Source organism: Tiliqua scincoides, chromosome 7 (genome assembly GCF_035046505.1).
Source record: "Tiliqua scincoides isolate rTilSci1 chromosome 7, rTilSci1.hap2, whole genome shotgun sequence".
NCBI lineage: Eukaryota > Metazoa > Chordata > Lepidosauria > Squamata > Scincidae > Tiliqua > Tiliqua scincoides.
Window position 1 is genome coordinate 55,400,504 of NC_089827.1, and position 60,820 is coordinate 55,461,323.

At 46.4% G+C, this 60,820-nt stretch overlaps 1 protein-coding gene and 1 long non-coding RNA gene across 3 annotated transcripts; one reads left to right on the top strand and one right to left on the bottom strand.

Annotated features, from left to right (window-relative positions):
- Positions 1 to 19,203: 19,203 nt before the first annotated feature.
- Positions 19,204 to 37,767, top strand: CDC42EP1 (CDC42 effector protein 1). Of its 2 annotated transcripts, XM_066634424.1 has the most exons (4): positions 19,204 to 19,368; positions 22,990 to 23,146; positions 27,752 to 28,789; positions 34,646 to 37,767. In XM_066634424.1, exons 3-4 carry the CDS (start codon positions 28,372 to 28,374, stop codon positions 35,545 to 35,547), a joined length of 1,320 nt encoding a protein of 439 aa, XP_066490521.1. In that variant the 5' UTR covers positions 19,204 to 19,368; positions 22,990 to 23,146; positions 27,752 to 28,371; the 3' UTR covers positions 35,548 to 37,767. The 2 variants fall into 2 exon arrangements, with proteins under 2 accessions (XP_066490521.1, XP_066490520.1); XM_066634423.1 differs by lacking the exon at positions 22,990 to 23,146.
- A 3,109-nt stretch (positions 37,768 to 40,876) lies between these two features.
- Positions 40,877 to 52,563, bottom strand: LOC136657478 (uncharacterized). Its single transcript, XR_010794759.1, has 4 exons — positions 51,887 to 52,563; positions 46,821 to 47,276; positions 45,234 to 45,316; positions 40,877 to 40,964 (listed from the first exon to the last, which is right to left on the bottom strand). It is a non-coding gene; the product is annotated as an uncharacterized lncRNA (long non-coding RNA).
- Positions 52,564 to 60,820: the final 8,257 nt, after the last annotated feature.

The window sequence follows — 60,820 nt, forward strand, 5'->3', positions numbered from 1 at the left end:
AGCATTGCCATTACAAGGCAATCACCTTTTTCCAGCAATAAGCCTCAATAGTTTGTTTTGAGGAAAAATGTGTACTGCTATGTACCTCCTCGCTAACACATCCACCAGGATGCTGTGTGTGTTTTACTTGCATGATCGCATTAGTCAGTCTATCGGCTTGTCCCTGTGCCATCATGGTGACAAGCAACACATCCCCTCCCACCAGTTTGAGAGAAAGAAAGGAAAATTTTAAAACTTTGTAGAGGTTGATGATTTTGCCACTAAAACAAGCAAGAGCAGGATGTTTTATTTATCTAAATGTTTGATTCTTGGCTTTTGTGCCAAAGGCCCCGAAGGATAGTGACTAACAATATGGAATGGAATAGAATGATTAAAAACTGTAAATTGAAATGATTAAAGAGCAACAGATAGCCTTCTAAAGCTGCAGTTGGGGAGGGGGGCATCATTGCAAACAGCCTCAAGGCTACCCTCTCTTCCCACATAGCACAACAGTGATCCAACATCTTTCTTTCTTGAAGACAGGCATAATATAAAAGGAGACCTCACATCATGGAGTGAGCCCATCTTGTTCCCAGCTGAATTTTCAACACTTGACAACATTTGACAATTTCAGCACTTGACAGATAAGTGTACCTGCAATTCAAATGCCAGCTCAGCTGTCAAGATGGGTCCTTCCACTTTCTTTGGGCATGATGTTCGCCTTTTTACTTTTGAAAGTGCTACATGTATGCTTATCCATACAGCATAAGAACATAAGAACATAAGAACAGCCCCACTGGATCAGGCCATAGGCCCATCTAGTTCAGCTTCCTGTATCTCACAGCGGCCCACCAAATGCCCCAGGGAGCACACCAGATAACAAGAGACCTCATCCTGGTGCCCTCCCTTGCATCTGGCATTCTGACATAACCCATTTCTAAAATCAGGAGGTTGCGCATACACATCATGGCTTGTACCCCATAATGGATTTTTCCTCCAGAAACTTGTCCAATTCCCTTTTAAAGGCGTCTAGGCTAGACACCATCACCTCATCCTGTGGCAGATGTGAATGAATGTGAGCATTCATTCACCACCTTATTCTTTTTTTTTAAAGCAAACTCCTTTATTATTATTATTATTATTATTATTATTATTATTATTATTATTATTATATTAACAGTATTTATATACCGCTTTTCAACAAAAAGTTCACAAAGCGGTTTACAGAGAAAAATCAAATAACTCAGGGCTCCCTGTCCCAATAGGGCTCACAATCTAAAAAGATGCAAATGAATACCAGCAGACAGCCACTACAACAGACAGTGCTGGGGTGAGGTGGGCCAGTTACTCTTCCCCTGCTAAAAAAAAGAGGAGCACCCACTTGAAAAAGTGCCTCTTACTCAGTTAGCAGAGCAGTTCTTTAGGACAAAAGTGGTCTGATGATTACAGGAAGGGTTCTTGGTGGTGTCATAGACACTAGCCAATCCACAATGGGCAAAGCTGGCTTTTTCTGCAAACTTACAAAACTATTTTTTTTCCCCAGAGCTTCAATTGAATGTAGTAAGGACACTTCCAAACCAGCCCTACTGCTTTAAAAATGTTACATCAGTTTTCCCTTTCTTTCTCTTTAGGCTATGTAGTTTCCCTCTCCAGCGCCGAAGTGCACAGTCATCCTGTTTAATTAAAAAAGAAAAATCAGGAGGTGATTTCCTCACAAACACATGCACAACATGATTGTATTTTTCCCACATCCATTGCATGGAGACAGTCATAATCACAAGCCTCCTGGAGTGAACTTTAAAGGGCCAAATGCTAGAGGATTTGCAGTAAAAAGAATTGGTAATCATGAAGAAGTATCCAAAGAATAAACATGTGGTAGAATTATAGTATTTCTCCGTAGGATGGCTGGGAAGCCCCATCACTGAACCAGTAAAGAGTGACAAGTGCCTATCAGTGGAAGATACTTTTTTTTTTTTTCACAAGCTACAGCATTTGCAGCCCAGAGGAAATCTGTTCTTTCCTTCTATCAGGCTGACCACAAAATATAAAATGACAGTCTATTGCAACCCACTAGAATCTAGACCAGGGGTGTCCAAACATTTTGGCAGGAGGGCCACATCATCTGTCTGACACTGCCAGGGGACTGGCAAAAAAAATAATTAATTTACATTTTAAATTTGAATAAATTTATATAAATGAATATATTAGAGATGGAACTTACATGAATGAATGAAGGTCTTGCAGTAGCTCAAGGCCTATAAAAGACCTTGCACAAAGCAAGGCCAGCCTTTCCTTCACTGCCACTGCTGCATCACAGATGTGAAACAGCAAGTAGTGGAGGGAGACCTCGTCCCACAGCTCAGGTGAGAGGTCAAACAGGCATCCTCACACTGAGAGCAGTTGCATCGGGCCAGCACAGGCTCCAGCAATTCTCCAGAGGGCCAGAGGCTCATTGGAGACTGGGGGCTCCCCGCAGGCCAGATTGGGAGCTCCCAAGGGCTGCAAGTGGCCCCCAGGCCAGGGTTTGGGCACCCCTGGTCTAGACCAATAAAAGGAGATCTAGAAATAAATATTGTATTTATTAATAATAATAAAAATAAATTATTAGTAATAATTGGGATCCTGTGCTTCTGAGGCTGCTAGAGACCTTATGTATAGTGTGTGTGTGTGTGTGTGTAGACATTTGGTAGTCTCTCCCTAGAAATAGATTCCCTAGAAACTTCCTAAGGACTGTTCCCCCACACTTTTAGTTATTCCTGAGTACGCAGAAGGCTGAACTGGAGAGCAAGATGTGCATTAGGGATTTCCAGGTCAAACAAAAGATTGAAACTGGGTTCACACATGAGCTACAGCAGGGGTGTCCAAACTTTTTGGCAGTTTGCTCATCATCTCTCTGATACTGTGTTGGGGGCTGGGGAAAAAAAGAATTAATTTACATTTCAAATTTGAATAAATTTACATAAATGAATATATTAGAGATGGAACTTGAATGAATGAATGAATGAATGAATGAATGAATGAAGGTCTTGCAATAGCTCAAGGCCTATAAATGGCCTTGCACAAAGCAAGGCCAACCTTTCCTTCGCTGCTACTGCTGCATCACAGACATGAAACAGCAAGCAGTGGAGGAAGCCCTCATCCCACAGCTCGCGCAAGACGTCGAACAGTTGGCTGAGAGCTGAGAGCAGTTTCATCAGGCCAGTGCGGCCTCCAGCAAGTCTCCAGAGGCTCACTGGAGACTGGGAGCTCCCTGAGGGCCGGATTGGGAGTCCTCGAGGGCCGCATGTGGTCCCAGGGCTGGCGTTTGGGCACCCCTGATCTATAGCACTCAAATTACTTGAGAAAATCAGACAATGCGACATTTTAATGTGGGGGTATGAAGATAACCTGATACCACAGGTTAGCATTCCAGCTAATGATTTTCTTCTGCAAACTGGGCAAGGGTGCTTGCAAAGTTTTTTTGAAAAAATATTTCAGAAACTTTTTGCAACCCACCAAAAATCGGCTCCTGACCCCACTGGTGGGTCCCAACCCACAGTTTGGGAAACACTGCTCTAGAGGGAGGGAGCTTGCTGGGGTGTGGGGGTGGAGAGACAACATTCATGTGTCTCAGCTGCTTGGAAAAAAAGGCAGTGCCACAATCCTTAAACATAAATTCAAAGTCAGTCAATCCCTTTCCACCCAACCCCCCTCCTGATATCCAACATTCAGCTGGCCCAGGTAACACACACAGGTAATCCGTACCTGTTTGTATTAGAACTGGTTCAAGGTACACTCTGATCTCCATACATTACAAGCTGTGACTGTTTTCAAAGGAAACGGGCTTTCTTCTGTCTCTTCCCCTGCTCCCCACAGCCCACCGTTTCCTTCTACAACACACTGTCCTGTTTGTTTAGAGAGGGACACTGTCTGGTTTGGGGGTGATGTTGGGCTTCAAGAACAACTCTTCCTTCTACCCTTCCTCACAGCTCAAGAAGAGGGTGAGACCCAATGCCAGTAGGCTGGCTGCTTGCCCATTTCCCTATCGCTGAGCACCAGGCATTGACTCCAGCAGAATGAACCATTGTTCCTCGGCCTCCAAGCCTTTTCCTGTCCTCCAAAGAGCTGGGACACAAACAAAGGCAAAGCCAGACAGCTCAGGGTGGAGACCAGGCCTGCTCCCCTCAGCACCACACCCTGACCACAGCACCCCCACAACCAGATGGATGGACAGTCACTTTGGGGCTGGAGAATCCTATTTTTAACTGCCTGGCTTCATGGCTTCTGGAACCAAAAATACATCAGCAGCACGGACAGCCAAAGCACTTAAGATAAGATAATTTGCCAGAACTCTGCATCCTTCAGTCTGTCTGTTTTGTCCATCTCTTGCTTGTCTCTCATAGTTTCTTTCTGCCATGTCTGCCTTCCCTTTCCATCTTCACTCTCCGTCCTTGGTGTTTTTTTGCTGCAGATTCAGGGAGTTGTTGGCAACCTTCAGTCTTGGAAGACTATGGTATCACGCTCTGGATGGTGGTTCTGGCACAGCGTCTAGTGTGGCTGAAAAGGCCGATTCAGGAGTGACAATCCCTTCCACACTGGGAGCAAGTGCAGTCTGTCCCTGGTCTGTCTCCCTGGCTATGGGTCTTCCTTCTTTGCCTCTTTGCCTCAGACTGTTGGCCAAGTGTCTCTTCAAACTGGGAAAGGCCATGCTGCACAGCCTGCCTCCAAGCGGGCCGCTCAGAGGCCAGGGTTTCCCACCTGTTGAGGTCCACAACTAAGGCCTTCAGATCCCTCTTGCAAATATCCTTGTATCACAGCTGTGGTCTACCTGTAGGGCGCTTTCCTTGCACGAGTTCTCCATAGAGGAGATCCTTTGGGATCCAGCTATCATCCATTCTCACGACATGAGCAAGCCAACGCAGGCGTCTCTGTTTCAGCAGTGCATTCAGATTCAGTGCATTTTAATTAGTGCATTTAATTAGTGCATTTAGTGCATTTAATTTAATTCATTTAATTTAGTGAATTTAATTTAGTAATTTAGTGCATTTAATTTAATTAGTGCATTAGTGCATTTAATTAGTGCATTTTGTGCATTAGTGCATTTAGTGCATTCAGATTCAGGGAATGATCTAGTGATTCTCAGACCTCGATCTGGGACAAATTTAGCAGGTATAACCAGCTTTCATCCCAGATCCTCACTCCAGTTAGGTACCACCACTGCACTACAAGTGAATGTAACTTGAGGTGGATAAATACCCGTTTGTGCTAACCATGATCCCTACCATTGTTCTCTTAAGATACGATAAAAAAAAATGGGAGAGCAGGCTGAGTAACTGTTCTACCATCATGATCGTAATTGTTTTTCCATCACAGTGTAGAGTTCTTTACAAAGCACAAGAGGGCAGGTCCCTGCCCCAAGAGGTTTACAGTTTAAACTATCATACAAGTAAAGCAACAGAGAAGGGGAAAGGGAGGTGAGGATAAACAGAGAAAGGATATGCAGTTATTTCAGGTGCACAGACTGTACTTAGACTTGGTTAGAATAGGCTTATGGAGATTAAGAGGTTGTCCCAAAGGCAGAAAAAAAAAAAAGTTAAGTTTTGAGGAGGCATGTGAACTAAGTGAAGAAGGCAGTTCCAGGCATACATGACAGCAAGAGAGAAACATGGCAACATTTGAGAATAATACATTTTAAATAAAACATTAAAATGTTTTGTGCTTTGAAAAGACACAAATACCAGAAATGCAAATAGGATGCTCAGAAATCCTTGTACGCAGTCTTAGTGCCAGCATCTTCTTTGTCACTTCACCCTGGTTGTGACGTACCTGTGCATCCCTGATCTGTAGATCTGATACCTGATCTACCCCTAATCTGTGCATCCCTGATCTATCATAAGCACCACTTATGTTTTGAGCACTGCACCTCATACACTAGGGTCCTATCCCCTCCTCCTCCTACTTGCTATTCCCTCCCCTCCCCTGCTCCGGTTCTCCTCTTCTACCTCTATTTCTGCCTCTCACCACAGATTTTGAAAGCAATGCACTTTTTTATGACTCACACATGCATCAGCTCAAGCAACATATAAGTCATGGAGCAGTGAGAACAAATATACATTTGCATAAATTCTGTGGCCATTACCAAGCCTTCTGTAAGAGGGGAAGACTCAGAAGTAAGTCCACTGTGTTCAGTATTTGCTCCTAGGAAAGTCGGTCTATGATTGCAGCCTTATGGCCCTATTCTGTTGGGTTGCAGCACTGCTGGAACTATCACTCCAGCAGCAATAGATGCTTTACAGCCTCTCAAAACACCTTAAGAACATAAGAACAGCCCCACTGGATCAGGCCATAGGCCCATCTAGTCCAGCTTCCTGTATCTCACAGCGGCCCACCAAATGCCCCAGGGAGCACACCAGACAACAAGAGACCTCATCCTGGTGCCCTCCCCTACATCTGGCATTCTGACTTAACCCATTTCTAAAATCAGGAGGTTGCGCATACCTTCTAAAAGCAGACAGAGCCTTACGCTTCCAGGTTGCCACTGCAGACAACAAGGAGGACTCCACTCATGGTGGCAGCAAAGAGCAAAATGGGGGTGGGGTTGAGAGTATCAGGGTGGAAGAGGAAAGGGCTGGGGTGTGTTGGTAGCACCTGGTGTGGGCAACTTGAGTCAGATGCTATCTCCGTCAGAGGGTGCTGACACACACCCCCTTTATCTCCTTGGAATTGTGTCAGCTGGTGCAGGTCTGAGGAGACCCATTAGCAGTCAAGGGGCTTACAGAGTGGTAAAGGAAATTATTTCCCCTTTCCCTGCCCAAACCTCGCAATACCCTCCCCCCCACCGCAGCATGCAACCTTAGCTGCATGCTATAGCAGGGAAAACGTAGGATTGGGCTGTTAGTTTCAGCAAGATAGTGACATTATGGCTTCTCAGGCCACCCTCTGAGTGCCCTTCTGTGTATACCATCCCAGGCCCTACATTAATGTTATGAGGAAAACAAAGGGTTGAGAATCATTCAGGGCACATCCCCTCCAAAAATGACTCTCACACACAAGCAGAGCACAACTTGGAAGCACTGGCAGCCAATGGCCAGGCTGGCGGAAGCTCCATGACTCAGGCAAAGGAGCTTCCTGAAGTTCCTCTTAACAACCCACCCATGCAAAACAGAGCTGGCCCCCTCAACACCAACCTTTCTCCCCCACCTTCATATTTATTTTTCTGATGCTGCCTCTGCACAAAATAAGATCTGAGCAATGCCAGCTCCCTTCCGCAGCAAGCATGCACACCAGAGACCGTACAGCTGTGCTAGATGGCCTGTGTCCTTCCCACTGGGCCTGATGCCCAGGGCTCTGGAAACATTTGCAGAGGCCTCAGCTCGTGGTGGTGAAGGCAACAGATATAATTGAAGTGGACAGCAGTGGCCTTTTACATCCTTCTTTCATGATCAAGAACCCAAGGGAAGCAGCAAGTCCGTGTCTGACTCGCCTAGCCCACAAATCCCTGGCTTGCAATGATTCCCTGAGGCACAAAACATATACCTAGCCATATATATCTTCCCCAACAGGACAAACAGCTCATGGGGGGGGGGGGAGGCACGCTTTACATTGAGAAAATGGCAGGAGGGAGTTAAACCCTTTGTTCTCCAGCACCATCATCCCAAACCTACAGCTGCTTTGGAAAGAACTGCAAAAGGGTGGGGAATCCGTTAATGGAGCTCCGCAATTTGAGCCATACCAGTCGCTGAGGACAGGAATGGAGACGGATGGTGGAAGGGAGGGAAGATGGAGCTGGCTAACAACTGGCATTGTAGGGCTAGGAGACCTCTAAGGCCCCCTCCCCCTTCTCAGGGCAGGGGACTGTCCCCAAAGGCCTGCAGTCATTCCTAACCTGTCTGGTATGCAACTTCACTGCCACTGCGAGGAGAATGGAAACATCTGGTTGTCGCTTGCAACCAAACAGTTCTCCCAGTTAATGAGGAAACCTGAGCCAGGAGCGGACCCTAGGCAGCCACAGAATATCCGCTTCTCCACTGCTAAACTAGAAACACCCCCCTACCCACTGCATCAGTCCTTTCCCTCTCACTTATTCCTTCAGATTGCCATCTCCTCCTCCTCCACCTCAACCCAAGTTGCATCAAAGTAAGACCTCGAGATGCTTTCACACAAGGGAGCATTTGCCCAGGACTGATTTTAGTCCGCACTTGAAAGCCACAAGATGTTATACATGTAATATAAATGCTTAACAGGTTCTGAAGAGGCATGTTTGGGGGACCAGCCGTTTCAGCATGTTCTAGGGCCAGGCACAGGACAATAACCTTTTCAGATCCAGGATCTCTCTTGAAATTCAGCCTGCAACATGGAGTTTGCTTTTAATTTTGTATGCGCTCTCTCTCTCTCTCTCTCTCCCTCCCTCCCTCCCTCCTTGTTTCTGCCTGTTTTATCATATGCACCACTACAGAGGCAACCGCTCCCCATAGACAAGTAGCTCACACACACACACCCCCAGTAGTGCTCCCTCTTCCCGGGCCCCTAGCATAATTTGAAGGAAAAACATTTTTCACATACTCAGAGTACTTTTCTTAATTATCATCAATCAATATGTAGAAAAGGCATCAAAAGATATAAGAAGCAACTCCACATGGGCTCATTTGTGTTTACACTTAGGAAGGGAGCATTAATGTGAAATGCACTGTTATTTTGCTTTCAGAAATCTTTCATATGGAACAAATTCTCCTGCTCCCTATGCACTTTGACCCTTCCTTCTTCCTCAATATCTTTTCTTTTCTGGCTGTGTCTTCCTTCTTTCCTCTATTCTCTTTCTTGTAAAAATGCCTTAAACAATAAAAACACAATGGTTGCCCTGCTGGCACAACCCACCTTAGATCAGGGTGGAATCCAGTTACTGGGCCAACCAGTTGAAAGCCAATGTACTAGAACAGTGGTTCTCAAAGCTTTTAACACCAGGACCCACTTTTTAGAACAGTCTGTCAGGACACTCTGGAAGTGATGTCACTCACCTGGAAGTGATGTCATGGCCAGAAGTGACGTCATCAAGCAGGAAAATTTTTAAGACCCCCATATGAAAAATAAGATCAAATCAATTAATTAAATGTTTACAATAAGTATAAGTTTAAAAATTATTTAAAATAAAGAAGAACCTTCCTGACCCTCCCAAGCAGTTGCCGGTCTGTTTTAAAAAAATTCCCCCAAACATCCCAAAGGATGCAATCCTATCCACACTTATCTGGGAGTAAGCACCATTGACTGCCACTGTTAGATCTGTAACATTTCCCCAAATGCAGTCACATACCATGGTAACATCAAGTCTAATATATAGAAAATAAAATACACATTGAAGTGAATGGGGACACACCTGCAATTGGCTCGCAACCCACCTAGTGGGTCCCGATTCACAGTTTGAGAAATGCTGTACTAGAATAAGAAGCGTTGAGCATTGTCAGATCAGTAGCCCAAGAAGGCAAAGTCTTTTTAAAAAATCAGTATTGGCACAGGCAAAATGGCAGTCTCTTACACTACTTTTACTGTCTTTAATGTAGCATAACATGATGATAGGGATACATGAGCTCAAGAAGTACAGTGGTGATGTATTTGCCTTTTCATGTTGTCTGATGCCATATTTTGTTGCTTGAGAGTGGATGCTGATGTTGAACAGATGCATCCAGAAAAAATTAAGTATCTGGGTTCCCTCCTTTAAGGTAATATCCTTCTACGTACTGCTGTTGGTGTACAAATGTGACTTAAAGCATATATCCAATGTGTAGGAATATATTCAATCGTTTTCTGTTCTGTTGTATTTACATTGTTCAGTTGGATTATTCACAAGATCATTTTGCTATAAAGAAATGGGTGCTTTTCTTTACTTCAGTTATTGCCATTTTTTGTGTGTGAATTTCCTTTCTTTCACATCTTGTATTAACTTTCCCCTTTGTCTGTCCTGCTGACTGGTGAAAACACATAAGCTTGTGTTTTACGAGCCACAGATCCATCATAAGTCTGAGAGCTCATATGTGGGAAAGTGATCTGGTTCTGGACCCCTACAGCAACTATTCCAGAAAAACATCACAACTATTCCAGAATCCTGATCCAGGATCCTCATTCCAGCCCCAGTCATCCAGTTGCTTCTGATGAGACAAGACTCTCCTGTGTTTGCCTCCTGCTTTTCAGATGCAGACTGCTTTTCTATAATTTGGACGTTCCTTTTAGCAGTTACCATGCTTACTAGATAATGGTCATTGATACACTTTCCATAAGCACATAGTGCTATGCAGTGGCATAGCTAAGGGGGTGCAGGGTATAGTAGTTTCACCAGGCATCAAGCTTTAGGGGGGCAACAAGCTGAGCTTGGCACTAGTAACCAAAATTGTGAAAATCTTGGTATGTATGAATAATACCATCATGTTATATATCGTTGGATAGGTAATTTAATGCAGAATGCAATGAAACAAACTGCACTGGAATATCAGTTTTCTATCAAAAGTTATGGCCAATTAACCAGAAAATGAAAACACAACTGCCATGTGGAACAAAAAGTGGATTTGCTTAACTCCAAACTGACCTATGAGACTGTTTGTTCTGAGTGCCAATGAGATGCTATTATGATACAGCATGGAACCAATAACTTTTTATTTATTTACTTAATTAAATTTGATTTTGTCATTCAGGGGGTTACAAAATGTTCTTTGAACCCAGGTTGTAGATAGATGCGTTAGCTATGCCACTGACTGGGGGGAGACAGCAGAGCAAGTGGGTGGTGAGCTGCTGGGGGCAGGACATGCATTCTTCCCAATTTTCACTTTTTAAGAAGCATGGATGTGACATCACTTCCGGTTGTGACATCACATCTGGGGCAACATTTTGAGCCTGGCTACACGATCATTAGCTACACCACTGGTGTTATGCAGGGCTGGCAGTAGGAGCTGCGGGGCCAATTGGGAACACTGTTGCAGGGGCCCCTCTAGTTTTGCAGGGCCCTCTCTACTAATTGTTTTAGCTCTTAGCTTGAATGGAGCCAGACCAAGAAAAAAACATCTGTTACTTCTGTGCAGATGGGTAGGACTCCTGTACTTTTAGTTGTACAGTGCGCGCCCAACCCGCAGTGCTCCCTGACTCTCGCCCATTGCCGTCCCATCCACAGCAGCCTGCTCTGGAAGAGGATGGCGCAGGGAGCTGCAAGGGCAGGGAAAGAGCAAGGTGCACAAGCTGCCGCCTTCATGGCACCAATTTCGGGCCAATTGGAAGCAGCAGGGGCGGGAGCTGCTTCCAAAGTGACCCAATTTCAGGCCAACTGGAAGCAGCAGTGTGTGGAAGGGCAGTGCAGGGTCCCCACCATGTGCAGGGCCCAATTGGGCAAAATTGCCCCAATTGCCTGAAAGCCAGCCCTGGTGCTATAGTAGGAGTCATGAAATGTGATTGCCTGCCACTGCAGTAGATGTTCCTCTCTCTTAAATTATCTGGGTCCTTGTCTTACTAGAGGAGCATGCAATGTTCCAAATCACTGCAACATCTATTTGAATGGAAGAACAGCTACTGGGTGGGAAGGGTCACCTTTCCCCCTCTCTGTTTTTTGAGCACCAGAGTTGGCAGCACTAAGGCTTGATCTATGGTGGTCTCCTGTTGAAGAAGTGAACTAAACTAACCTGTCTTAGTACAGAAGCTAAGGATGGAGCCACAACTCCAGGTGGTCTGGCTGCAGGACCCAACGGAAGAATTTCCATCCATTGACCTGGAAACACAGGGAATTTCTGCGGCCCAGGAGACGTTGAGAGGGGTGGAGAGGGAGTGAAAAATGCTTGCAGCCCCTCCCGAAGGAGGGTGTTATGACCCCTCCTGTGCCAGACCCCAATCTGGAAGAGATTTGTTCTGCATTCCGGAGCAGGGATGATTACAGCTCCTCTGAAATCAGCTCTCCTACCCCACAACAATGAGAGAGCTGGGGCAGGGGAGGAGGGAGGGGGCTGTCCCATGATCTTCCAACCAAGAGGGGTTCGAAATACCCATCTGGCGAAAGTTAACTTCTACCGAGCTCAGGCAAAACACAACTTGAAATGATGTTTCATGACAGGGAATGGGGTTACATTGCACCCCTAGGTATTAACATAATCGGATGAATGGGTGGGTTGGTTCTGCTCTCCTTGTGCCCAGGGGAATGAACAGCTGCTCTTAGCCAGGAGTTGCTCAGACATCACGCCCTGGTGCACCCAGATCCGGGGGACTGGCAGAAAGCCCCACCCCATCAGTAAAGGCCAAAAGAATGTGGTGCTCCTGCATGTTAATAATAAATGGGTCTGGCCTCACAAGCCCCCGCTGCAGGGTAATAAGTAATTGTTAACCCTGTTACATAGGCATCCAAACCCTCCCACACTTGACAGATGCTGTATTGACCCAGCAATCTCTGTGCACACTTTCCTGGAAGTAAGCCTTGTAGAAGACAATGGCGCCACTTCAGAGTAAACATAAGAACAGTCCCACTTGATCAGACCATAGGCCCATCTAGTTCAGCTTCCTGTACCTCACAGCGGCCCACCAAATGCCCCAGGGAGCACACAAGACAACAAGAGACCTGCATCCTGGTGCCCTCCCTTGCATCTGGCATTCTGACATAGCCCATTTCTAAAATCAGGAGGTTGCGCATACACATCATGGCTTGTAACCCCTAATGGATTTTTTCCTTCAGAAACTTGTCCAATCCCCTTTTAAAGGCATCTAGGCCAGATGCCATCGCCACACCCTGTGGCAAGGAGTTCCACAGACCAACCATGCATAGGCTTGCACTATAAGCCACAGTAAAACGCAAAGTGCTTTTGCATGGAGCATGGAAAACCAGCTTCTGTTGCTGCTGATGCCATTCAGAAGCACCAGTAGTGTGTACCTGGTCGTCATAAGAAATGTGGAATTTAAAACAAAGGTTGAAAGGGGATCGTAATATTGTACTATGAACTGGAGTTCATATCGACATGCAGTAGTAGGTGCAAGGATGCTGGATAAGATTCTAGAACTGCTACAATGTCAAGGGGAGCATTTCTCCTGGGGTGCATAGTAGCTGTAGAGTGGAGGAAATCCAAATCAGGACTGGGGGAGGTGGAAGTACAGTCAAAACCCAGCTCCACCCATGATCCCAAACTGCAGGGGCGGGGGGGGGGGATTCAATTGCTGGTTAACAATAAAAAGCAAACACATGTTTCACGCATATGCTTAAAGCAGTGTGAAGTTTGACCCGGCACCATCTTCCATGCCTTTCATAACATAACATAAGAGAAGCCCTGCAGGATCAGGACAAAGACCAATTTAATCTAGTAGTCTATTTCCCTTCTAAGCTGCCCCTTAGAAGTCCACAAACAGAAGAGAAAGGCATCCCCCCCCTTCATTCACTCATTCATCTGTTACATTTTTATACCGCCCTTCCTCCAAATAGCTCAGGGCAGTGTACATAGCTGCTCCCCTCCTTTTCTCCTCACAACAACCCTGTGAGGTAGGTGAGGCTAAGAGAAAGTGACTGGCCCAAGGTCACCTAGGAAGCTTTGTGGAGGAGGGGGGATTTGAACCTGGATCTTCCAGGTCTAAGTCCTGTTCAAAGGCAAACCACTGCTGAACCTGGAGGTAGCTTATAGCCATCGTGACAGGTCACCATTGATGGATTTGTCCTCCAATAATTTGTCCAATCTCCTTTTCAAACCATCCAAGCTAATGGTTATCAACATATATTGGGGCAACAAACTCCACAGGCTAATTAAGTGTGAAGGAGTGCCTCCTTTTGTCTGCCCTAAATCTCCACAGTTTCATTGGATGACCCCTCCTTCAATGACTGCTAGGTTTACCCAAGAGCCTTTAGTGAGGGTTTATGTCATAAGCTTTTAGAAAGTCCAAACCCTGAATCACTTCTATTCACATTCCTATTGAAAATCTCAATGAACTCTAGAAGGAGTTGACTGCATGTCTCCAGTGTAGGAGAACCATGTTGATTCTCCTTCAACAAGGCTCATTCTCCTTTAACACATAATCATATCTTGAATTATGTTTTCCATGGTTACTCAAAATAGATATTAAACTGACTAGCCTGTAATATCCACACAGCCATGAAAAGGGGTCTGTGCAGCACACGCAATTCTTAAAGGGATACCACTATGGTCACTGCTATTCAACAAGACTTTCATCTTGCACATGGTTCTGAGCACCATACAGAAATGAGCCTAGGATCACTTCCCCTCTGGTAGATTTTAAGACCAGCTGGTCTAGGGCACAGACATTTATTGCACCTAGAAATTTTCTTCCACCCACAAAGATTCTGTGGAGAAGTCTGCTCCCCCTAAGCTTTCCAGTCTGTTGGACTCAATATCCCTTGACATACAGAGCTACATCACCCCAATATGCCCCTCCATGTCCTTTCTATACAGTTCGTATCCTGGAATAGCCATATCTCACTGGTTCATTCTGTTCCACCAGATTTTTGTTATGCCCTCTAAGTTTATGTTCTGCTTTGCAATCAAGCCCTCCAACTCCCCAGTCTTGGCTCAGATGCTTCTGGTATCTGTGTACAAATGTATATACATTGTGTCCTCTTCCAAGTGCTGTTGGCATGTGCCTTTTCCCCTGTGGCCTTTTACTCTGTTTGACCAGCTGTCATGTCTTCCAGTAGATTCATTTCCAAACTGTACCCTTTCTCCTTCTGGATGGTCGCAAACATTTACATCTTCTACAGATGATTTGAACAAAGCTACCCAGCTCCTGTTGGCTTTGCCCCAGGAAATCTACATTCCAAAATATTCCAGATTACTATGAACCACCAAATAAATCACTGGGGGGGGGGAATTATGATGCCAATCAAGAGCCCCAAATGGTTGGCAACCTTCAGTCTCGAAAGACTATGGTATAAGCCTACAGCACCCGGTATTCCCAGGCGGTCTCCCATCCAAGTACTAACCAGGCCTGACCCTGCTTAGCTTCTGAGAGATCAGACAAGATTGGGCATGTGCAGGGTAACAGAGCCCCAATTTGCACACAAAGCATCATGGTATTATAAGAGAAGTGGAGCGCAGCCAGGGCTGGCCCATCCATGAGGTCAACTGAAGCAGCTGCCCAGGCAGCAGATGGGTGGGGGGCACCCATCTGTGTCCACATACTTGCCTCCACTGCTCTTCCTCCTCCTTCTCCTCCCACTCTCTGGATTGGAGAAGTAAGAGAGGGACTGAGAGGAAGAGGAAATGCAAGGAGAGTGCTGAGAAAGAACACTGAAGAATGCAAAGAGCAGAGGCCGGTATAACATTGGGTAAAAGGGGAAGCATTTGGCATGCCTTCTCAGGCATCAAGAAGTCATGGGCACAGCCAGTTGCACCTCTCCCCAATTGCCTTTACACAGACACCACTGCACTTGCTAGGGGCATGAGGTGGCTGCAACGGCCCTTGAGGTTTGCATGCAAGGGTGTGGGCAGCCCTTAGAATCCCTGACTATCCCATGTTTTTCTGCTGCTGCATATTGGGAAGCACGGTCAGGCTACAAGCCAAATGTAGAAATCTGCGTTTCCTTAATGCAGAATATACCTCTTCATCAAGGATGCACATGATAAGGAAGCAAAGTAACCAGTACTTCCTTTCTGGCAGAGTGTAGGACAACCCACACTCAAGCCCATACATTCTAGCCTCAATATTCCTGGTGTCCATCCTAGCTGCAACAGGGTCTGTCCCCATTGCTTTGCAGGAGACTCTCTCTTTCCTATTAAGACTTCCCCAGGAGGTGTTTGCACTGGCACTTTCTCCTCAGGTGTGTTTGCACTGGTGCTTTATCTCAAGAATTAACAAACTTCTGGCACATAGAATCTGCCCGTACCATGGCAAGGCTTGCACACGGCCAGGACGTGGGCATTGAAAACAATGTCTTCTGAGCCAACCGAGGGCAGATCTCCATTCAATGCCTGTTTCAACAGCGGAAAGGAAACAGTCTGCTTTGCCCCACCTGGGGAGAACGTAGTGTTCAGAACATCCCTGCTGGCATCCACACCTAAACAGTCTAGGGTTGCGTGCAGCTGATCAGAAGATTGGTTGATGCCCCACCCTACCCTCTGCCATCTTGAGCATTGTAGCTGCACTGCCGGAGTACACACTGCATCCAATAGTGGTGATGGGGGGGGGGGGTGAGGACAAAAAAATAAATTGTGAATGCACCTTTAAATTACGAAGGCTGCAATCCTGACACTTGTAGCTGATTGTTCTGCCAATACCCATTTTCCTGGGAGTAAAGCCCCACTGAGCACACTTCTGAGTGGACTTGCCTAGGATTGTCCTATAAGGGAGCACATGTGATGAGCTGTGTGGTGTGCCACATGGAGAGGCATTTTTGATCCTTGTAGTGCCCTGTAGATCTGGAGATTAGAGCATTTGCAGAACCAGTGTAGATGTGGCCTTCTGCATAACCGGATGTATGAACGAGTTTTTGACCTCAAGCCATTGATAGGTCCTAGTAACAGTATTACTGTATCAGACTGTGGCTTTTGCACTTTTATTTTCTAGCAGACCAGTGCTATTTACAACTAGTTAACTTTGCCTTCTTTTTACATCTTCCACACTTTCAGTTTCGCACTAATTGTGCACCAGAAGTATAGGAGGTTTGTTTGGGAACATGCTTGTGAATCCTCTTTGACTTTGCTGCTTTTTCCCCTGGAAGAGGCTCAGGGCTTTGAACAGATTTACAACAGGCAAGCATTCAATAGGTATTGCATGTCCCCCTCCCAACAGGGGAATGTAGTGTAGGGGGAAATTGCATCTCTTCCTTGGATGGTAACTTTGATCTTTTCCCAAGAATGAAATGCTCATGTCCACTAGAATCATCCAAATTATATGGCTACATTTCTGGGGATTCTTGAGCGAGAAACAAAAACACCAAGCATCTGCATGGCACTTCCAAAGGTTCAAAGCACTTAATGTGTGTTCTCTTGTCGCGATCCTCACAACAACCTTCTAAAGCAGTGCTTTTCAAATAGTGGGGTGAGCATCACTAGTGGAACTTTACAGTATGGCAGATTTTACTTGGCCTTATAGATTAGTTCATGTGTGTATGGAGCACTTCCACTGCCCCAGGGACCAAACTGCACTGTCTGGTCTAACCCCCGGAAGTGGAGATGGATGGAGCCACTGTGGCAACCCTGATCTCATTCTTCTGAAGGGGGCACCTTGTTGAGAAAGGACGCTGAGCTGAGGAGAGACGAAGAAGCAGCAGCAACTGGAGAAGGCTCTCCCTTACTGAAAAGGAGTTTCAGTGCTTGATTTCACCCACAGCAGCCATCCCTGGAGACAGTGATACAGTACTTCCAAAAAAGTACTTGTAGTTGAGGGGGGGGGGGCTGAGTGACTTGCCTAAGAACACCTAGTGAATTTATAGCAGAGGCAAGATTCAAATCTTGGAGTGGCAGTCAAGAGGTTCCAATATACAGCTGAATCTCTTTGCCACAGTGCTGCCCCAGATCTCGCCATAGCTGCTTCCCATTTCATCTGCTACCAAATCTTTTAAACACATGTTCAAAGTACAGTACTGGCATCCTCAGTACCACAAATGAAAGCAGTTCCAGAGGCTGAGAAGCTTCTCCAGTCCCCACAGATCTCATAACTAAAGCCCAGCCACACCATTCCCACTTTTCAGCTCCCTGAAGATGGGGACATGGAGCATAGGCCAGAATCATATTCTAAACTGGCGGTATATAAATACCTGTATCAACAAACAAACAAACAAACAAACAAACAAACAAACAAACAAACAAACAAACAAACAAACACTGGTTTTAGGAGAATGGTTATGTCCAAGGACACTGGTTCTCAAACATTTAGCACCAGGACCCACCTTTTAGAATGAGAATTTGTTGGAACCCACCAGAAGTGATGTCATGACGGGAAGAGACAACATGATCAAGCAGGAACATTTTTAACAAACCTAGGCTGCAATCCTAACCACACTTACCCAGGAGTAAGTCCCATTTACTAGCATTGTTAAAAGCATATGCATAGCAGCCTGTTCAAAGTAGAGGTCTGTAACAAATGCAGTCAAATGCAATGGTAGAATCAAGTCTAACAAATAAAATATTGAAATGAATAAGGACGCACCAGAACTTGGCTCACGACCCACCTAGTGGGTCCCAACCTACAATTTGAGAAACGCTGTCCAAGGGATATATTGTTCCTTCCTATAGTTTCTTTCTGAAGAGGCTGGACTCTTCACTCACAACAGGAGAAGAAGCTGAATGCTTCCCACATGCACTGCCTCCGACGTATCCTCGGTATCACCTGGCAGGACAAAGTTCCAAACAACACAGTCCTGGAACGAGCTGGAATCCCCAGCGTGTAAAAAGTGCTGAAACAGAGACGCCTGCGTTGGCTTGGTCATGTTGTGAGAATGGGTGATGGTCAGACCCCAAAGGATCTCCTCTATGAAGAACTAGTGCAGGGAAAGCACCCTACGGGTAGACCACAGCTGCGCTACAAGGATATCTGCAAGAGGGATCTGAAGGCCTTAGGCATGAACCTCAACAGATGGGAAACCCTGGCCTCTGAGCGGCCTGCTTGGAGGCAGGCTGTGCAGCATGGCCTTTCCCAGTTTGTAGAGACACTCTACCAACAGACTGAGGCAAAGAGGCAAAGAAGGAAGGCCCATAGCCAGGGAGACAGACCAGGGTCACACTATACTTGCTCCCAGTGTGGAAGGGATTGTCACCCCCGAATTGGCCTTTTCAGCCACACTAGACGCTGTGCCAGAACCACCATTCAGAGCGCGATACCAGAGTCTTTCGAGACTGAAGGTTCCCAACACCATCAACAACAGTTTCTTTGGTGAACATGATGTCTGGTTTGGAACAGTAAGCAAATCTCATTTGGCTTGGGTGCACTTAATGACTATGGGGTCCCACTCAATTTGATGGCCCCAAACTGGAATATTTTGCTTTTTAGAGAATCTAGAGGGAGAGGGAACAGGGAAGGAGTCTGCAAGAGGGTGGAACTCCCAGCCCTTCATTCAAAATTCCAGATTCTTTGTGGGAGGACAGCCTTATTTGGAAAGGGGGGGGCGAGGATGGGACTCAGGAGTTCCTGAATCTCCCTCCTCTGGACTTTGGAAATTCATCTCTGGACTTCATTCCCAGGCGGCCCCGCATTGGCCAGCAGATGCTGAGCCCGCCCACCCCTGCTCACATCCCCTGCTCGTTGCCTTCTGCCTCCTGGAGCTCCAGTGCTATGCCCGCAGTGAGCGGAGAGGGGAAGCTCGGAGCGGGCGGGGGGAGAGGGGTCTATCGCGTCATTGACATTGACCCAGCGCGCTCACCCCGTCCTGGGGGGGGGGGGAGGCGCCTGCCCTCTGTCCACAAGGCTGCTCGGAAAACTTCTTGGGAAGCCCCAAAAGTTCATCTTCTCCAGGAAAAGGTAAAGTTCCAAAGTTCCCCTTTTGCCTGCGTGTCCCTCCAAGAATGGCAGGAGATCGCGAGTTGGAGAGCGTGGAGTGGGTTGGGGGTGGCCAAAGAGAGGAGGGGTTGTGGGGAAAAGAACCCAGGGGGCGTCGGAGACCACTGGGAAGAGAGGTGGAGAAGCAGGAGCTCAGGCTGCCTTCTGATCCACCATTGCCTAGGAGTAAACCCTACTCTGACTTATTTCTAAGTAGGCATTGCAAAGGATCGGGCTCTCTCAGTGGACTGGGGCTGGGCGAGTCGTGGCAACAACATGGGACTAGGAGGGTCTGGGAGAGGAGAGGGGCAGAAGGAAACGCAGAAGGGGGGATGAAATGGGGGGTGTTTGGTGGGGAATCTGGGAGAGGTTAAGCCTGAGAGAGTAGATGACAGATGAGTAAGGGCCCAATCCTAGGCATATCTACTCAGAAGTAAGTCCCACTGAATTCAGTGGGGCTTACGCCCAGGAAAGTGCACATAGGATTGAAGCCTAAATGGGGAAGGGGGAATTAAAGCAAAAAGCCAGGTAGGAAGAAGTGGGTGTAGAGAGAAGGGATGGTAGGATAGCAGTGGTCTTCAACTTTTTTCATGCCACAACCCCAATATATTAAGTATAAGACTTGGGACCCCAACATTGATCCTGCCTCCCTCCCAGGATTCTATCCTCCCACCCCATCACCCTTGCCACCCCCTGCCCCTCCCCGTAATGCCGTCCCAGCACTGTTCACTGTATCCAAATATTCTTGTAAGAGAGCACAGAAAAAGTTACCCTGAAACCTGGTACTGGTGAAAGCTATTTTAGCACAATTGCTAAGAACCTGGACTGGGACACCATCTCTTGGTACCTGAAGGGTTACACCAGATGCCTCCCCCTTTACCTAAAGGGCTAAAGGGCTAAAGGCTAAAGTGCTAAAGGCCAGTGCTCTTCAACCTTTTTCATTCCTGTAAGTTGCTACGACCCCACAACTGAGGCTTTGTGACCCCACTGGGGTCCTGACCCCGAGGTTGAAGACCACTGGGACAAAGGACTAGCAAGGAAAGGGTAGACAGAGAAAGGGTGCTGAATCTTCCATCCTGGAGTTATGTCTCATCCCGGGCTAAAGCTACTTTTCTTTTTTTAACAAGGAAAGCAGGAGTGTGCATGTTCCACAGTAAGTGCAAGATTCAGACTGAGTCTGTCTGGGAAAAACTCCCCGTGTGCTCCATACATCTAAGCCTAAAAAGTGACTCACTTTTCTTTCCAAGGCTTGGGAGGCTCAGGCTGCCTTTCTCCAACTCTCCCAGACAGACCAGAGATGGGGAAAGGTTGAGAAAGTCCCATCCAGCCTGCTCTACCCATCAGGACAGGGCACTGTTGGTCCTAGGTTGCCAGAGTTTTAAGACCTGTGAGTGGAAATCGACACTTGAACCTTATTGCAGAGAATCTCCACTTGGTACTGGAACTCTATGGTGCCCATTCCGTTCTCTGACCACCCTAGAGATGATCTCTTTCAGCCTTTGGTGTGCCCACTCTTAAGAGTTGTATCTGGGTCCATCCATGTACCTAAGTACAATCAGCTGGGGGCAGTTTTTCAATGCAGCTATGAGGGCTGGTCAAAGACCTCCTAATGCCTGAAGTGGCATGTCAAATGCTGCCCCCCCTTACCCAAGGATGTGTCAGCCTCTGCTCCTCCCACTCTCCAATGTTCTAGCTCAGCAATCTCCTCCCCTCTTTGTTTCCTCCTTCTCTGGTTGGCAACCTTCAGTCTTGAAAGACTATGGTATAAGCCTACGGCACCCAGTATTCCCAGGCGGTCTCCCATCCAAGTACTAACCAGGCCTGACCCTGCTTAGCTTCCAAAGGAGGAGCAGTGGAGGCAAGTAGGTAGAGATGGGTAGAGATGTAGGTATGCAAGATGTAGGCAAGTAGGTAGAGATCCCCCCCACCTGAGGAAACTGCTTCAGTTGGCCTCATGGATAGATTCGTCTTGGCAGGTACAATCAGTGTACTGTGTACATGGATCGTTGATCTAAACAACGAAAGTCGGTATAGTCATTCACACAGAGATGCGTACTTGGGTACAGGCATTCTGCACATGGAAACAGCATAACATCTGGACCTTCTTGCTGGGAAACTGGTTTGGGTTCCAGTAGTGGTGGTAGCTGCTAGAAGCCCTTTTGAACTTGTCAGAGCAAAATTAAACTTAAATAAAAGACTCACTTATTATTAGTGGCTCTGGTGCCACTAACAAAAGACCTTGAAAAGATTCTGTGTACCTGTTATTGGCCTGTTGCCTCTTTAAATAAGGGGCATCATACAAGCCTAGTTAAAGGTCATCAAAAGGTGAAGGATGATGAGGGAAAGATGTTGACCAAGAAATATTCAAGAGAGGTTAGAGGGGTAGGGGAAAGTCCTTTGGTAGTTCTCAGTGGTGATGGACTCCATAAAACAATGACTACAATCCTATGCACACATATTTGGGAGTCAACATCACTGAACACAGTGGGATTGAGTAAACATGCTTAGGATTCCACAGCACATATGGCAAATAAATGAACAGTTAGACAGGCAAACACGGGAACAGAACAAAAGCCATTGTTCCTCTGTTGACCAGACAGTCACAAGCTTTCCTGAAACAAAGGAATAACTGGCCTATGAATTCAAGTGAGTAGGAAGGACTGTTTTGTTCCTGGGCAGCTCAGCTCGGTAAAATCTCAGCAGCAGTGGCAGCACCCCGGGTTGGCAGTGGGAAGAAGGAAAGAGGGAGCCAAGCCAAAGATGGAAGATAAGGAGCTCAGTGAAGCCCATGGTACTCTGGTTTTGGCATAAGCCCGAGGCTCTCCAGCTGCAAGGGAAGGGCAGTGCCCGCTCTTGGCGACAGGGCCAGCGAGGAGCAACAATCCCCACTTTGAGCTAATGGTGTTTGTCAGGAACTGGGACGCAAGAGGAGAAAAGCCTCTCAGGGGAGTATTCTAGGCAAGGAGCCGTTCCTGATCTCAGCCAGGAAGTCAGCTAAGACCCGTTCCATTCTCCTCCCTTTCCCCACATCTTCCCACTGTTTCCATGGTGATGCCCACAAGTTGGGCCTGCCTCATTGGTAAGCTGACCTTGCAAGAGAATGACTAGGATGGGAAAGCGAGGAGTAGACTGTAGAGAAACCACATGAAACGCTGCCAGTTTGGCAAAAAGGTGGTGGTTGTTAAGAATATTTATACAGTATTCTGTTTTTCCCCCAAATGTAGTTCCCAAGGCAAGTCACATGTTGATTGGATTGGCTACACTATGATTGGACAGTACCAAAACAGTATATCTGCTCCAAAATTACAAGAGCCCTGACCAATGTTGCACTTCAGAATCATGCCTGTCAGCCTTTCCTAGTGTCTCCATTTGAAAAAAATGGAGCATGTGACAAATCTGCTCTTGGGCACCAAAACAGGAAGAGCTCAGAATCTGTTCTCCTCCTCCTGTTCTTTTGGGGCACTGTGACCCACAGAAGGCTCTACAGACAATGGAAAGTATCCCTGTGGTATGTGGAGATATGAAGACTAAGGTGAAAGTGGTAATGTATGTACATTAGGGTTGCCACATTTTTTCTGACTGGGCTCCTGTGCCTGTGTACAGCTGCAGACCTTCCTGCTGAAGATTGCCATCCATGGAGATACAGCAATGGGAAAAGGCTTACCTGTTGAATTCCTGCTTACTTTGCAACTGTTAAAGTCAAAGGAGCCCTGCCAGGAAAAAAAGATGACAACCCTAATTTACACTGACTACATTGGAGGTGACCAATATTTACTGTGCCCTTAATGACTGGGTGGCAGAATGGCTGGATGGCAGATGGGCAGAAAGAATAATAATAATAATAATAATAATAATAATAATAATAATAATAATAATAATAATAATAATAATAATTATTATTATTATTATTATTATTATTATTATTATTATTATTATTATTATTATTATTATTATTATTGTTGTTGTTGTTGTTATTGTTATTATTGTTATTATTGTTATTATTGTTATTATTATTATGCCGCTTTTCAACAAAAGTTCACAAAGCGGTTTACAGAGAAAAATCAAATAACTAATGGCTCCCTGTCCCAAAAGGGTTCACAATCTAAAAGATACAAAACACCAGCAGACAGCCACTAGAAAAGACACTGCTGAGGTGAGGAGGGCCAGTTACTCTCCCTTTGCTAAATAAAAGAGGAGCACCCACTTGAAAAAGCGCCTCTTCCCCAATTAGCAATTTAACAGGTGAGTCTTTTCCCCATTGTTGTATCTCTGTGGGTGCAATCCAAACCTGCGCTGGAGCAGGCAAGCCAGGAGGCTTGCGCTGCATCCAACGCAGGTTCGTTGGATGCAGAGGCTCAGCCACTGGCAAGGTGAAGCTCTTTCCCTTACCCCTGGGTAAGGGCTGCGAGCCCCTATGGGTCTCCTCAGACCTGCGCCACCTCTGGAGGTGGTGCAAGTTCAAGGAGAGCGGAGCGGCTGGAAGCCGCTCCGTTCTCTCCAGGGACGGGGGTTGGGATCCTGCATAACCGCCGGGTCCCAGCCCCGCCCCCCACTCCTCACATGTCTGCCCCCGGGGCCGCCCATTGCCCACCCTCCCCCTGCCCAGAGACGTCCCCTCCCATGCCCACCTTTGCCGCTTGCGTTGGCACGAGCGCACTGACACAATGGTGGCATGGGAGCCACCGCAGAGGCTTCTGCCTGCCTCTGCACATCGGCACATCTAAATGCGCTGACGCGGCCCCCAGTCATGGAGGCGAAAACATCCTTTACGGCACATTTATGACCTTTCCCATGCCGGCCCAAGTCCGCATTTAGGATTGCACCCTATGTCTCTATGTTTGGGAAACTGCACCTGCTGAATTTCTGCCTGTCATGCACATGTTAAGCCATTTCTGCCCAACATTGCATATATGCAACAGGGACCAAATGTGTACACCTGTGGGCTGGGCAAAAATGAGTTAAAGCTGAAGCCCTGACAGAAAGAAGCTGGCAACATTACCACTGCTTCCGATCTAATGAGTCTATGATATCTGATTTTACATTGTGCAATGGCTAGTTTATTATGTACAATATTTGATAACTTTCTTTGCTTTCTTCCCTGGAAAGAATGGTGGAGTTCATGTTTTTAGAAATTAATAAAGAGTGTCTTGCATTCTTTCCTAGCCAGTTTGTTTAGGGAAAACTCTAACCTTTCAAACCCAACACAAGCACGTTTACCCAGGGCTGGTTCAAATGCTACTGTCTCCCACTGGTATTTTTAGTGCTATGTGTAGGAAAGGTGGGAGAAAATGGACACAAATTCATCTTCATCATGGGTAAGGGGCTAAATGGAAGCCTGATGCAAATAAGGTCCAGTTCGGGGAGTTTTTCCGTGTATAACACTTGCAGCTCATTGTCCTGACATTACAAAAACTTGCATCTGCAGCCCATTTAGTTTCCTGTTTTCCTACATGAATCAGACAGAAGGAGAAGTAAGAGCAGGACTTATTGTCTAAGGCCTGTGACGTAGTTACACAAATCACTCCCCCTAGGTTTACCATTTTATGACCTTTTAAAATAAACAAAAAAAAAATCCAAATTATAAGTACACCCTAGCCGTTACAGAACTCAGTCTCAAGCAAAAAGTAGAAAAAGCAAAAAGTGCAGGGGGGGGGGGGTTAATGAAAAACAGCAAAGCTTCCCTGCTTGCATAGCCATTACTGCAATCTGATGGTTTTCGGACTGGAGGAGTTTGTCAGAGGCTGTGTGCTCCCTCCCTCTCGTGTGGGAAGCTATGTCTCACACTATGTTTGCTTTAAAGGCAAACAAGCAGCAATGGGGATCAGAGCTTAGCGGCCATGCAAGCACATCCTTGCATACAACCCCAGTTTTCATCTCATGTAAAAAGGTTGGGAAAGATTCCCCCTCCCCCCTAGACCTCAGAGAGTGGCTGAGCATACAGTCCTAGACCCGGCTGAGCTGACTCTGTGGCAGGCAGCTTCGTATGTTCAAGTGGATCATTTCCATTATGCGGGGACAGGAAACAATACTGCTGGCACTGAATGGGACAACCACATGTAAAGCATACAGAGAAGGAAAAAGTATTATTTCAATCATTAGGAAAGGCCCACTGTATGATCTCTCCATGAAGACTTTCCCTTTCCCCATATAGAAGTGAACACCACTTCCCTAACCTTTTGTAGGCAGAGCAGGGGCACCAGCTGCCCCAGGTAAAGAGAAAGGAACAGAGGGTAACTGTTTCAATTCCATGCTTTAAAAAGCAGCTGATATTTGTCATACATTCCAATTGGTTTTTTGAATCTTTTCTTTGCCAGCTTCTGACTCTAGTAGATAAGAGGGGCCTTGAGTGAGCAAACAGGACATGGAAACACACATGGCACAGAACAGAACCATTCCCAACCAACTCTGTGAGGTTCTCTCCTAACAGACCTAGCCCATCTATCCATTCTCTTCTTCCTCCAGGATAGGAAGAGGGGAATGAAGCAGAAGAGGTAGTATGTAGGAGAAGCGTGGTGGGCTAGAGCACAGAAAATACTCTAGCCCAGGGGTGCCCAAACCCTGGCCTGGGGGCCACTTGCAGCCCTCGAGGTCTCTTAATGTGGCCCTCAGGGAGCCCCCAGTCTCCAATGAGCCTCTGGCCCTCCGGAGCTTTGTTGAAGCCCGCAGTGGCCCAACGCAACTTCTCTCAGCGTGAGGGTGACTGTTTGACCTCTCGTGTGAGCTGTGGGATGAGAGCACCCTCCACTGTTTGCTCTTTCACATTTGTGATGCAGCAGCGGCAGCAAAGGAAAGGCCAGCCTTGCTTTGTGCAAGGCCTTTTATAGGTATTGAGCTATTGCAAGACCTTCATTCGTTCACATAAGTTCATCTTTAATATATTCATTTATGTAAACTTATGTAAATTTATTCAAATTTTAAATGTAAATTAATTCTTTTTCCCCCCGGCCCCCCGACAGTGTCAGAGAGCTGATGTGGCCCTCCTGCCAAAAACTTTGGACACCCCTGCTCTAGCCCACCACTCTCTGCTCATCCACATTTTTCTCTTTCGTTCTGTCCCCCTCTTCCTTTTCCAGTCTCAGGAGGAGCAGAGGATGGTGTATTACTAGGTATGGGGAGGGCAACATTTGGCACAACCCCTCAGGTGTCTTGGGCCAAGTTTCATCTACCTCCTCCAAAGCTAGAAAGGCATTTGTTTGAAAACTGGTCAGAGGGGAATTCTTGCTTTCCCCAAAGAGCACAGATCCTGTTTGTTAGAGAGCCAGTGAATCCAGAAGCACGACTGCACTAGGACATTTTCACGTGCTTTAGTGCCAGCCAGAAACGTGAAAGAAGTTGCTCCCCCAAAGAAGATTTGATGTGTCACACCAGGAGTCCCTCCTCGCAAGCCACATGGGAGCTTGTGCTGTTTAGTCTGGGCAACCATTGCTAGCCATATTATTATCCCCATCTCCAGTATAGGTTGAGAAATCATGTTTGGAAATCAGGCACACCCATGCAATACATCCAGCCCTACCAAAACAGCAGCATGCAGGCATCCCTGTGTCATTGGGAACACTAGAGAAAGCACCACCACATCAGAGGTCATAACGGACATCCTTGATCACAGGTAACTTGCAGGACCCTGGATACACTCATCTTTCATGGGGGCCATATTTTGAACTGAACAAGGGCTGAAGGAAAGGGCAACATTTGCCTGTGACTCGATTCACGTGAGGCTTGCAGGAAGCTGCTGAGTGAATAGAAAGGTCAGGGTTGGAACGTCGGGCTGCGCTGAGGGCCATATTGGGAACTCCTGCAGAATGCAGTGAGGCCCTGGGCCACCAGCATACCTGTCAGTTCACTTGCTTTTTTCTCTGTACCTGTATATATTTATCTATCTGGCTATAGTCTGTTCCTCTGCTTTGGCATCACCTCTCTCTCCAGTACAGCATATGCACATGAACAGAGAGTCAGTGAAGTAGGACAAACCTTCCTTCCACCAAATCCCATTTCATCAGCTCTTGATGGCCATCCTGAGTCACGCTGGAGGAGGGGAGGGCAAAGGAAACCGTTCTTTCTTGTACTAACTAGCAGAGTTCCTGCTATCCCTAGAGCTGCCTGACCAACAGAGCTGTATAAATAGAACGCATTACAACACTTAAGCATAGCAGGCTGAAAACATCACACCCACCTCTGCCATCTGGTGGGAGACCCGAGAAGGAGCCTGGCTTAATCAAAGTTGTCCCTCGACTTTAGCACAAGACAAAAAGTCCATTGTGCTCCAGTTTGGTAACAGGAACGTGAAGTCTCTCTCACACACTCCTGGAACTGCCACCTTCAGAAAGTCTCTTTTCAGGGGACTCACCTTTCTTTCTGTCTTTTCCAGGATGTCTTGTGCAGGAACCCATTAGGATCAAGGCATTTCTCCTGAGAGTCCCACTCTGGCTCCTGTGACCTGCTGCCCCATCTGTTAACCAGGTTGAATGAAAGAAAGAGACAGAGGGAGAGAGAGAGCAGGCGGAAGAAGAATCAGTGGATTAACATTAATCCTTCAGCTTTGCTCACTTCCAGCCAGACAGGAGCAGCCACCAGGCTAACAGCAGGCTCCTCGGTCACAGCTTTGTCCCCTGACCAAGGTGGGCGATTGGGATCTCTGTCCACACTCATACCCTCTGCATTCCTAAAAGTCCAGACCTGCAAGCAACAAATCAGCTCGGAGGCTTCATGAAAGCTGTGAAGAGGTGCTACCAGAAGCGACCAGGGAGAGGGGTGGAAGTCAGATACCCACTCCCTGCTGGAAGCCCAGGAGTTCCATGACAGGCTGGTCTGGATTTTCTGAATAGCTCAGAAGAAAGAGGGCAGAAGACAGAAAGGAAAACACGAGTGATGGGGGACCCTGGAGTGTGATCAACCACTGACAGACACAATACACACTCCTTCAGAGTAGAAGCCACCTCTTCTGAGGACCAACCTTCTGAAAGAGGATTTCAGGAACCAGGCCAGGAGATGAGTCTCGGGAAGTTACCTGTGATCGGCTGGGTGTCCGGCTCCCACAGCAAGCGCCGCCTGAAAACTGAGCTGACCCCAGATATGATCAGCCCACCACTGAGGGACTTCCGCCATACCATGCATGTGGGACGTGGCGGTGATGCCTTTGGGGACACATCCTTCCTCAGAAACCATGGCGGGAAGGAAGCTAAATACAACAACTTCTTTGCCCGGACCCTGAGGCACGTGAAGAGGAGCCCTCTAAGGAACCGGGGGAGCAGGAGCAAAGAGGAGACCTCACCAACACCTCCCGAAATCTCACCTATCATCAAGAATGCCGTGTCGCTGCCACAGCTGAACGAGAGTAACTATGGGAATGATGGCTTTGGCATGACATTTGCCTTCAAGAGCACTCCCAACAGCTTCTCTGACTATGGTAAGTGGTCTCTAGAGTGGCATCTGGATGGTCTTGCTTCAGACCTGTGCGTGTGCCTCTGTGCAGTGGAATCAGTCATACAGATCTCTTTGTGACATGAGAATTCTGTACAGCTGTATGTTTAGAGCTGACAAGTACCATGTATATTTAAGAGAAAGTCTCTGAGTTTGAGGAGATCCACAACAGATCTCATCCATAGTATGCCCATTCGTTGTACCTTATGTGTCTCTCTGCTCAACTAGCTCCTTTTTCTTAGCCCTCACTTGTTTTACATGCAACACAATCCAACAGCTTGCTGTACTAGCAAATCAGCTGTTTCAATAGGACATACTGGCTCCCGTGTCATTGTAATGACCTATCAACAAGCATGTGAAGTGAGAGTTTTCCAGGGGCATTGAGGACCAAATATGTGTGTGCAAGTGATTAGTTCTAGAGTCCTTCTAAGGCAGTACAATAAAGTAGGTATAAATTGAAGCTTTCTGGCTGGGATGAGCTCTCCAGGGCTCACAGAGTACTTTCAAACGTCCTTTTCCCCCTCGTAGCAAAGAATGCTCCACTGATTTCACTCACCCTTTAGCGACGGCTCTTCCAATATACTTTGAATCTGATGGTACCACAGCAGTGGGGTAGAAGCAGTCATATTTCTGCCTAGTCATATAATCCCAGAATGCACTTGGCGTTCTCCTGGCGCAATAGCAGAAAGGCCAGAAATAGATACACGTTTTCGTCCACCCAGCTCACCACAGTGGCTTGAAGGCCTGGAAATGGAAAGTGTGGTTAAGAAAAGGAAAAGATGAGGAAAGGGTGGGGTAAACCATCCAGTATAAATATTGATGGATGCAAAAAGGATAGAAGAAAGCATAGCAGACCCTGGATGTTTGATTAATAGTGTCACAGGCAGCTTATTTGCCTCTAAGCGGAAAATGCAACATAAGGATCTAATACATGACATGAATAAATTCATTCTCCTTAGGTAGCATAGCTCCAAAATTGTGCTTTAACTGCTTCCCTAGTACCTTCACATCTTATCTGTTGCTCCATATTGCTTGTGTGTTGTTCGCTTTGATCGAAAGCAGCATTTCTCAACATTTGTCCCCGACTGCACCAATTCACACAGTCCACCTACTGGAGGTCCCACCGAAAGTAACTGGCAATGACGTCATCATTGGTTACTGCCAGATTGGGAGGCCAGACACAGCACATCAAACACTGATAAGAAGCTCAGGGAGGACAGGAGAACTTTTTTGAGCTTACAAAAGGTCCCTGCTGGAGCTCTGCCTGCTGAGGTGAGCCTCCTACTGCCGCTTGTCGCGTTTGCATTGCTGGGCAGCAGGGTTTGGGGGCCCTGTGAGTACCACCACACAGCACTTCAAGTACCAGCAGTGGTTCGAGTACCACTGGTTGAGAAACACTTATCTACACTACACCTGAAAAAGACATGGTTCAATGGTATGGACAGAGCCTATGAACATTATGTAGTAGTTGTGGTAGTTGTAGCAGTAGTAATGTGTTTAAGTACAGTATAAATTCTTTCACAAATTATGCTGAATCCATAGAAGGGGCAGTGGATACCATCCCATTTCCCCCTCCCAGGTGCATTCCTTGTAGTCTGTGAAGAGAGACCTAATAATTTTTGCTTTTGAGATATATTTGAGCTGTGATGTGAATGAAGTCATAAATCAAGAAAATGGACTCAGATTTTGTTGAGGTTACTTTCTGCATGGATCAGGGATTGAGGAGCGTGGCAAGACAAAGCCAATGCAAGACATCTAAGGGTGTAATCCTAGGTGCCCTTTTTTGGACCATAAATTTTAGTGAACACAGGGCCCAATCCTACCCAACTATCCAGCACCAGTGCAGCCAAAGTGCAGTCTCGATGTAAGCAAACAAATATTCCCTTATCTTGAGTAGGCCTCCATGAAAACCCCTTCCACCACAGGATGTAGTGCAAGCCCTGTTAGCACAGCAGCATCAGTGCTGAAAGTTGGATAGGATTGGGCCTACAGTTGGTTTTCCATCTTTCCCACATAGGACTCACCTGTCAAGCTGAACTTTGGTTTTTTCAAATGCTCAGTACACAAGCCCAAGTGAGGTGATGTTCAGTACTTTGTGGGGCAGTCTTTTGAGAAGCATTGGGAAGGCTTGTCTATCTCCGACTGGGCTGTTTGTCTTCCGCACCAAATGCCAAGCAAGCAGCTGTTAGGAAAGAGGACTCGAGTGCATTGAGGAAGGAATTTCACGCTTATTTCTCAGAGCAGAAAGGGAAAGAGGACAAGATGGGGAAAGGGTGGTAGCAGTGGCATCGCTAGAGGGGGTGCAAAGCACTAAGTTGTGCAGGGAACCACACCATGGCGTGCAGGTGGCCCCTCCCCTTTGGAGTCATTCAAGGCAGTGGCAGCAAAACAGAAGCGACAACCTCCATTTTGCTCCCACTGTGGAAAGGCTCAGAAGGGGAGGGGCCGCTTGCACGGCACAGTGAGGCTCCCTGCAAAATCTAGTGCTTTGCACCTTCTGTAGCTTCCACTTCAAAGTATATTGGAAGAGCAGTCACAAAGTTGTGAGTGAGATCAATGGAGCATTCTTTGCTACCACTTAGCTAAGAGGGGGAAAAGGACGTTTGAAAGTACTCTGTGAGCAGTGAGGCTCCCTGCAAAACCTAGTGCTTTGCACCCCCTCTAGCTACGCTACTGGGTGGAAGTGCAGGTGCTGGAGCAGGAGGGAAGTGCAGACCAGCTACCCAGATGGGGCAGCTGTGCTCCAGTATGTGAGGCTGGGCTTTTGTTGAATGTATTGCTAGCTCCTCCTAATGTGGACAGCCTGTATCCTTCCACTATACATCCCACTGCCCCACATAGGCTGCAATCCTAACCACACTTTCCTGAGAGTAAGCCCCATTGAACAAAATTGGGCTTACTTCTGAGTAGACCTGGTTAGGATTGTGCCCATAACCAGATAGTCCAAGCTAGTTCCAGTGCTTGAAATCAAAACCTGGGCTAGCATCGTGGCTCTTATTGCTTCAACGTAGAGGCTGCTTTCTCTTAGTACAGTCGTTGCCTTTCCACTATAAATCCTACTCGCTGCAGCATTTGCAGCATTGAGGTAGGTCTAAGAAGGAGATGAATAAGGGCCTCTGTTCTGTGCTCCTCTTGCTAAGACCCTGATCAAGGCAGACGCAGGGCAATGCTGCCCTCTGTTGACCATTGTGAGTCACGCAGGTGTTGCGGTGGACCTAGTTTATTCTTTTTCATCTTTGCCCACACCAATCCCAGCTTCCTGAGCAAAGATCAGGGTGAGCAGCCTTTTAAGTATAGGCCTCATTTCCCATTTACCCAGTTTGCCCAGTCAATTTTGCTGTGTAATCAAGTCTGCTTTCCTGTTGCTCATTATATATCAGCAAGTGTAACCAACCGTACTGTTTCATTGCTCAGACCAAGCCATCCCTGCTGCATAATGGAGAAATTTGTTCTGCCCTTAATATAATGAGGATTGCAGGATATTTACAGAGGCTATTGGCAAAGGCAGCCAGCATTGATGAAGCCACTTTCTACTGAGTCAGACGATTGTCCATCTAGCACAACATACTTGCTGAAGTTTTAGATGGGGGTGGGGTGGTTTTTCCCAGCCCTACCTCGATATGTCAGTAATTAAGCGTGAGCCTTCCTGCATGCAGAGGATATATTCTACCACTGAGCTAAGGTCCTTCTCCAGTTTATACCAGGGTGTCCTTATTGATTCTCAAACTTGTGCTTTGGGGCACACTGATGTGCCATTAAAAGGCCTGCCTTAAAAAAGTAAGCTATCATTTTGGACCACCCATCCCTCTGCCTGAAGGAATGAGAAGGCCTCATATAGCATTGATTCTCCTGTCTCTCTGAATATGGACCCTCCTGACCAAGGGAAGAAGGATTCCCTGATGCAGCCTGCACTACAACCAATAAGTACAGGGAATCCAAAAAGCATCACAGTTACTCCAAAACTCGTGATCCCATCTCTGAGCCATGACTGATTGGTTGAAGGAGAGGGTGGGATGTCAGGAGGGTTATATTGAACTGGGTTGTCCCACAGCTACAAGAAAGAAACCTTGCTGATGATCCCAGGTTCATTCCCTAGCAAACACTGGGTCCAGATGGGCCAGTGGCTGACTCAGGATAAAGTGGCTTGACATGTTCATACAGTCCTACCCATTGCTCTGGGAACTGATTGGGAGCAATATATGTGTGTCTATTTTAGTGGAAGACTGCAATGTGTCTCCTGTTTTTATTCATGGTTAGCAAAATTTGGGCTGCCTTTAACCCTTATTTGCCAGAATATGGGGAAAGATGGGCAAAAATGCAGTATATCTGTGGTCTTTAACCTTTTTCATGCCGCGGCCCCAATAAATAAATAAATAAATAAATAAATAAATAACTGAAGTATGAGACTGGGGATCCACTGCCAATCCCGCCTCCCCTCCTGGGATCTGATCTGCCCCCATTGGTGCCTACCCCCTGCCTGCCCATTTCCCCTACCTCTTGTGTCTTCACAACAACCCTGTGAGGTGGACCCTGAGCTGCAGAGCACGACAACAAGAAGAGGCTGTGCAGGATTATGTCAAGAACTCAGTTTTGATAAGGCATTACCATTATTGGATTGGGTCCCCTCTCTTGCGCAGACTTTGAAAGATTGCCGTGACTCTCAAAATGAGGTTTCGTGACCCCATTGGGGTCCCGACCCACAGACTGAAGAATACTGCAGTATATCATTGTCATTCTGAGCTGTTGCATGATTTCTGTGCCACATCTAGTACTGATACGGTTGAAGAGAAGATGGATACTGGGTTAGCTCAGGAATGAACAATTTGCTCTCAGCCCTGAGAGCTACTCACTGAAAATAAGCCACTGAGCTGTGACTAATTTGCATATTTTAGTTGCATACGATTAACATAACATGCAGGAGCATGGCAAATGTGAATCAACCTGCGCTTGACACAGTGTACTCGCCCTATGGTGGTCTTATTCTGATCAGAATGGTCTTATTCTGAAATTGTCATCCTCTGATGCACGGAAATTCTGACAAAGCCCTTTAAAAATCCCATCAGTTGTAGGACATGATCATCATTAGATCTGCTTTTTTGTTCTTAAGCCTTTGGCCTTTGTGCTATCACAAAGCACAAAGCTTTGTGGTAACAGTTCTCCAATCAGGGAAGGAAACATGCTTCAGAATGAAAGCTGTAATTCTTAGCATTCTAACACATATGGGCAGACCACTTAAAATAGCTCTGCTCTTCCCTGGAATACAGTGTGCCCTTCTCATCTGTGGGCTAGGCACTTGTGGATTTGACACAACATGGGTGCAATCCTTTGTCTGAAGGGTCTCAAGGACCTCCTGGATGCAACCGGGTCTTCCGATTGCGCCCAGGAGGTGTATTGAGGCAAGGGGAGGCAAAAAATGAGGCTTCACTGTGCCTCAGAGGGCCTCAGGAGGCCTCTGAAAGGCCAACTTTGGCGAAAACCAGAACTGCTTTTTGGAAGCCTCCAGGAAGCCTTCTAAGGCTTTTTTTTTGGCTGAAAACTGGAAGTGCCTTTCTGAAGCCACCAAGCCTGGGCACTTCCAGTCACATCCAGGAGGTCCCTGAGGCCCTCTTTGCAGATTCTGTTATCTACAGATATCAGTATCCATGGGGGGTCCAGGAACAGATCCTCCACAGATGCCAAAGGTCAACTGTAGTTAAAGAATGATCATGATCCACCCACATTGTTTGCAACCTGTGACCATAGCACGGCCATCATCCTATTCTTCTGTTTGCACACCAAGGGTTGACTGGTTCTCTCACTCTGTTATACTTTTCTCTCATTCTTGTTTCTTCTATTTTTTCAGGGTTGGAATCTGGGTTCTGCACCATCCCTCGTTTTCCTCGCTCAGAGAAGACTCAGGAAAGCTCCTGCGTTGCCGAATCAGCGTTGACGCGTTCAGACTCCTTGCTGTCTTTCCGCCTTGACCTTGGCCCCTCCCTGATGAGTGAACTCCTCCATGTCATGAGCTTCTCCGGTGACTCCAGTCATGGCAGCAGTAGGGGAAAGGAAGAAAGAGAGGAAATCAAAGCCCCAACCATCGCCACCACCGATACCTTCTCACCTCTTCACTTGAAGAGCACCAGGGCAGAGGACTCTTTGCCATGGAGATCAGGGTCACCTCATGCTTCATGTGAAGAAAGCCCAGTGGGATCCAACTTTTGGGGTCACTCTGAGCCTAGTTTGCCATTAGGACACTCAGTGTGTCACAATGGAGATTCTCATTCCCTGGAGTTGTCTCAGGATGGGTCACCTTATTCTAGGAGAAAGTCTCTGAGCTCTAAGCTAGGAGCAGTAGCCACCGAGGGAGTGATGCCAAGAGAGACCCCTTGGCAAGGGTACCAGCATGACTGCAACATGGAATCCAGCGAATACAACCGGGCAGCCCAAGTTCTAGCTCGCCATTACAGCCCAGGAGGCACATATTGTGACCTTCCGCATCAGGAAGAATCAAGAAGCCAAGCCTCTTGGGAAAGTCCAGATGCCAACACATGGCGTTTGAAGGCTGGGGCAGCAGCACGACAGGAACACATGGCCAGATGGTGCCAAAGAGCAGAGGAAAAGGAGGAAGAAGAGGAGGCAGAGGAAGAAGAGGAGGAGGAGGAGGAAGAGTTCTCAGGAGATGGGGCAACCATTGTTAGGGAGCGAAACAGTGATTCCTTTGAGTATGTGGATGATGAGGAAGAGGATGATGAAGTTAAGGTTTGAATAGCCATATATACTCTCATGGGACCTCTGGTCATATGCCCAAGAAATACCAGTGTCAAAGGGAACAATACAGCTTGCAAGCTGACAGCCTGGAAGGAAGACTCACAGGCTTAACCTTCTTTGGAGATGGTCTAGATGGCAATAGGCAGGTGAAGAGGGGAACGTATTTCTCTACCTTGCTCTTCCCTCCTCACCCTGAGAATGGGATGGAAGAAGAGCAGAACCACAGAGAGTGGGTATCAGGCCCTAGTTGCACATTCATGGTGGTCTCCTCTCTGCCACACAGCCAGTGTTTAAAGACATGGTTGAGTCCACGCCCTCCTTTATTGGTTGACCAGTTTTGCCACTGCAGGCAGAAAGAAATTAACCTTGAGGGGAAAAAAGGTTGATAAGACTCTCTGTATCTCTGTCCAAACACTTATAGGAAAGCAAGAACTATGAAAAAGTAGGAAACCTGAGCTCTGGGAAGAACAGGAAAAACCACAGAATGTGAGGTTTCCTTCAATGTAACATGACCCACCCAGCTATCAAGAGATTTCTCTGTCGACAGAGGGAAACATTACCAGGGCAGTTCTTCCAGTTAGACATACTGGCTTGTCCGAGAAGTTCTCTCCCTCTCCTCTCTCCCTCTCCTCCTGTTCCCTCAAGGGAACACCAAACTTGGATTGGACCTGAAGACCATTATTTGGTGATCCATCCATTTCTTCTTTTATTGAAAGGAGATCAGATCAGATCTATTCAGTGTAGTTCTAGTGCGTGTAGCCCTTTATTGTTTTTCATTTTCACATCCCAATGGAAGAAACATTGTCCTGGTCTTCTACAAGGCATCATTCTGAGTCCATGCCAACAGAGACTATCACTGGTGTTATTTTTCATCTTGTTCCTAGGAAGTGCACAGGAAATCAACTCAAAATCCTTCCTCTCATGTTCCAAGGATATAGGAGAATCCAGTTGATTGACTGAGAGGCAAAGCAAAATCTCTTTTCTTACTACCCTCTGGATCCACAAAAGCAAGAGTACATGATTTATGGTCCATGCGCAGTATTGGATTCTCCTATTTTGTTCCCAGTTCATAAAGCCCTGTGCAGCTATTGTGCCTCTTCCATGGGCAGCTCCTTCTGGGAGAAAACTAGGAAAAAGTGGGTCTCACAGCGAGCCAGGCACAAGCTATGGGCCAGCTGGCCTCAAGAACCATTTTATAATGAGGTTATACAGTCCTCGAGAGGGACTATACCACTTAAGGTCTCATTGGGGGCAGGGAGAGATGTTAATTTGAAGGGGGTCTTCATATGAAATGTGCTCTCACAGCAACAAGGTATCACTCCAGAAAGAGATGGCTCAAATAAGCTTTGAGGTGGGAAATAAGTGATTTTCACCTCATGTGAAAAGGTGGACCAAGCGGAGGCTGAGTCATTTCATTATGCTTCTTTTGAAGAGGCCCTCAAACAAAAAGGGTTGGTAAGGGATGTTGTGCTCCCGTAGTAACAGCATGAGAATCAGGCTCCTAGTCCAGCTTCCCTCCTGCCTACAGTCTGCATATTTGAGAAGATACTCATGCATGGTCATCTTCCAAACCACGCCTTCCCGCCCCCCCCGGCCTGTCTGCATTTTTCCATGGTCAAATCACCCTGCTCTCAAGAAGCGATGAGAAACAAAAGAGATAGGGTGGTTGCCAGACAGCAAAGTCCTGGTGTTCAGAGGACATCTCAACTACCAGGAAGAGAATCATGTCTTGGCATCTGATTCTGCTGCAGTAGGAACAAGAATGCAACCCATAATGCTTTTGACCTACAGAAATCAAGTTTAAAAGGTCCAAGAATGAGCACTGGGAGGGGGTCTGTCCTCCCTCAAATGGTTCCCTGAAGTTGTTAGCTTGGGTATGTGCCCAGTAGAGGTTAGACACATTCAGGAGAGCACATGAGGAAAGACACACAGAGCAGGGCTTCAGAATTACAGCCCAATCCTATGTGTGGCTACACAGAAGTAAGTCCCACTTAGTTCAGTGGGGCTAACTCCCAGGAAAGCATTCATGGGATTGCAGCTTTATTCTCCCCAATGTTTGAGAGTGGGGAGTAAGACAAGGAATTGTTCCATCACCCAGTAATATATACCTCCCCTTTTCCCCACACGGTTCTGTCCAGCGAAAGGCAATATGTTCAACTATTTCATTCCGGCTGTGTTCGAAAGTATTAATAAATAAAGAGCATATGATTTCTCAAAGGCTCAGGAATCCTTGCTTAGCCTTCCCTCTCCTGCCTGATGTCTCTGCTCATTGTGGGGTATTGGATGACGGCATTTCATGTGTCCTCCAGGCAATGTGGTCTCTCTGGAATGAGCCTGTTCTCTCTGACACTCACACAGGAGACCTTTGTGCCAAGACGGAGATGTCTGAGAAGTGAGGTCACAGTGGTGTCCTCACAGCACTCTGATTGTTCACGGGTTGGCTGAAGTTGGAGGAAGCCCAGTCCTGCATCTCACTGACTAATTAGCTGTGGGTGACAGGAGTAGGGAGAGGAAGGCAGGAAATAACAGATGGGATATCATAAACCAGCACTGTGGGGGGAGGTGCTGTCCAATGGCTGTTCCTTACTCCATGGGGTTATAACTTGTCAACCTCAGTCCACTGTTGCAGCAACACAAACAGCTGCACCCATCTTGGCAGAGCATCAGCAGTCACTGGCTGGCCAATTGCAAGGGCTGGAGTCCAGGAAATGTTGGGTTAAATCTTAAAAGTGCAGGGATTGGGAATTTCTGAAAAACCAGGCTCCACTGTACAACCCAGAGACTGCACTCATTTTTTCTCCATAGACTTAGGGCTCAATCCTATCCAACTTTCCATTGTTAGTTCAACCATGCCAGTGGAATGTGTGCTGCGCTGTGCCGTGGGGGGGGCAGTCACATAGGCCTCCTCAAGTTATCTTGGGGCTGCATCAGCACTGGAGAGTTGGATAGGATAGTGCCCTTAGGTTAGGGGAAATCTTCTGTAGGGCGCAATCCTAACCAACTTTCCAGCACTGACTTAGCTGCAATGCAGTCCCAAGGTAAGATAACATGCGTGCCCTTAGCTTGAGAAGGCCCCCTTGGCTACCTTCCCACTGCAGGATGCAGTGCACACCACATTGGCACAGCTATGCCAGTGCTGGAAAGTTGGTTAGGATTGTACCCGTAGTCCTCTTCACAAACATCTCTCCAAGCAATTCCTGTATTGTCTGATAAGCTTCAAATCCCCTCCTTTTCTCCTTTGTATCCCTTGCACTTATTACTGTTCTTCTCATTATTACAATTTTGTGTGTGCGCGCACACGTATATACAGTGTGTGTATGTATGTATGTATGTATGTATGTATGTATGTACATATATCTGAGCTGCAAAGCAACTGCAGGAGAACAGTATATATACACCGAGTGCTGCTGTAATCATTCTTGTCTTGGGATTTCAGCTTTCAAGGCTTTTGCAATTCAGCTAAGCCAACTTCAAGAGGCTCAAGTGAGGGTCCTGACTCTACTCTCCACCCTATACGTGCTGCACCACTTCAGAGTCCATGAAGTGTTCCTCCTGCAGTTGCTCTGCAGCTCAGATTCCTCTTTTTCCAAACTGGAAAAAATGGTGTTTTGATTGGAGAGGAAAGCGTGATTGACCGGGCAACTTGCTTTGGCTCCCAATTAATACATGATGCACCAGAAGTTAGCAGCCCAAATGATCACAACACTAGAACAGAGGCATGTAAAGAGCTGGTGTGACAGTGGCTAAGAGACAGGCAGCCCAGTCCTAACTTGCACTGGAACAGGCAGGCTAGTCGACCTGCCCCGTATCCAGCAACAGGCTGGAGCTGCCTGGGGCTCAGCCCAGGGCAAGAGGAATATATTACCCTTATGCCGGGTAACACAGCAGCAAACCCCAATGGGTCTACTAAAGAGGTGGCACAGATCCAAGCAGCCTGGCACTGCCGGATCCTGGCTCCACTCCCTGCCCAGTCCCGGGCCACCCACGATCTTTCCTGCCACCCTCGCTCCCTCTGCCTTGGAAAGCCCCCATTCTACCCCATGCAAGGCCTTTTATAGCCCATAAGCTATTGCAAGACCATCATTCATTCATGTAAGTTCCATCTCTAATATATTTATTTATGTAAATTTATTCAAATTTGAAATGTAAATCAATTCTTCCCCCCCCCAGCCCCCAACACAGTGTCAGAGAGATGATGTGGCCCTCCTGCCAAAAGTTTGGACACCCCTGAGATAGAGGGCCAATCCACACATTTAGCAGGAGAGTACGGTGAAAAAATCTCGAGATGATGAACTAGATCAGTGGACTGTGTGCCATCCCAGGGTTCCATGGTGAACTCACAGGAGTGCCACGGGTCATCCCCAGCAGCATCTTCTTCCCAGCTTTCCCAGGTGCTGTCATCTTGGCCAGGCTTTGATTATGTGATCGTGGGGGAGTGCTGGTGGCTGTCCTGTCCTCCCACAACAGGGGAACATGAGAGAAGGGTACATTTGGGATTTGCGCCAGCCCAGGTTTCTCTGGTGTGGATGATGCTTACTGTTCTCTGCTAAGCCCTTCCGTACACCTCCATTCCTTGCCATGTCCATCCGCTTCAGCCCAAACATCTGGGTGCAAAGCCTGCTGGGGCGTCAGAAGTGGCTGCATGCAGCAAGGAATGGGGGTGCACAGAGGGGCTTTGCAGAGGCTCTCCCACAGAACGGTAAGTGCCATTCGCGTGGGGGAGGGCTTTGGAAGGGCACCAGTTCTGGCCTGCGGGCCAGAGTCTGGAGAGCCCTGGACTAGATTGTATCCCTTCAGGCTGCAAAAGGGAGTGATATTTTTGCAAGCTCTCTCTATGTAAAGAACTTCCTACAAGTTAAAATAATAACAGCTACCACCCGACTAGCATTTCAGAGCAGGATAGTTCTAGTCCAGTCAGCACCCTGCTTTGCTATTTTTTTTTTCCTTGCAAGAAGTTTGTTACATAGGTGAATGTGATGGCCCCACCTCTAGTCAGGTCCAGTGCATATGTAGACCATTTCACAGTGTCTTGTACAGCCAGGCTGCACCTAGAGGAGCTAAGGGAATGGGGACCTCAGAAAGAGAACTTTTTTCTTGAGATGCTGGTGGCCCCAATGAATGTGGAATGCCGCAATGAGTGGAATGCCCAGACTTTTTTGTGCAACCGTCTGTTATTGAAACATGACAAAAACAACACCAAAGAATAGGAACAGTAGCAAGAAGTGGTCCTTCCTCAGAAGTGCTGCTCGGTGAAATTCAAGAGACTTTCAGGAGTGCTCAAAGGAGAAAACTCTGAATCCACCTGTCGCATTCACATAGGAGATCACGCTGTAGCAACGTCTGTTGGGGAAATCAATCTCACAACACTCTGGCAGCTTCACCCGGAACTTGTTTCCCAAGAAGCTGATGATAAACTGAGAGAAAAGGAGAAAAAGTCAGTGACTCTTGCCTTTTTTTTTTCTTTAGCCCCAAATCCTACCCTCCATGCAACAGGTGTCCATTAGGATAATGCCCAGCAAAAGTGAGAAGCAAGCTGAATTAGAAACTCCATATGATTATTATAGACACCACTACTCAATCACCTGCACAGGTGGGATTCCCACATTAACATGAAGTTTGTCTTGACAGCAGAATGGACTGGAAATATCCTTTTTTAATCAATAGCAACATCAGAAGGTCTGTTACCCTGCACATCCCCAATCTCATCTGATCTTAGAAGCTAAGCAGGGTCAGGCCTGGTTAGTACTTAGAAGGGAGACCGCCTGGGAATACTGGGTGCTGTAGGTTTATACCAGGGGTGTCCAAAGTTTTTAGCAGGAGGGCCACATCAGCTCTCTGACACTATGTCGGGGGCCGGGGGAAAAAAGAATTAATTTACATTTAAAATTTGAATAAATTTACATATATTTACATAAGTGAATATATTAAAGATGAACTTATATGAATGAATGAATGAAGGTCTTGCAATAGCTCAAGGCCTATACCAGGCCTTGCACAAAGCAAGGCTGGCCTTTTCTTTGCTGCCGCTACTGCATTACAGATGTGAAAAAGCAAGCAGTGGAGGGAGCTCTCATCCCACAGCTCCCACGAGAGGTCAAACAGTCACCCTCACTTTGAGAGCAGTTGTGTCGGGCCAGTGCGGGCTCCAACAAATCTCCAGAGAGCCAGAGGCTCGTTGGAGACTGGGGGTTCCCTGAGAGCCACATTGAGAGGCCTCGAGGGCCGCAAGTGGCCCCAGGGCCGGGGTTTGGGCACCCCTGGCTTATACCATAGTCTTTCAAGACTGAAGGTTGCCAACCATCAGAAGGTCCAATCAGACTCAGGCTTATAGGGAGGGTGGGTGATACTTTCCCTCAGTGCTATTTTCCAAAATCCATTCCCCCAGGTATTCACTTCCAAAGAAACTATTCGCAGCAAATAGGTATTTGGGGAGCCTTGGGGAATTTTTGGCTGGATAATGAAGCAAGCCGCCTTCTTACTGGGCACAAGCCTAACCCCTTATGTCAGTGCTTTCCAGCACTGGCATAGCAGTGTCAACAGGACATGGGCTGCATCCTGCAGTTGGGTGTCACTCACGGAGGCCTCCTCAAAGTAAGGGAATGTTTGTTCCCTTACCTCAGAGCTGCATTGCCCTTATGTCCATGCTGGGAAGCACGGACATAAGGGGTTAGGATTGTTCCCACTGTCCTGAAAAAGGCTTCTTCTATTCTCCTTCTGATGTCAAACCCGTCTGTTAAAGACAGGATCAAGGTTTAGTTTGGCCCACAGTAAGCCTCCCACATTAAACAAGCAGATACACAGTCATGGGGAGTCATTACTCAAAACAAACCAAAGATGATGTGACCAATGTATCTGTGTCTCAATTACTGGGTCAAATAGTTCAAGAAAAAGAAAGGGGACAGAGAGCTAATGTGTATGGGTCAATTATAAAACCCAGGTGTAGCCGGTATCACACTTGGTCTGAAGAAATCAGACTCCTTTGCATCAATGTAATCTAAATTATGCGCTACGAAAAACGGATCTATGAAAATCTCACTCAGTCCCACCCCAGATCATTGAGATTTCATTCAGCATTACTCACACCTTGACTTTTTATGTGTAGCCTTAAGGGATTTAAAACTTTCTTCTTTTAAAGCAAAGCAAGAACTGAGATCAGAAACAAATTCTGCCCATGTGCAGTGCTTGCACAAGTCGACAAAATACACAATGCCCTACCTGTGGTGCTATTTAAGGGGCTAAAAGGAACTGTTCTATGGTTGTTGGCACCCTTCAGTCTCGGAAGACTATGGTGTCACGCTCTGAATGGTGGTTCTGGAACAGAGTGTCCTCTCCAGTGCGCGAAGCCTGGGTAAAGTAGGTATGGAGGATAGGCTGTTACCCATGCAGCAAATCCCCCCTCTCCATGTCGCTGAAATGGTCCAAAGGCAGAAGCCAATACGGTTGGTTCCAGCGGCGTCGCAGGAGTTGCCAGAATGTGACTGTGTTCAGCCATGAACTGCCTCAGGGACTCCGGCTCCGGATTTTGCCTCGAGGTTGACTCCTGAAGCCTTTTCCATAACTGGATGTAGCCACAAGGTAGTGGAGGTTTGGGATCAGAGTTTTCCTTCTCTCAGATGAGCTGCCTTCCCAGGCTGACAAGTCCCATCTACCCGGTACATCTATACTGTTCTATAGAACCAAAAAAAACCCTAAGCAAAACCAAGTATAGGATAGTTGCACTGGTTCCCAGAAGACTGGACAAAATTTGGAGATTTTGTCCCATAGAGCTCACTGCTTGGCATCTGGAAAAGGAGGTCTCCAAGGCACTTCATTGCCAGTGAAAATAGGCACTGAACCAGGTTTTATGTAAAGGAGCATGGGTTTCCCCTAGGACCCATCCTCGCCCCTTGTGGTAGTGGAGGGGTATGTGCAAGAAGTTGCAATACCTAAGCATTGGTGGTGGTGGTGGTGGTGATGATGATGATGAGTGATGTTCCACCACAGTTGGCCCAGTAGAATCCTTCTAACCTCACTTTGGCCCCAATCCTTGAATTAGGAAAAACAGCTGCATGCCAGCTCCCTTACCATAACCTCAGAGCCCCTGCAGAAGGGCACACAATGTTTGTGCTACTCCTTCTCCCAAACTCTGGAGTCGCAGCAATGACTGGGAGGGGGTCAAAGCGAGGGTTAAAGTGCAAACCCAAGTCACTGTACCTGTTGCCAAGATTAATCTCAAAGCTGTGGAGAGGAGAGATGTGGGGGTGTGAGAGAAATTCCTGAGCTGCTGGAAGAGGCTGCTTGGTCAGCAGGCAATGAGCTAAACTCTGGTTCTATTGAGCACAATCCTGCAAAAGATAGCAGTGACCAAGCACCATAAAAAGCCGCCCAGACTTAGCTGCAACTATTTCTTTATTACATTTTATTTCACCCTTCCTTCCTCAAGACAGCATTCATCCTCCGTTTGCTGGAGGCCGTGCAGTTAAGCTCAACACCGGACCCAGCAAGGCACCCCCTGCCCACCCTTTGATGGTGCACTGGGTGCTGCGACTAGTAGTAAAAGTTCAGGTGTCAACCTGGCAAGGTGGTTCCCTAATGGCCCCCAGCCTCCAGCCAGTGCCCAACCTGGACATCAACTGACATCACCCCAGTTCCCTGCCTCTCTTCTGTGGCCCATAGTTAAGCAGAGAAATAGTGACTGACCCAAGATCATTTACAGCAAAATCCTATGCTGTCCTATCAGAAGTAAGTCTCATTTAGTTCAATGGGACTTCCTCCCAGGTAAGGATGTAGGAATGCAGCTTTGGTGAGCTCCATGGCTGGGTATTTCAACCCAAGTTTCTCTAGCTTGCATCTCACGCACGATCCATTGACTACATCAGCCCTGGGTCTCACAACTCATAGTGACTTCCAGGAGGACATTAGTCACAACTAACTCGGTGGATTGTGCCATTATTGGGTACCATGTAGAAGAGAAAAGGCGTTTTTAGAAGGCACAAAATAGCACCATTAACTGTTAGAGTGATGTAAATCATTGGGCTGGGAGTCAGCAAAGATAGCATTTATAGGTAGAGATGGGTGAAAATGGTGATAAAATAAAAACACAAAACAACTTGGTAAATTGTGCCATTATTGGGTACCACAAAGAAAAGATATTTTAAGAAGGCACAAAATAGCACCATTAACGGTTGGACTTTTGTAAAAGTACTTGGCTGAGAGTCAACAAACACAACATTTATAGGAGTTAAAAAATACAAGTCACTGCAGAAGCATTTTCCAGTCTAAGGAAAGAAGGACCAAAGTGGACAGGACAAGGGGAAAAGAGAGAACAAGGAGATGCACAGTGAAGCAGTCTGGTCATGGCCACAGCACAAAGAAGACGGGGGCTTTAACCCTTTACTCGTGCCACAGTTCTGATCCAGATCAGCTCCCCCTCCTAACCCAATCAGAATCAGAACTGTGATGGGTGTAAATCCCAGTCCAGATTAGGACTTCTGCAGCTGTTATTTAATAAAGGAAAACAAAGCACATCAAGACCATAGTAATATTAAAAGCAGTTTGTTACAAGGATAAATCTATAAAACAAAGTGTTGGGTTTGTGCAGGAGGGTTCAACTGTGTGACCCATTAGGAATCTCCTTGAGAAATTCAAGTCGGCAATTCAGCCCTTCCCCCTCCATCCAAGCCAGTTCCCTGTCTCAAACTCACCACTCAGTAGCAGGGCAGATTTTTCCTTTTATCTTCACACTTTCCCCTGCCTTCATATTCAGGTTGGTGGTTTTAAAGTTCACCTAGAAGAAAAAGAGAGACTAATAATAAATTTATCCAAGAATAAATGTCACGGAATGTATAAAAATAGCCTTTTTCATGTGCATTTGGAGGAATAAAAAAAATGAATCAGTCTTCCATGGGGAGGAGTTTGAAAATTCCACTGGGGACAAGAAGAAAAATTTCTTGATATTATACCTTCAAGGTGCCCTCCTGTGAATCTTCTCTTCCAGTATCATGAACAGAGAACTGTAAAAAGCTGCGCTGAAAAGGTTGGCCCATTTTTGCCTTCAGCAAATTGGGACAAACTGGAGTGCAGGTAAACAGATTTTTATCCAGAGATAAATCTATTGGCCCACAGTGTTGTTCAGATAATGTACGTGAACGTTAAGACAATAAGGATAAGGGTCCAATCCTAATCAACTTTCCAGTATCGATACAGCCGTGCCATTGGGGTGTGCACTGCATTCTGCAGTGGGGAGGGGGGTGGCAGAGCCCATTCCTGAGCTCACATCGCCAGTGTTCCGCCGGCGGTGAGTGTCGCAAACGTGCCGTACAGCGTGTTCACGGCCCTCAGAGCTGATCCAGCTCCAGTGCTAGCTCAGTGCACCAGTGCTAGCTCAGTGGATCACTGGTGCACCACGGTTCAGCTGTCACGCGGACTGCCAGGCAGTGGAGAGGTAGATGGGGGTGTAGGGGGAGGCAGGAAGGAGGCGTTCCAGGGCCAGGGGAGGCAGGCGGAGGGCGGAGAGAGGGCGGGGAGAAGGCGTCCCGGGGGAGGGAGCGGGGCAGGAGGAAGGCGGGACCAGTGGAGCTTCGCTTCTCCACATTCAGAGCCTCCGTTTTGGGCCGCCGGCCCAACCCAGAGGCTCTTGATTCTATGGTGACCCAAGAGTTGCTATAGAATTGAGAAACCCCATTGTGGGACTACTTGCCTCACCCAGGGGAAGGGGACAAAAGTCCCCTTCCCCCAAGGAGCTGCTAGCAGCTGCCCTGTTGCTCACAGGATACCGCAGCAACCATTTTGGCGCCGCAGCAGTCCTGGCGCAACGGGCAGCTCAGATTTGGACTGCTCATCACATGGGCCTCCTCTAGGTAAGGGAACAGTTTCCTGCAGGGTTTCATTGCAGCTGCATCAGTTCTGGAATATTGGTTAGGATTGGGCCCTAAATCCACTCCACCACCCCCCACACCCAGAGGACCAATTCTCCAACAGCTGTCAAGAGGCCAAAAGGGTTGCAGCCCAAATGGGGCTGCCATGAGGATGTTTAGAAGCTAATTCCCAAGTTCCAGATTAGGAAAACTCTCCCAGGGACAAAGGTTGATCAGATCCTTTGGTGGGGACCCCTCCCTGCTAGAAGTAGCAAATCTTGTCCCTTTGTTAGCAGGCCAGTTCCAGTCAGTGATGAAGCCCACAGAAAGACACTCTATTGATTCACAGCAATAGGCAATGATAACTGCTGTACCTTGGTTCCTAACTCAGTGTTCTCTCTCACTCTCACTCTCCCTCCCTACCTCCCTTCTTACCATTGTCCAAATAGCTGTAGCGCTGATGATGATGCAACCTAGGTTGAGAGAACAGCGTCACATGAGCTCCCACCTGCGCAGCCTTCAAGAGGTTTCGCCTTGAGTTCGTTGTCCAATGGCTAAGCCAACCAGATCAACGCCAGCAAGTTCTGAAGTAACTTTATTAGCTCCAGCAACAAGTTACTTGCAAAGATGCAGCAGAAAACTCCCCTGTCAATGCCTAGATGTCTCTCTTATACCTTCTAAGTGCCACCTCCTTTCTCCTTATATGGGCATGTGCTGCACTTCCTTGAATCCACCTGTTCACCGCAGGTCAGATGATCTCTCTGTTCTCGTTCATCCACAGCTTCAAGACTCCCTTCTCATACTAACCCATTCAAACAAGATAAAGCTGTCCTTAGACTTCAACGTAGTGAATAAACATGGGGAAATCTTTACCAAAGCTCTTGTGGAGTTCTGTAGAAAGAAAGTGTTTTATTTTTGTGTATTTGTTTCAGCTCATCCATGGAGTTAAGTCAGAGGCCTGATCAGCCTACCTTTCACAGCCTGACCCTAGCCTTGTTTGTATTCACTGACACAAATTGGGTTTCTGGTTGGCCATGTGGATTAATGATATTGGGAGTTCTGCTGAAAGGGGGCTTACCCAACATCCAAACACACACATACCCACTGGCGTCGCTAGGGGGGTGTGGGCCGCACCAGGTGACGCGCCCTGGGGGGTGATGTGCTAAAACCGCGGCATTAGGAGCTACCCCATTGTACCATACACCGTCGGATGTGGAATGGCCAGCGGAGTGCAGCGCAAACAACAGAATTGAAATTTCTCCTTTTGTTCAAAAGTTATGGCCAAAAAACCAGAAGGAAAAATGCACGGGGCCCTATGGAAAGTGAAAGTGAGCCGTATCGCGCGTTTACTCGCAAGTAGGCGCACTTGCCATAGTCTGTTGGAAAGGGCAGGCTGAGAGGAATCCAAGGACACCACAATGGTCCCAATCCAATGAATGCAGCCCCCCAAAAACACGAGATGCTCCCCCCCTCCCAGCTGCTAGTCTGAGCCCGAAACAAAGCCACGTGGCTGCGTTTACTGGCGAGTAGGCAGACTTGCCTTCATCAAGGCAAGGTGAGGCAGGCTGAGAGGACTCCAAGGACACCAGAATGGTCCTGATCCAATGAATGCAATCCTAAAAACACTGAGAAGGGGGTCCCCCTCCCAGCTGCAAGTCTATTAGCCCTATGGAAAGCAAAGCAATCTCACATCGCATTTACTTGCAAGTAGGCAGACGTGCCTTGGCTGGTGGTCAGGCCAGGCAAAGGGGAATGTGAGGACACCAGAAGGGTCCTGATCCAATGGAGCTGCTCCAGAAAGCAGCCTCCCCCCATAAAAAGAACCAAAAAGAGGCTTGAATGGTAAGGGAAAAGTTTTCTATTTTGCACTTGCAAAGCCAGGTGAGTCTTTATATGGATATGCCTAAAATGGAAGAACTTTAAACTGGGCACTGGAAGGGCTGAAGAGCTCACTGATTCTTTTTGGGGGGTTGTTAATGCAGGCTGGGGGCCTGGGGGATAAGGGGATAAGAATAGGCCGTCCGTTTGGCTGTACTTGTCATAAGAGGCAACTAAACAGCCACCGGGTAGATGGGACTCGTCAGCCTGGGAAGGCAGCTCATCTGAGAGAAGGAAAACTCTGATCCCAAACCTCCACTGCCTTGTGGCTACATCCAGTTATGGAAAAGGCTTCAGGAGTCAACCTCGAGGCAAAATCCGGAGCCGGAGTCCCTGAGGCAGTTCATGGCCGAACACAGTCACGTTCTGGCAACTCCTGTGACGCTGCTGGAACCAACCGTATTGGCTTCTGCCTTTCCACTGGACCATTTCAGCGACGTGGAGAGGGGGGATTTGCTGCATGGGTAGCAGCCTATCCTCCATACCTACTTTACCCAGGCTTCGCGCACTGGAGAGGACACTCTGTTCCAGAACCACCATTCAGAGCGTGACACCATAGTCTTCCGAGACTGAAGGATGCCAACAAGAAGAATGCAGGCAGACTACAGAGTAAGCTCCATTGACCACTATGGGACTTACTTCTGAGTAGACATGCATAGGCTTGAGCTCACAGGCTGCAATGCTACCCACACTTTCCTGAGAGTAAGCCCCATTGACCACTATGGGACTTACTTCAGAGTGGACATGCATAGGATTGGGCTCACAGGCTGCAATCCTACCCACACTTTCCTGAGAGTAAGCCCCATTGACCACAATAGGGCATACTTCAGAGTAGATTCACTTGGTGGAACAGGACTGGCTCCCCTTATTTAATTATCTTATTTTAATTTAATTATTTATAATTATTTTTGTTTGCTTGATAATGTCACTCCTGGCCATGACATCACTTCCTATGGGTCCTGGACAGATTGTCATTCTAAAAAGTGGGTCCCAGTGCTAAAAGTTTGAGAACTGCTGCAATAAGGTGTTAGTAAGTTGACGGGGGGGTGTCTGTGTGTGTGGCTCTACAAGTTTTCAAAATCACTAAAATCAGGATTTGGAGGAATAATACCATCATGTTATATATCAATCAATGCGTAATTTCATGCAGAATGCAATGAAACAAACCACATTTAAATATCTGTGTTCTAACAAAAGGTACAGCCAAAAAACCGGTGGGGGCAGGGCAATGGTACATCACCACGCCCACCTGGGGCGTTGCCCCGCCCACTACATGGGGTGACATGCAGGCGTCCCGCACCAGGTGACACGAATCCTAGTGATGCCACTGCACACACCACACAGTCCATGCAGCACTGACATCCTTCCAGGCTTTTCCTGGTTTAAACTTGCAATAGTAGCCCTGAAACATTTCCTTAATTGAGAAAACAGGTTCCTTTGTTTTACAACAGCCAGGGGGCATGGACCTTTCTTCAAACTGCAGCGCTCCAACTTAAATGAACACTCATTCACAAGAGAACTCATGAGTTCAGGCTTTGGGGCATCTGGCACTGCCACTCAGGTCCCAAACTCTTGTTCTGCCAAGTACAAACACACACAATGTGGGGTTTTATTAAAGAATATTTATAAGAATATAGTTTATTAAAGAATATAGGCAAACAAGAAAAGGGCCCATTTACTTTCAGGGCACAATCCTAACCAGGTCTACTCCAAAGTAAGACCTATTGTGTTCAGTGGAACTTACTCCCAGGAAAGTGAGGTTAGGATTGCAACCACAGCTACTTAGCTTAGAAGATCAGTTAAATGGTTGGAAGTGAAAGAAATACTTGTAGGAAGGAGGGAGAGGTGGGTATTTTTATGAGGAAAAAAGTGGGGCAGGAGGATTCCTATTCTACTGGGCAGGTTTTGAGTACAAAGTCTGTCTAAGCAGCAAGGACAAAGCTGCATGATTCCAAGTTCCAAGTGAGAAAAATGTTGTAGTCATTTCTCATTTGTCTGTGAGGAATGGTAATTGCCCCCTACCAGAAGATGACTTGTGATGGCATTGGGCCTCCGAGTTCTTGGAACCTGCATGGTGCTGTTGCTGGGGACATTGCTTGAAACTGGACTTGTGGGGCTGCCATATGGGTCTGCTTCCCACAGGAGGGGTGGTGAAAGGACATGGGAACACAAGGGGGACATGACAGGGAAGGAGGGGTAGGAGAGAGGGGAGTGGTAGGTTGGCACAAAATAGGTTACAGCAGTTCACAGATATTACGTTAGCATGTTTTAACGGGGTCTGCTTGCTCACTTAGCATGCATGTGTACTTTAGGTAAGCATTTGTTTGCTGTCATTTGACCTTCCTCGTTGTTTAATGTCCTTTGCCCCTCCTTGAGGTTTGAAATGACCAGAACATCCTGCGTATTTTATGTTACTGAACACAGCCTCGGAAAAGCAGGGGTCCCAGCCTGGAGGCTAACACTCACAGGCTTTGGACCCCTGGCCATTTGTATACAAGGTCAGCTGTGAGCTTGTTTCTGAACCACATGGGCCCATTGCTTGTATGTTCCACAACACCACCATTATTAACTGACCATTTGCCATAATATAATGATACATTGACATATATTGGCCAACACATATTGACTGTGAACATTAGAATAAGAGAAATGTGTTAGCTGAATTATATGCAAGCTGAATTGTGTGTATGACAAAAACTCCAGGAAAAGTTTATCAAATGGGAACGCAGAGAAGAGTCTGTAACATCTGGCAACCATCTTCCCTGCCTGGCAGCCATCTTGCAGCTCCCAACCCCTGGGAGCTATCTGCTTTCCCACTGGACTATTCCCATCAGAGGCTGAGAAGATGGACTCAGAGCAAATGACCTCAGCTCCAGCTGTTCATACCACGCAGTAGTATTAGGGTGAAAGAGTTGAAAGAACATTATGTAGTGCTTTTTCCACCAACTACAACAGTGGTTCCCAAACTGGAGGGTTGTGACCCACCAGGGAACCAGAAATTGGCCATTCCCCCTTAAGGAGAGTAGCCCAGGAATGGGTGGGCGCCATAGCGATCACCTCAATGCGGGGACCCAGGAACATTGTGATATACCTGGGGGCATCCTGCAGCCTCATGGAGGGTCCTGGAGGCTTGCAGTCACCTCTGCAACTCTGCAAGTCCTAGCAGGATTTTGGGAACTTCTGGCCTATAGCGTTTCAGCTTGACCAATTACCTGCTGCGCCTGTGTGATAAGGATGCTTTCAAGTGATATTTTCAGTAACCTAGGTATCACCCTGCTGCCAATTAGCCTGTTCCAGTGAATTCTGATGTAAACAAGTAACCCAGTGGTTCTCACACATTTAGCGCCAGGACCCACTTTTATCTGTCAGAATCTGTCCGGACCCACCAGAAGTGATGTCATGACCGGAAGTGACATCATCAAGCAGGAAATTTTTTAACAATTCTAGCCTGCAATCCTTCTCACACTTACCCAGGAGTAAGTTCCATTTACTATCATTGTTAAAATTATATATATAGTAGCTTGTTAAAAGTATAAGTCTGCAATTTCCCCAAATGCAGTCACATCGACTAGCATCAAGTCTAACATATTAAAAATAAAATATTGAAAAGAATGGAAACCCACCTGAAATTGGCTCGCGACCCACCTAGTGGGTCCCAACCCACAGTTTGAGAAACACAGAAGTAACCTATATAATCTTGTTGTTCTCAGGACCTGTTAAATGATGGCAGGCTGCATCACCCATTGAGTTGCCTGAAAATGCTTCCACAAGCTTTTTGCTCTTAGATTTTAGACAAACGAAGCTCTTTTATGACAACTTTGGACTAGACTTGCTTCTTCCTCAGATCCCGAAGAACCTCCAGCCCACAGCCAAAGCTAGAGCTCAAAAACAGTATCCAAGTAGGAAAAAATTCATTAAAACCACAAGAGATGGCCTAGTGAGAGGGAGAAGAAAGGCAGAAACTTCAAGGGCTGGATCACATGAGGGGCTGAGGGTCCTTGAAAATGCCAAGGGTCTAAAATGTCCAGCCACTTTAGCAAAAATTTAGCACCATGCAAGACCCAGTTCTTAAAAAAAATAGCAGCATCTGTATGATGCAACATCAAGCCGAAAACCATATGCTACTATGAAATTAAATAGGGCATTTTCCCTTCGATTGTCTTCAGAATGAAATGGTAATGCTGGAGTTAGGTGGTGGAGGCTGAAATGAAAAGCTGCTATGGAAAAGAAAAAAGCACACAGAAAAACCCAAATTCCCAAATGAATGACTTGCTGCTGGGAAATGGGCTTCTAAAAGAGAATCTTCACACAGCTGAAGGAGAACTAAGAAAAGCCTGAGAGAGCAAAATGAAATCAGCCTCAAGAGGAATACTAAAAATAAACAAACGGCTGGACCCTGGCAGCAACACACATGGAAGAGAACAGAATGTAGGCTACACACACTGTCTGTGGGTGGGGGGGGGGGAGTTAACAAAGAGCATACATAGCGTTAGAGAGGCATGCTGCATATTCTGAAATGATAAAAAACTACTAGATTTTGCATGTATATAAATGACCTCTGATCAATCCGTTCAAGCAGCTGAATTTCAACCAGGATCGCAGCAAAACAACACAAAAACTGAACCACAAAACAGAAGCATAATTCTCCAGGCAATAGAATTTGCAGGAAGGATCTTGGGGTTATGTAGGATCCCATGTTAAATGTGAATCGGCAACACAGGTTCTGTCAGATGAAAAACCAAAGGTGACTTTGTAATGCCTTTGTAGAGACAGGGTACAAACCGATAATTGTGCTAGCTATTGGCACAGCTCAAAGCTGATTACCATCTGACTTGAGAATGCTGGATCTGCGCCACGGCAAGCACCTGTCTTGCATCATCTACACACTGCAGGTGTAGATGGATAGGTGGATACGGATGCTCACACACCACAATGCTGCACATGTTCTTTGTATGCACGGTGCTCCCTACCGTATATACAGATAGTCACTCTAAGGCAGTGGTTCCCAATGTGACCTGGGATGTTGCAAGGCACTTACCAAGATGTCATGGACTGCCCACTGCTTGGCAGTGAAACCATGGCATGAACCTCAAGACAGCAGCAGAAAACTACAACATGCAAAAACCTGTACAAAGATGCTGTATAAAGTCCACACACCCTGACCTTCTTACCACTGTTTAGAGGCTTGCGTTAGACCTCAGAACCAGAAAGTGAATGGTGGTGATGTCACAGCATGACGTATTTTGCGTAATTGTCATTCACTTCCTGGTTCTGAGGGCACTGCAGCCCTGGCAAGTTTGGGAACTGCTGCTCTAAGGCAGGGGTGTTTCATACAGCAGGCCAAACAGCATGCATGGCACCTGCTGAGGGCCAGAAGTGATATCATTAAGCAAAAAAATGACATTATTAAGCAGGTCATCACCAGAATTACGCTCTTTTTTCTCTCAGCAACTCAATAGCTACAAATGACGTAAGAAAAAACACATAAATCTTGATCATATTTTCAAGATATGGAAGAACCCAATTATGTGGGTTGCCCTTTCAGCAGTGACATCTCAGCACAGCTCAGCAGCTGATGGGAGTGCTGGGAGAACCTGAGGGCCAGATAAAGAGCTTCTGTGGGCTGCATCCAGCCCCCAGCTCTTATGTTTGACACCCCTGCTTCAAGGGATCATTCCATGTAATGGAGTCAGTAATAGCCCTCAACAAAATCAGCCATGTAGGAATCCAGATGGAACTATGTAATGGTCTGGTACAGAGATAACACAAAATCATCTTTTAGCAATGCATACATAAGACACAGTCAGCCTTTGGCTCACATACGCTCCTCTCTATTTCCTTTCTCCTGAGGATTATTTATCCTCAGCATCATATATACAGAGGTATACTGCCTCTGTACTTGGAGGTTTCACATAGCCATTATAACTTGGAACACCTAACAGACTCATTAACAGGCCATTGATTATCACATTCCCCCCCTCCACTGATTTTTTTCGATAAATGTATGATTCACAATGAGATTATACAACTTGAGCTCCAGCTACCAGAAATCGACCTGTTGCATACAGTACAGCACTTAATATTTCCAGCAATCATGCCAGAAGCACCATTAAATACTACTTAACATTCATGTGTGCAGGGATTCAACAGAGAGCCTGTAAAATTCTTCTATGTAAATGGATCAATAAAATGTTATCGCAGCAATTGTGGCCTTCCTTTCATCTCCCTCTGCTGGACAGATTTGATGGAGCATGAGTACTGTGGAGAAAGCCACAGCTAGATCCTGTTCCAGGTCCATGGTTCCTGTTATTATGAGAACAGTTATTACTGTACACTTGGATGTTGATACAGGAACATCTGCCACAATCATAGACCATGAAACACTCCAAAAACTACAGAAGATCATAGCATCCACTGGGCACCCAGGACAGCAGTTCCTAGAACTGAACAGGTGAGAAGATTCCAGCATGGGCTTCATACCCCAAATAGATATGGCAGTGGTTCCCAACCTTTATTCCACTTGTGTACACCTCGCCAGCCCATTTCCTTACACTGTACCCCTCATATTAGCAAAGTGTAATTAATATTTTTGCTGCTATTGCAGATTTATATGTTGTAACTGTAAATAAATGGCCTGGTAATGGGATTTAAAAGCAGAGGATTTTTTAAATAAAACAGCAACAAATATTTTATACACGACGAAAGTTCCGCATGATCTCGAAGTTTGTTTTGGGGCACATAAGATACAGTCTTAAACCTGGAACTACATTCAGCTTACTACAGTATTTTTTACAAAGGTGTAACAGGGAAAGCTTCGCCACCAGCTCCGTAACCCTGTTTCTATAGCTGGCAGTTTTGTTTATAAATGCTGCAAGAGTAAAGAAGGTTTCATGCAACCGTTGGCTAATCCCCACACACCACACTGAGGCTAAGGACTGCCCTCATGTTCTTTACTTGAAAACCTGTACTTCAGGTATTCATCGCAGTATTTTGTCTTTTTACCTGTTTGAAGAACTGAAGAGTATGTATGTTTTACACCAAAGCATTAGACGTGTCCTGAGAAATTCTTGGTGATTGATCCCCTTCCACATTATGTTTCAACTATTTTGTTGTGCTGGTTTTCAACCACTGATTCATACATGAACTGATGATCAAAAACTAGTACTTGGTGGGGCTTTCGCAGCCAGCTAGCTGCCTTCATTCCTACCTTGATGGCAAGGCATTCTGCGATGCTACCTGCCTTTTTCTGCCATTCCATTCTTTTTTGAGTATCCCTAAAGGTCCTGGCATGTACCCCAGATTGGGAACCACTAGCCTATGGTATTCCATATTCCTGGTCACATTCCATGAAAAGCATCATTTAGTGTTGGCAGAGGAATCGCAAGCTACAGCTAAAATCAATACTCACAAAGTGTACCTGTAGACTTGCCTGCATTTTGGAATGTTGTCTGTGCCATTTTCCAAAGAGTGATGGAAACCCATTTAGCTGGACTAGGCAATGTTGTGATTAGTGCACCACCCAGGTACACAACAGGACAAAGTCTTCCAATTGATTTTCTGTTAGCACACAAAATTGGGGGGAGGCACTTATTTTCCTTTTCTCTGCAAATGTACAAAGGCAGAAATTCTATGTACACTTACCTGGAAGCAAATCCCATTGAACTCAATGGATCTTACATCCAAGTAGATGTAGTAGTAGTATCCAAGTAACTATCGGTCTGCCCTGTTTATAAACAGGTTTAGAATCCGCTGATTTAACTCACTGTGGGTTCAGCTCCCAGACGCATCCAGAGGTGTTCTCTGGTTGCCTCCAGAGGTTTTTTGAGGCCCTTAACATGTGTTGGGTACTCTTCTCCCCAAATAAAAATAAAATAGAAAAAAAATAAAACAGTACGTACTGGGTACTATTGGGAAACAAATAAAAGAACAAAAATGGTTCATCCAGCACCTTGAAGAAAAGAGGTTCCATTGGTGTGCCTGCCATTCTCTCTTCACCTGTATTTCCTCTGGATTCGCAATGGGATGACACATCAGTCTCCAAAGGGCCAGAATGGCCCAGCAACTGTCAGTCATCGATTCTCAGCATGGTTGTTCAGATTTATACATGCAAACGGATGCATTCCTGGGCACTGTGTCAGAGAGGAAATGGCATTTCAGTGTCCCTCCTTATGCCCTAATAAGGGCCAGATCCTATCAGGCCTGGCACTGGCACTACTGGCCCAACTGTTGTGAGAAGTGCCAAAAGGCACTTTCATGCCAGAAGTAGAGACATCTCTACATAGCAGCAGTCAGCGTGGGGCCACAGCACCAGAGGCCATGCAGCGAGGGCACCCAGCAGTAAGTTTTGCCACCGGCTGGCGGCAGGGAAGGATGGGGAGGGGACAGAACTGGCTGGGGGGAGGGCAGAGGGAGCGGAGGAGCTGGCCCGGGAAAGGGTGTGGAGACAGTGGCAGGACCTGCCACCATATCATAACCCCCCTCCTGGCCAGGAAACCCAGCACAGGTCTCCTCAAGTCTACGTCCACTCAATAGCAGGTGCAGATCCAAGAATATCCATTGGGGCTGCCTGGGTCTTGCACGAGGTAACGGCAGCTTATAGGGGGTTTCCAGGCATTCACCCAACCAGGACCAGACTTGCTTAACATCAGAAAGGTTGCTGTATCGTGTACCTTCAGACAATGCCGTGGGAGTCATATCAGATAGATGTGAAGGTTTGCTTCCAGTGTGACTGAATAGGCCATAGAGATCTTGTCAGTGCTGGAACTGCATTTCACCCCTTGAAATCTAACAGGATGAGATAGTTTGGAGGCTTCCTATACACATTAGGATGTGTCAGTCCTGCAAGGAGAGGACTCTGCGGTTGTCAAGCTGGCACCTTTTCCAAGCATAAAACTACAAACACCGCATAGAGTTAACAATGTTCCTCCAAGACTGCTAGAGCAGAGAATCATTGCTTGCAATAATTATTAAGTATCAGAATGACAGCCAGGGTAGATTATTGAGGCAGCAAGGACAAAAAGGACAAATGACATTTAGATACCTAAAGGGCTTGTTTTTTCTCTCTGAACTGCTTAATTAACCCATTTTTGCCCAGTCCACAGGTGTACACATTTGCTCCCTGTTGCGTATATACAACGTTGGGCAGAAATGGCTTAATATCCCCTTATTTCCAGTATGGAGGAGCAATAGTGCCATCAAAATTAGAACAGCATGGATAATGTTGCCAGCCACCTTTCCATGCGAGCAAGAAATGGTAAAACCCTGTGTTTCAGGATGTAAATGTTAAAATAGTAATTATCTTAACATGGGACTCTGTAAAGAGTTAGTTAAGGGCGCAATCCTAACCCCTTATGTCAGTGCTTTCCAGCACTGGCATAGCGGTGCCAGTGGGACATGTGCTGTATCCTGCGTTTGGGTGTCACTCACGGAGGCCTCCTCAAAGCAAGGGAATGTTTGTTCCCTTACCTCAGAGCTGCATTGCCCTTATGTCAGTCAGTGACGTAGCTAAGGGGGTGCAGAGGGTAGCAGTTGCACCAGGCATCAAGCTTTAGGTGGGCAACAAGCTGAGCTTGACACTAGTGACCAAAATTGTGAAAATCTTGGTTTGTATGAATAATACCATCATGTTATATATCATTAGAAAGGTAATTTAATGCAGAATGCAATGCAATAAACAGCACTGGAATACCCATATTCTATCAAAAGTTATGGCCATTAACCAGAAAATGAAAACACAACTGCCTTGTGGAACAAAAAGTGGATTTGCTTAACTCCAAACTGATCTATGAGACTGTTTGTTCTGAGTGCCAATGAGATGTTATTATGATACAGCATGAAACCAATAACTTTTTATTTATTTACTTAATTAAATTTGATTTTATCATGCAAGGAGGGCGCTACAAAATGTTCTTTGACCCCCAGGTTGTAGATAGATGCCTTAGCTATGCTACTGACTGGGGGGAGGCAGCAGAGCAAGTGGGTGGTGAGCTGCTGGGGAGAGGAGGTGGGTTCCTCCCAATTTTCACTGTTTAAAAAGCTTGGGTGTGATGTCACTTCCGGTTGTGACATCACTTCCAGGGCAACATTTTGAGCTTGGCACCAGGTTACACAATCATTAGCTACACCACTGATGTCAGTGCTGGAAAGCACTGACATAAGGGGTTAGGATTGCACCCAGTTAAGTGTAAGAGAGCTAACATAACTATGTAATCGGCAACACATAACCTGAAGTTTTTTCAGAAAAAGAGACCGAGAACACATGTTTATTTGGTACAAGAACTAGAAGGCACTGAAATAAATTAATACGCTTAATACAAAGAAATGGAAACAGGGTTATACACAGTGCACCATTGATTTTTGGAAGCTATTGCCACAATAAATAGTAATAGCTACACAGTAAGTGGATTCAGATGAATGGGTGCATGCCAAGGAAGTCAGACACATGAAAATATTCAAATAAATGAGGCTCAAGGCTTGTGAGACCATCTCTACACGACACATTTAAAATAGATCCAAGTGTATGCCATAGATCTCAGAGCAGAACCCTGGAAAACCACTTCAGCTTCTGCAAAGTGTTTGGGATAGCTAAGAACATTTTCAGGAGTCTCAACAGCCTATAATACCCATCTTCATATATTGCCTTCCTTGTCGCACACTGGCTTCACTTTCTGCTAACAGATACCATTATTTATGTGGTTCCCCCCCCCCCCTTGTAACCTTGTACTGGCCTCTTCTACAACGCTTGGTGAGATGTCCATTTCAAAAGACACCTCCTCAAAGCAATATGTTGGGGAGCTGAAGTGAACAGAGTGTCCAGAATTATTATAGACTCATTTGGTTCAGCTGATGGGGTCAGCTTCCCTTTAAGACTGCACCAGCATCTGTGACTCAGCCCCCTGCACTTCTATTACAGGAGGAGTCACTTAATAGCCTTGCAGATGGCATGAATGTTTAATACACATGCTCACTGTAGCCAAACTGGCACTGCAGCCAAAGCCTTAACTTTCTAATTTCCAGTTTCTGGTTCATTTAAGGTCTTAGCCACATCATTTTCAATTACTGCAGTAAATAACACAGGCAGCATTACTATAATCTGCATAAGGAAGAAAAAGAGATGCATTAGGCACAGTCTTAACTGCTTGAACTCTGAGATACAGCATGGTGAACCTCAGAAATTGCTGTACAGAATCAGACTGACAAACACCTAGCAAAGCTGCCTGCCTCCAAACAGTTAGTATTCACTCTTTCAAGAGAGGCATGAAGAATGATAGAATGGAGAGATAAGAGGATAGCTGTCTTATCCTAAGAGAAGCTGATCTGTCAGCCACAAACACTGACATGACAAAGGGCAAGAGGGATGGAGATGATGATATAAATCAATGACATAACATTACCAGTGTGACAAATGGCAAATATGGGGACACTCACAATACCCCAGGACTGTGATTCTCACACATTTAATACCAGGACCCACTTTTTAGAATGAGAATCTGTCAGGATCCACCAGAAGATGTCATGACCAGAAGTGACATCATCAAGCAGGAAAATTTTTAGCAATCCTAGGCTGCAACCCACATTTACCCAGGAGTAAGTCCCATTTACTATCATTGTTAAAAGGTCCGGCCTATTTATACACGGATTTTTTTATACACTGATTTGACTCAACACAAATGGCCACTGCAAATGAGAAGGAATGTGCTGATCCCTGGAGAAGGGGAAAAATGCATCCCTTTAAAATCAGTTTAAAAAACTGAACAGTGCTTTAACAATAGCCTCCTTAATGAGAGAGGGGGAGGGCAGCTGGCTGACAATCCATCAATCCTTCTCTCTCCAGGCGACCCCTCCCTTCCCCCTGAGCACGTGAAAGAAAGGTGATAGCTTTGCATTGGTGAAGGGAGGGGCTGAGTGAAGCTCCTTTCTAAGCTCTTGGAGGACGACTGATTGATGGAACAGAACGCACACGAATAATGAGGCTCAACCTGTATATTAGCAAGTCTAATATGTTAAAAATAAAATATTGGAATGAAATTTTGGCACATGCAATGAAGGTGTTTCTAACATAACTTTTATTTATTTTGTAGGACAGCGTTGTTAAATCAAGAAGGCTCAGAGCGGCATTTATTTTATCCTGTTTTATCCTTCTCTTTTATCCTCACAATAACTCCATAAACTGCTTTGACTATTTTGGGTCTGTAAGCTGCTTTGTTGTTGTTGTTTTTCACTAAAGGCAGGGATAGGAATACAATACATGTTGACCAAGACCAAAGATATTATTTTTGATAGGAAAAAATAGTTAAGATTACAATGTTACGAAAAGTATCTTTGTCCTCAGAAACATAAGGCCAAAAACTTATGCGGGGGGGGGGGGAATTGGTAAATGCTATACAAAGTTAAGCCATTTCTGCCCAATGTTGCATATGCGCAACAGGGGCCAAATGTGTACACCTGTGGACCAGGCAAAAAATGGGTTAAACTCTCTTTCTCTGCCCCTCCCACTTGACAATTGGTTGATGGTTATGCAGATGAGCCGGAAGGGGAGTGATCTGATTGGCTGCTCT

Excerpts from the sequence above, each read along its gene's own strand:
- CDC42EP1 (XM_066634424.1), top strand. The coding sequence starts at position 28,372 with ATGAGTCTCGGGAAGTTACCTGTGATCGGCTGGGTGTCCGGCTCCCAC. Across the intron at positions 28,790-34,645 it reads CAACAGCTTCTCTGACTATG|GGTTGGAATCTGGGTTCTGC; the intron begins GTAAGTGGTCTC and ends CTATTTTTTCAG.